The following is a 64,513-nucleotide window of genomic DNA, read 5'->3' as shown; positions in this document are numbered from 1 at the left end:
TCAGGAATGGGTTTTTGTGTTCTGTTTTAGGGTTTAGGGTTAGGGTTAGGGTTAGGGTTGAGGGTTAGGGTTTCTGTTTCTGTTTTAGGGATAGGGATAAGGTTTCTGATTTCTGTTTTATTTTAGGATTAGGTTTTGTTTTTTATATTGAATTTTAAATTTTTTGATATTGTTATTGTTCATTGATTTTTGTTTCCACTTGCATTGTAGGTACAATTGTTCCCATGGCTGGCCGTAGGGTGGTTCATGAATCTTTTGTCCGTGACTTTGTTAACCGACCGATTTGTGGGGCCAAATCACTTGATACAGCCTTTTTTGAACAAGAAGGTTTTAACATTGTGAGGTGGTTGGAGGAATCACATCTTAGGACCTTGGCTGAACTGTCGTGTTCATATTCTGAGCTGCATGTACGGGCCTTCTACCATAATCTCAGCTACCATCACGGTGAGCTGAGGTCTAGGGTCTGCGGGGTGGACATCATCATGACGGCTCCGGTATGGTTGGAGTTACTGGGGTATGACTTTGATTCTGCGCAGACTGTGGAATATGACGCAGACAGCGGGACCATACTTCCAGGATACACACGCGGTGATGCCGTGCAGGAGCAGAGGAGAGTCCGTGGGCAACACATTGCCTATACGGTGGGGTTGCTTACAGTGGAGTCCCGCATACTACACTATGTCATCACCCACATTTTGTTTCCGCGAGCGTTCAATCATTCCAGGGTGTTGGAGCATGACATTCCCATCATGTGGGCTATCCGACATGGTACTTCGATGAACTGGAGGCACTAAGTGTGTTGGATGATGTATAAGGCCAAACACAAGGGTGCACTTCCATTTGCTTGTCTTGTTCAGAGGATATTGGAGCATTTTGATGTTCCCATGGGTAATGTGACCTTGAAGAAGACCACAGGGTATAATCATAAGTTTGGAAAACGTCTACTGGAGCAGTGCAAGATGACAAAGAACCCCCAAACAGGAGTGTGGCAGTTCACAGGTGCGGCTGATGTTGAGGTTCCTGATGTTGCTCCAGTTGTAGATATGGTTGACCCCGAGGTGGAGGATGATGATGACGATGATGATGAGGGTGACCAGCAGGAGATAGCTGAGCCTGAGGGTGGGTTTTCATTACGTGATGTCATGAAGGGCATAAACGCCACGCTGAAGAAAATAGGAAAAATGGCGCTGAAACACAAAAAATGGAGGAAGAGTCACGTGTAGAAGGGAAATGAAAGATTTAGACATATACAGGGACGGTTCAAGGGTGTTGAAGATAGGCTTGCTCGTCTAGAGCTTGGACGAGGACAACAGATTGAGGATGTTGCAGGGCAGGGGGCTGATGTGTCAGATGAGGATGACGAGGAGACGACGTCCGAGGAGGATGAGGATTAGATTTAGGGTTTATGTTTCTATTTTACGTTTCTAGTGTATGTTGTTATGTAATTGACTTCGGTCTTCCTATTTGACATTTGTAGTTTATGTAATATTATGGTTATGAAATGAACTATTTGATGTTCCCATCATGTTGTGAACCGTTTACGTAATTATTGTTGTTTTCTTGTTTACCAAATGAAGGAACAAATATCTTTTACCTTCATGTTTTCAATTTGTGTCTAATCACAGTCCAACGGGTCTAAAATGTCCAATGAAATTCAGAACAGGTGACCTTAACAGATTTAAAATAAGAACACAAGTTTCGGATACCCTAACTTGGAGCATTTATGCAGTACATGTACATTCGTGGTTTATAACCTGTACAATACTATTTTGTACCTGAAAGTGTGTTCCCCAAGTCATTATATGCGTGTACATTTATATTCGATCGGTTTCGTGCCAAAAAAAATCGTGCGAAACAGAATGGGGTGTCAAAACCAGTTATTTAGTCGAGCGACCCGTACTGGTTTAGTCGACTAAACTGTGTAGTCGACTAAACCAGTACGGGTTGCTCGACTAAATAACTGGTTTTGACACCCCATTCTGTTTTGCACGATTTTTTTTGGCACGGAACCGATCGAATATCAATGTACACGCATATAATGACTTGGGGAACACACTTTCAGGTACAAAATAGTATTGTACAGGATTCGTATGAGATTGGGTACGTATTACCCCAAACCGCTTGTTTACGCTCCCCGAAACTTGGTGATTTCATTTTTTGGTAATATTAGTATTAGTTATGAGTTTCAATCTATCAATATGGACCAATGTTAGATAATGGACTTAGAAATGAAATGTCAAATTACATAATGAGTTATACAGTAACACAAAGTAACATCACAATGTCTTACAAAAATTACATGAACTCTTACAAAAGACCTTAAATACATGCACAACATTGCTTCAGCTAGGATTAATCCTCATAGGACATGTACGTTTATTGTGACCAATTTGCTTGCAGGTGCTGCATCTAGTTTGACTGCTTGTGGATTGGGACTCAACCCAATCCATTTCATTCTGTATCCTTGAAGACTTCGGTCCACCTTGTGCACGAACCAAAGATGCATTTGGGATTAATGTTGGACCATCTATTTCTGGGATCAACAACTCATTACCCATTGGAAACCAATGTGCAGCATAGACCTTCTCAATTTGTGTAATTGAGAACACAGGATCGACATAGTCATAGTGGTTCAATTTTTCAACCTTGCACACCGCTAGCACATGACTGCAAGGAAATCGTCTAGCTGTGAACCGTCCACATTGACATTTACGATTTAGCAAGTCAACCCTCATAATGTCGCCGGCATCATGCGTAGATTGATTGTAGGCATCCTCAACTTCAAACAACTGCAAGTCTCTATCAAAAACACGGACACGGAGACTGACAGTTAACTGATCATTCTTTTGTAAGAAGTCCTCAACCTTTTTTGCAATTCTCCAGCCTTTGTCCTTTACTTTTTGGATCTTTTCACGCCTCTTCACAAAATACTCAACAAGTCTACTTTGCGTCATCTTGACCAATGCCGTTACTGGCAAATTACGTGCACCCCGTAGGACCTTATTGATACACTCAGATAAGTTTGTCGTCATATGACCAAACCTTCGGCCCTCCTCGTCATAAGACCTGCACCATTTCTCTTTGGGAATCTGATCTATCCATGAGGCTACTTGTGGGTTACTGTCGACAAATTCTTGAAATCTTAAATCAAAGTGAATCTTCGAACACATGTAACCTGCAAAAAATGAACCCAAATTGCAATGAGTTATACATAAACAACTTTACATACAACATGTACACATTCATGTAAATAGGTTACCTAGTTTCATCAGCGTTTTCTTCAGTTCCACGTCCCTAAACTTAGTGTTGAAGTTGCTTCCAATGTGACGAAGACAAAACACGTGATACGCAAATGGAGGCTGCCAACCGGCATGATCCTTCACAGCCCTGATGATGCTGGGGTGACGATCGGATATTAGACAGATACCATGCCTACGTGTGACATGGAAACACATCTGGCTAAGAAACCATAACTAATCATCCAATCTCTCACCCGGTGGAACAATGGCAAACGCAATAGGCAGAATGAATCCATCACCATCCTGTGACGTAGCAATCAAGAGGGTACCTTTGTATTTCCCGTATAGGTGCGTGCCATCAATTTGGATTATGGGTTTACAATATTTGAAAGCCTCAATGCACTGGTGAAAAGTCCAAAATACCCTGCGAAAGACAGCCTTATCGATGTAGACTCGTCGTTCGTCACAACACTGATCCGTGTCAATCTTGAACACAGAACCAGGATTTATCTGTGTCATGTAGTTCAGCCAACCAGGTAAGATGACATATGATTTTTCCCAGTCCCCAAACAACTTCACAATGGCCTTCATTTTAACCTTCCAAGCCTTCCTATAAGATATGTTGTATCCATACAAACTTTGTACCCTCTCCTGAATAAGAACTGGTTTCGTGGATGGATCTTCTTTTAACATACCTATACAAAATTCGAAGTCAACACAATCAATAAATATACCGAAAAATTAAACCATAAACAAAAATGAATGTAATACATACTTATAATGGCTGCACAGATTACATCAGAATCCAGCTGTCTATGGTCCCGAGTAAGGCCTTGATTTAGGCAGGTGTGTTTTTTACCCCACTTACTAACAACCCAACTATTTCCATTCTTGGGCAACATAGCCCGCACGTACCAGGGACAACCATCATTATGGTGTCGACACTTCATCACAAATCTATAGTCATCACTTTTTGCCACCACAGCAGTACGATGAGATTTCATACAATATAATTTGACAGCATGTTGCATTTCAGATTTAGTTCGAAACTCCTGGTACAAATATAATGGATCTCCTAAATGCCAGCCACCGTGGATGTCATCGTCGTCATAAAATATCTCCGTCTCATCATTAGGGTGAGCCCAATTAATGAACGAATAGTGTGGGTTGTCGTTCCAAAATGGCTCAATCTCAGACCCTACGTCCAAATTTAAACTTATCCGTCAGTATGAAAGAAAACACAAATATATATATATATATATGCAAAATTAAAACTTTATATTACAATCTTACCACTGCTAACAGGGTCAACACGGAGCGGTGGCATAACCTGGGAACTCAAGTTTCCTGAACTAGTATCAGCGTCAAAATTCCCCTCTACGTCCGTATCTGAGGTGTCACCCAGCGGAATAACACTCTCGGGTTCACCATCGTCTTCACTGTCCATATCCTCGTCATGCCCATCCTCATCCTCGTCTATTTCCCTCAGTGGTATCTGACTTAAGACAGGTGCAGGTGCAGATAAACCGACCACTTTGTCTTCTTGACTTTGACTTATTCCATGCACAGGTGCAGATGAAGATTGACCACAGTCTATTTCAACATATATCTCAATAAAGTTTTGAAATTTTCGGTCCACAATTGCATCTATGACACAGTCCACATCTTCATCGTCACATATATCATTACCAATGTAGAATATAGCATCCTTACCAACTGTAGACTCTACCCTGGCGATCATCCGTTGAACGCCATGGCTGCCGTGTAGCCCCAATTTTTGGTTAATCCTCCCCTTCAGCTCATTGTACGTAGTGCCCCATTTGATTTTCAACATTTTCGTTTTTCCTTCAAATTGAACATCGTTGGGGCCTTCATAATGCTTTCCATCATAGTAAATCATGGTAACATACATGTTTGGACTTGAGCTCATCTTTCACACGAATTTTGGGGGTAGGAATCAGATTTTAGGGGTTAGGGTTCGGATTTGGGGGAAACAATTGAGAAATAAAGGAAAATGACAATGATTTCACAATTACTATGCCTTAGAGGTGGTGGGATGAAATGGAAGGGTGATTGGAAGGTTCCCAGCTGACAAACAAGAGAAAGAGACCAAGAGAGGAGTTTTGATTTCGAATATTTTGAAAATGAGGCCAAGAGAGGTCTGGATATAGGGTTTTTCGCGATCTTTAGTCGACTAAATAATGTGCTTAGTCGACTAAAAGTGCAAACAATTTAGTCGATTAAGGTGAGTTTTTAGTCGACTAAAATTCGCGTTTCATAATTTCTGAGTTTAGCCCATTTAGTCGATTAAAAGTGCAACTTAATCGACTAAATGGGGGCAAAATGGTGGATAGTTCTGGGGGAGGGGCAAATTGGTTATTAATTATTTAATTAGGGGCAAAAGGGTCAAAAACCTTCGGTCCTGGATAGATCGTATTGCTATAAAGATATGCGTTTAGAGATACTGTATAATCAGATGTATATTAGGCTTATAGCCGATGTTCCAATCACTCTGCACAAGCAATAGACTTATAGCCAAGACGTGGATATGTACACAGTGTTGGCAGTAATAGTAAATAGGTTAAAAGTGTGTACCTGAGGTCTTTAAACTCTTATTTATAAAGATTATTTTCCTAGGCTTGGGCATTTTGATATTTTCCAGATTGCATTAGGATCCATCTCTCTTTCTGTTGGGATGAGGTCCTTATCTTGAGTATCCTTGTTGTTTGATGTTGTTAGAATTATAGAGAATCTTTTCTTTGACGATCTCTTGAGTAAGTAGTTAGGATATGATGAATATATCCATAACAGGAGACTTTATGTCTCTCTTTTAATAGGATGGATTTTCTATCTTTTGACGAGACATCAAAGTAACGCTACCCATCAAAATTTTTAAAAAAATAATAATAATGACACACCTTTTAATGGGTTAGTTGAAAAAAAAATTGTATTTCCCTTCTTTTTTATACCAAAATGTTGAACTAATCTATCATGTCGCCTCCAATCCAGCTATAATTTTCTATAAGAATAAGAACTTGTGACAATAAAAAAATAAAATAAAGGACAGTGGAATCATTGTTGAGTCACAAGCTTTTAAGGATTCAAATTTCAAATGATTAATTTAGAGAAAGATTCGTTGACGATGATATATATATATATATATATATATATATATATATATATATATATATATATATATTTCTGCCAGAAGAGTTTGGCAGTATTTAAAAATATAAACACAAGAGTTTGATGTGGTCCAGTGCAAACCAAATAAAGGAAAAAACAAAAAGCTTGTTATAAGTCACAACTAGTTGCTTTCAGTACGATTTCCTATAAATTCTTGTGAGGGATTATTTACCTGTCTCTTATTCACCGTGTTTTGTAAAGTGTAAATAAAATAGGAGATAAAACTTCAAAAGGGAATTAAAGCGATTATAGGGTAAATTTGAACTCGTCAAAGTGTTACCTCTGTTTGCCACATCAACTCTATCATCAGTTTCATTATTGGGAGACCTTTTAGAAGGTCTTTTCAAAGATTTGCTGCCATGGCTTCTTCTAGGAGATTGGCTACCCTTATATGCTCCATTGCTTTTTCATTATATTTCCTTATCATCATTTTTCAAGTTCCCATTTTCAGGTATCATTTCCCTTAAATCTTTCTTAATTTCTCCTTTTGCTTAATCATCTTTGCTCAAGTCATTTAATATCATGAAGAGAATAGCACAAATAAAGATTGTAAAAAAGAAAGCCAGACAAGAAAAAAAAAAAAACCCTACAATGTCATAAAATGAAAATCCTTTTTCTTTCTTTCTTTCTTTCTTTTTCATTTTTTTTTTTAATTATGGAATGTTGATCCAATGACCCCTTTTGTCAATTTTGTTTACAACCAAAGAAGGCTTCTTGTCAAATTTTTTTTAATATTTTTTAAATCTTCTGTCAACAACAGGATTATAACCATATTAAAATCAGATATATCTTCAATTAAATATTCCAGAAATCAGTTTCTTCTTATTTATATTATTTAATTCTGTGTGCTAGTTTTCTTATGTGTTGATCAAGTGCAATTTATAGAATACAGCATCATAGACCAATGAATTAACAAAAAGAAGTGCAAAAATCAATCTCCTGCATATCAGAAAACCAAAGCGGCATGTAGAAAACTAAAACATCAATTGGGTTCATAACTGCACTGAGGCACTGCCACTAACTAACAGGGTCATATTATGAGGGTGTTATATATATTTTTTTTCATATTCCTGCAATAATTAACACCAAAAGCTTGATAATGAAGTTGTGAAAAATAGTACTTTCATATTATAGTGATGATACTCACAAAGGCCCCATTTATTTCCCAGTGTTCCATGCAGAATTGGAATCTGTAAGACACCATTAGAAGTGACATCTTCTCAGTTAATTGCAAGTGAGGTATTTCCACTTTTTATAGTGAAGGCTCTTCTCTACCCTGGAGCTCTTGCAAAGGCTATTTGCAAGCAGAAAACCATCCCAAGCTACAAAAATCTGCTAATGTTGGACAAGTTCAATACAAGGACAATCTCTGCTGCATCAGATCTCCAACGCTTAGAGGTTGATAAGTATAACTGAAAAACAATGCCCCTATATTAGTATTGATGAAATTTCATACATGAAGATAGTCTTAGCTTTGGCACTCATTTTGAAGTGGGGTTGCTCCTGCAGGTTCTAGCAGGAAGCTACTTGTCTGTGGGAGGAGCAATCACGGGTTTGATAAAACCAGGGAGAATGAGCCTTTTTGGAATACTTATTCTCATGTGGGGTCTGATTAGAGAACTCATTATGGGAAAATCTGGTTTCAGTAATGCAAAAGGTATACATATCTATCCAGCCATGTATATTGCTCTAGTCTCAGCATTCTTCTCCATTAGAAAGGATGTCAGAAAGTTAATTCGTAGCTTCACTCGAAAGCACATTGTGAAGGCAAAACGTTCCTAAATGAAAGTGGCATTCATTCATCCTTGGTATAACTAGCTAGGATGCTTCAATCTTACAGGTAGATAGCACTTATATATGCTACCTATATTCAAGGCAATTGCAAACATAGGAACATAAGATTTCTTAATCTTAGGCTAGCTAGTGGGGAATATGCAGCATGTATTTTATGCATTATTCCTGATGACATATATATATACAACCACCTGATTTTCATTGTCAAGTTCATTGCTGCTATTATAAATTGGGGTTTGACAGTATTCTTTTAGGAAGTGTATACCGCAGCTTATTGTGCACGTTTTTCATTGCATTTATTAGATATAAACAAAGGAAAATAGTTATATCATGTTGTAGAAAATTAGTTCTGTCATGCTACAGACACAATCAATGTGAACTCTACCACTATTAAAATAAAAATAAAAAGAAAGTGTCTACATTGATTGTGTCTATAGAATGACACAACCAATTTCCTATAACAAGATACAATTATGGGATTTGCATTTGTCATTTAATATGACTGTTGAGATATATAGTCCCACATTGGTAGTATGTGCAACTAATGTGGAGTTTATAAAGTCTTGGGCACTCCCATCCTTTGAGCTAACCTTTGGGGTGGTGTATCCCAAGGTTTTTACATGGTATCAGAGCCTCACCGTCCCCCGCTTTAAAAAGTGAAATTAAAATAAAATAAAAAAGCACAAAAAAGGTAAACCAAAAATGGGCCTATGCAATTTCCACGCTTCTAGCCTAAAAGGCTCTTGCGTGAGGGGACGTGTTGAGATATATAGTCCCACATTGATTAGATGGACAACTAATATGGCCTTTATAAGGCCTTGGGCACTCCCACCCCTTGAGCTAGTTTTTGGGGTAGTGTATCCCAAGGTTCTTAACATGGTATCAGAGCTTGATTCTCACCGCCTCCCGCTTTCAAGTGGAATTAAAAATAAAAAAGGTAAACCAAAAATTGGGCCTGTGCAATTTCCACGCTTCAAGCCTTAAAGGGCTCTTGCGTGAGGGGGCGTGTTGAGATATATAGTCTCACATTGGTTGTATGTGCAACTAATGTGGAGTTTATAAGGTCTTGGGCACTCTCACCCTTTGAGCTAGCTTTTGGGGTAGTGTATCCCAAGGTTCTTAACAATGACACAACAAAGTTTCCTACACACAATATTTTGTGGGGCCCACACTTTTTGAAGAAAAAAGAAAAAGAAAAAACTATGGCACGCAAAACGAATCTCTATAACATTACACAATCATTTTTCCTACAACATAACTCTTAGGGGGCGTTTGGTTCAGGAAATTTTTTTGGAATAGTAGGGAAATGAGATAGATAGAGAAATGATTGGAAAGATAGATAAAGTGAGATAGGTAGAAAAATGTAAAAAAAAGTTGTTTGGTGGGGAAAAACTTTACTGGGAAAATTAGGTAACTTTATGAAATCAACAGTGCATTAAAAGCCAGATAACCGGTTTTCCGAAAAATCCCACCTTCAAATTGGGTTTCTAAACAGTGCGGATATCTATGTTTCTCATAAATTGGATAGATGGATTTTTGGTGAAAAACGTTGAAACAAACATAGTATTTCTAAAAGCCATACTTAAGAAAGATAGATATCCGCTGAAAAGCTCCCAACCAAACATCACCTTATAAAATCCTACAACTATTTCCCATAAACAAAAAGAAGACGATTTCCAAAACTTAAAATGACATGTATACAGAATGAGTTGTAGACATATATAGCCATTTATTTTTCCTTTTCAAGTTCATTAAAAGCTTATTGTGCACTTTTAGTTCTTTCATTGCATTATTAAGTCTAAACGAAAGGAAGTTTTTTATTTCCAAAACTCAAATAGGAAATCCAGTATTTTCTATCAGAGCTTAAAGACCAATTGAGTGTTTACAGGTAAAAGAAGGTGGTTCATTTGAATTTCTAATCTAACAGCTATAAATGAACTAAGTCCAGTTTGCAGGCTTTTCCATTTGTTAAGCATAAAAACTGAATTCATATCATAATCAATAAATCAGTCCTTCCCCGTCTTAAAAAGAAAAGAAATTAAGAATCGGTCTCTTTTCATTTTTTTGGTCATAACTTTTTACCTGTTAAAATTTTATCAGTAAATATCTTTTTGGGTCTTCAACAAAAATTACGAAATCTATTTTTATCTTTTAGGGAAAAAAAAATCCACTAGTGATCCTCTAAAATTTCAGTTATTTGGAATTGTGATTCCTTTGAAATTCAAAGAAAATTCATATTAATCTTTTAAAAAGCACTAATATAAGTACTTTTTTTTTAAGAGATTTGTTCTGGATGACCCATACCTAGGCGGCCCAGTATGACAGGCCCAAACCCCTCCTGTGCCCACGTCAGCCTTACTGACCAAAGACTACCAACCCTCCTTTCCTTCTGTCCCCCATGCAACAATATCCTTAAGGTAAAACACCAAAATATTTTACCTTGGGATATCCACTCCGCTGAAGGGTCTTCCTAGATCCCCTAAATGGAAACTTCCCTTCTACAGAAACTGCATCGCTGCCGCCACAACAATGTCAGCCACCCCTAGCACTCTCCGAGGAGAGTTGACCCAGCTCTCTCTCCCCTGTGAGATGGACATCTTCTCCTCCTATAAGTACCTCTCCATCACCAGGCAAGGGGGTATCTTATGTACCGTTACTCTACAAATTCCCATAAGTCCTGACTATCACCCCCCCCCCCCCCCAAACGTCAGATCCCATATTTGGGACGTTGCTGTCTAGCTTAGTCTCTACCTCTGCTAGCGACGACATCCATATAGTGATTCACATCCCCTCCAAGAGAATATATTGGGCTTGTAGTACTCCGCGGTACAGGATTAAAACGAGTTCCGTGTTTTTTGTTGATGAGCTTTACTCAAATTTTATTTTGCAATTGCATTTGAAATTATTTTTTTATTCGGACCAAAAAGCTATGTATATTTTAAGGGAAAAACTATTCTCATGTTATATAAGATAAGTTTTCTCTCCTGCACATTTTTCGATAATTGTACAACCTTTTTTTTAAGTGGTGGAGCCCACAAGTTTGTCTCTATAACATGAGATAACTTATCTCCTTTAACATGAAATTAATAAAATCCATATTTTAATACAGATTTAACGTTGGCATTAATTCCGCTATAACTTTCTGCTACAAAGTTTACTCTCTCAGCCCCAATCTGGTTGTTTCGTAGGACTTATAACCTTTGATGATAAGGATAAATTGTACTGCTGTTATAAAATTTACTCTCTCCAACAAATAATTAAGATTTTTCTAATTTTAATCATTTTGCGAGTGCAATTATCTTAATCAAAATGGACGGGACGCTGCTGTTGCCTTGGTCCTTCATGAAATTTTGAAGTTATAATTATTCATTATAAAGACAAAATACTCTTAATGATCGTACGAAGTCTAAATTGATGGTTAGTTTCTTTTAAAATGATTTTTATAATTATAATTAACAGTATTTTTGACATAGTATTTGGTTATTTGTGTTCTATGTTAAAGCATGGTAATATTTGATTGGTCCAGTACAATATGGGCTGACCTATTTGTTCTGGGCCAGATCACACACGGTTGATGAGTGAAGACTATGGGCTTAATGCTACACTTCTTGGGCCGGTGATGACTGCTATGTGGTGAATCGGTGTTGAGCTTCCCTTGGCGCGATGACTTTGACTTGGGGTATCTCCAATGACATTCCGACACTCAAGTCAGTATAAAAGTTAAGCCTATGTCATATTCTTACTGGGATTAGATGATTGTACTTGGGTGTGTACCTTTTGTTTATATAGTAAGTCTTATGCTGCCTTTGGTAGGCGACATGCCTTCTGATTGGTCGTTGTAGGCTGCAAACTTATCTGTTCTCAGCTGGTGCCTTTTTAGAATGGTGGCAAGCTGGAGCTACCTTCAGTGTATTAGCTTATGGCGCAGTAGATCCTTGTCCGTTACAGAGTCTTAGCTTTTTAAGTCATATGAGGCGGTTTAGGCACAATAAATTTATTGCATTTTCTGGTCCTTTGTGCAATGGAATTGTTGCATCATTCCATGGGCCCGTATGTACTTGGGCCTATTCTTTAGGCTTTAATCCTTTGTGGATTTATTGTACTTTATTCAGATCTATATTCATACTAGATCTACGCGTATGTTAGAAACATCGCAATAAGCATTTAAATAGATCTATCCTATAATATTGGAGTTATTACTAATTTACTAGTGTCATTTCGTTAACCCCAATCACAACAAAAAAGTGGAAGGTTCAGAAATTGATTTTTATTTCCGAAAATGGGTAGCAAAGTCATTCTGCAGACCCAGTGGAGTTTGCAGGGCGTTATAACATTTGCACTAACCACTGCTTCAGCAGAAGAAGAATGGTCTCAGATTGCACTCTTAGTTTGGCTAATGGGTTGACCAACAACTCTACCTTATAGTTAGCCAGCTTCCACAATCTCTCTTTCTATTTTTCATTATCACTTTTCATTCTTGAAATAAAGTCACTTTACTCTTTGATCGTATGAAATTCTTGTAAAATACACAAACATTATTTTTACAAGAAAAGTTACCACTCATGTATTTTTTCTTTTCTTTTCCAACAACGGTATTTGCACACTATTCTTATTATCCTTTTTTTAATAATAAATGAAAAATAATGGGGTAAAACGATTGTTATGAAATTGTGATGTGATTCTTTTTTTTTTTTAATTCTCAAATAATATTTTTTTCATATCATTTTCTAAATTATTGAAAGTGATGTTTGTTACACACAATATACAACACATAATTTATATAGCCATTATACACCATTAATATGAATGAATGTAAACAAAGTTAATAATAATGGGGCTAAGATATTGTAACAATTAAATAGGGTTATTATTAATGTTACTACTAATCAATTTCTCCGTTAGATCGATTATTTTGATCCAATGTTTATATTTATTTTCATCTTTGTATGATTATGATTCCTCGTATTTAATGCTTGTATGATTATGATTTTCCTTATTTAATACTTTCACATTAAATATGGAGAATTATAACCATACAATATGAAAATAAATATAACCGTTGGATCAACATAATCGATCTAACGATTAAATTGATTGGTAGTAACATTGATAGTAACCCTAATTAATTGTTACAATATCATACCTCATAATAATAATAAATAAGGGAAAAAAGTTTCTGATGTTACTTTAGATAATTTTGTCTAATGTTCATCGAAACGACGTCGTTTTAAGGTTGATATTAAGAACCTTGAGGTCACCACTCCAAAAGCTAGCTCAAAGGGTGGGAGTGCCCAAAGCTTTATAAACTTCACATTAGTTGCCCATACAACCAATGTGAGACTATATTTCTCAACACGCCTCCTCACACGAGAGCTCACTGGGCTTGAAGGGTGGACAACATACAATATACAAGTCCACCTACATGTGGAAATTCCACTACAAAGAAAGTGGGAGGGAGTGAGATTTCGAACGCTCTGATACCATATTAAAAACCTTGAGGTCACCACTCCAAAAGCTAGCTCAAAGGGTGGGAGTGCCCAAAGCTTTATAAACTTTACATTAGTTGCCCATACAACCAATGTGAGACTATATTTCTCAACAGTTGAAAAATTAAAAAATTAGAATAATAAAGACTATTATAATCCTGAAATAAATTAAAATTACAAAAATACCGTGATTTTTGTCCTAAAACGACGTCGTTTCGATAAACATTAGATAAAGTTATCTAAAATAACTTTAGAAAAAATAAACCCTAATAATAATAATAATAATAAAATGACATGAGTTATGCGAGGAACATTTTTGCATGTATTTAAATCTTCACACTCACCTAATAGCTGTGACTGCTACCTGCAGACCTCTAAACGCCGCCGTTTAAAGAAAGTATATAAATTAACCATAATCTTTTTCGTCGCAGCCAAAAGGGTAGATCATCGTGTGAGAGTGAGAGAAGGAAGTCAACAATGGCGTTGTTCTCTGCAACTGTTCCTCAAAACCTCTCCTTCGCTTCCTCACACAAACTCTCCTTCTATCCTTCTTCTTCTTCATCATCTCACTTTCTTTCGTTTAACACTTCTCCAACAAATCCATCAAAGCTAAGCAATCACATTATCACTTCTCCGCCAACCCCACGCGCCCAAATCACACGCGCCAACGCGTCTTCTTCTCCGTCTGCATCTGCCTCCTCCTTCCATGGCCTCTGCTACGTCGTCGGCGACAACATCGACACCGACCAGATCATCCCCGCCGAGTACCTCACTCTCGTCCCTTCTAAACCCGACGAGTACGTGAAACTCGGCTCCTTCGCCCTCATCGGACTCCCCGCATCCTACGCCGCACGATTCGTAGATCCCGGCGAGACCAAATCCAAGTACGCAGTTGTCATCGCCGGCGCAAACTTCGGCTGCGGCTCCTCCCGCGAGCACGCGCCGGTGGCGCTAGGCGCATCCGGCGCTGCGGCGGTGGTGGCGGAGTCGTACGCTCGGATCTTCTTCCGGAACTCGGTGGCGACCGGCGAGGTGTACCCGCTGGAGTCGGAGACGAGGCTGTGCGAGGAGTGCCGGACAGGCGATGTGGTGACGATCGAGCTCGGGGAGAGCCGTCTGATAAATCACACGACTGGGAAGGAGTATAGGTTGAAGCCAATCGGCGATGCTGGTCCTGTGATTGAGGCCGGTGGCATCTTTGCCTATGCTAGGAAAACTGGCATGATTCCTTCTCGTTGAGGTATTGCATTCTTTCTTTATTTCTTTGATTTCTTTGTGCATTGAGAAAATTTTCACTATTGCAGCCTTAGTTTCTAGTTAATGACATAATACTCATTTTTAGGTTTGACTTTACTTTTAAAATTAACTATTCCCAACTTTAAGCATATACCGTATGGAAATAAAATCCATTTTTTGGGTTATCTGGATACTTCAGTAGATTACTTTAGTAGTCTCGGGAAGTGTCTTAGGGGGAAAAATTGCATGTGTTGAGGCTTTTACCTTTTTGAATCTTGTTAATCTTCATTTTCCCTTAGTACATTACTTGTGTTAAGGGTTATTATAGACATGCTATTGCTATGATAAAAGGATAACCAGCTCAATCTAGTGCATACCTAACTGTAGTAAAACTTGCATATTATGACAGCAGAGGTCAAATTAATTTGATTAAAACTTTGCAAAGTTGACACAGAAGAATTGGAGCCTGTTATTTCTTTCTATGGATGTGTGAAGAATACCACTGGGAAACAGACAGAAGAGAGGCTAATCAGTAAAGTGGCTAGGGCCTAGTCAGACAGTTGCTTATCCCATCAGGATTCACATATTAAATTGATAAACTTGGTCTAGAAATTTCGTAGCTTTCAGGATGGTAGCAGGTTATACAATTCTGGGTCATTCTTCTGATCCCGTATGTGAGAACCAAATAAGGATTGCATGAATTGTCTGAACTGAAGTTCTTGATATTGCAGCACTTTAAGGATCCATATGAAATTCTTAACGTTTAAGTATGTATTAGGAACTGCAAGAGTTATGTTAGATCCCTCCCTCTCCATTACTAGTCATCCCAACCTAAGTAGAGAACTCAGGAAACCATCCCCTCTCCATTACAATTCTGGGCTAATTTGGGAAGCTAGTTGTTCTCGTTTTATATTGGATTATGGATCTGGACTCATGCATTTGGCTGCTCTGAGATCAGACATGGTGAGATGGAGAAAAATCTCACGAAACCATTTTCAGATTCATAAAATGATTTCAGGACAGGATAGCCCTCTCAAAACTTTAATTTTAAGGAGCAACGATAAACCATATGTTTTTTTGCATGTGTTAAGCATTTGTATGCTAATCTGTTTTTTTGTTATGTCAACATCAACATCAACAACACCTTTATCCCAAATTAATTGGGGTCGGTGGTAGATGAACCCACATGAAAGATACAAAACGGTTGAAAAAAAGTAAAAAATAAAAAATAAATAAATAAATAAATAAATAAATAAAAATACACAAATAAAATAATAAAATAATAAAATAAAATAAAATAAAATAAAAATATATGTATATATAAATAAATAAAAGTAAAAAAGAAAGGGACAAGAAGAAGTGGGGGAAATGAAGGGGAAAAAGACTAAAAAAGGACCATCTGGAACATAGGAATAACAGCGAGTCTATCCCTCCACCATACTTATAGTTTTTCTCCATTCCTTTCTAAGACATACTGTCCGCCAATCTATATCCCACTCCATTAAATCTTGTTTTACTACTTTCCCCCAAGTAAGCTTCGGCCTACCTCTGCCTCTTTTTGTGTTTAGCTCTTGGTAACAAACTTCTGTTCTTACAGGAGCATCCATGGGTCTTCTCATCACGTGCCCAAACCACCTCAATCTATGTTCTCTCATCTTCTCGGCTACCGGTACTACTCCGACCTTTCGTCGAATATCTTCATTTCTTATCTTATCCATCCTTGTGTACCCACACATCCACCTTAACATCCTCATCTCTGCTACTCCCATCTTATGCTCATGTTGCCTATGTGCTGGCCAGCATTCCGCTCCATATAGCATTGCCGGTCGTACTGCCGTTTTATAGAATTTTCCTTTTAACTTCAGGGGAATTTTGCGGTCACACAAAAATGCAGATGCACTACGCCATTTCATCCACCCTGCTCTGATTCTGTGATTTACATCCTCATCAATCTCTCCACCATTTTGTAAAATGGAGCCCAAGTATTTAAAAGCATTTTTTTTGGGTGCCTCTTGACCATTTAGATGCACAGGTTCTTGGTCCTCATCTTGTACCAGAGAAAACTCACACTTCAGATACTCAGTCTTGCTTCGACTTAATGTGAATCCTCTGGATTCCAATGTGCTTCTCTACAATTCAAGTTTTCTATTAACACCCTCCTTGCTCTCATCAATAAGCACAATATCGTCTGCAAAAAGCATACACCATGGCACTTCCTCTTGAATATCTTTTGTTAGTTCATCCATAACTAAGACAAATAGGTAAGGACTTAGAGCCGACCCTTGGTGTACACCTACCGTGATAGGAAAATAACTTGATGATCCGTTACAAGCTTTTACACATGTAGTAGCCCCATCATACATATCCTTGATTGCCTTTACATACTTTAATGGAACCTTTTTCTTCTCCAGGACCCACCATAAAACTTTCCTTGGAACCCTATCGTATGCTTTCTCAAGGTCTATGAACACCATATGCAAGTCCTTCTTCTTTTCTCGGTATCTTTCCATTAGTTGTCGCATCAAGAAAATGGCTTCCATGGTACATCTTCCTGGCATAAATCCAAATTGATTTACAGAAACCTTGGTATCTCTCCTCAAGCGATGTTCAATAACCCTCTCCCACAGCTTCATAGTATGACTCATTAGCTTAATGCCTCTATAGTTTGAACAATTCTGTATATCTCCCTTGTTTTTGTAGATAGGCACAATCATACTTTTCCTCCATACATCAGGCATCTTATTCGTCTGGAGAATCTTATTAAAAAGATTGGTCAACCATTTTATTGCCACATCCCCCAGGCCTCTCCACACTTCAATAGGGACACCATCAGGCCCCAAGGCTTTATTAGTCTTCATCCTCTTTAAAGCCTCCTTAACTTCATGTGTATTAATTCTGCGTACAAATCTTCTATTCATATCATCATACGCGTCCTCTAAGTCCACCTCGCTTGTATTTCCATCCCCATTAAACAGCTTGTTGAAGTATTTCAACCATCTTTCATTTACATCTTCATCTCTCACCAGAAGTTTTTGATTTTCATCCTTGATGCATCTAACTTGAGTGAGGTCTTTACTTTTCTTATCCCTTATCCTTGCAAGTTTATAAATACCTCTTTCACCATCCTTGCTCCCAAGACTTTTATACAACTCGTCGAAAACCTTGCCTCTCGCTTCTCGCACTGCTTTCTTTGCATTTTTTCTCGCCAATCTAAACTTTTGCAGGTTCTCTTCATTGAGACTTTTATGCAAAGATCTAAAGCACTCCTTCTTATGTTTAATTGCCTCTTGCACCTCTCCATTCCACCACCATGTTTCCTTTGTATGAAATCCATTTCCTTTGCTTTCTCCCAACACCCTCCTTCCCAAATTTTGAATACACTTAGTCATCTCATTCCATATTGCATTTACTCCTCCATCAAACTCCCAAGGTCCTTCGTGCAACATTCTATCATTGTACTCTCTCTCTTTTCCCTCCTTAAGCTTCCACCACCTTATCCTTGGATTCTGAGCCCTCTTCTTCATTGTACGCACTTTGTTGAACCGAACATCCAAGACTACCAGCTTATGTTGCGTAGCAACACACTCTCCAGGGTAGACCTTACATTCGACACAAGAAGTTCTATCTTCTCTTCTAGCCAGAAAGAAATCAATCTGACTACGATTATGGCCACTATGATAAGTGATCAGGTGTGACTCCCTTTTTTGAAAAAAGGTGTTCACTAACATCAAATCGTAGGCTAGTGCAACATTCAAGATATCTTCTCCAGTCTCGTTTCTCGTCCCATAGCCAAAACCTCCATGGATTCTATCAAAACCTCCATTGTTTTTACCAACATGACCATTTAGATCTCCTCCTACGAAAATCTTCTCCTCTCGAGGTATTCCCCTCAAAACCTCCTCCAAGTCTTCCCAAAATTGGCTTTTATCAGTTGGTTGCAATCCAATTTGGGGTGCATACACACTGAGGATATTCAGGATTAAGTCACCCACAACAAGCTTAACCAGAATAATCCTGTCGCCTTTCCTTTTGACGTCCACAACTTTATCTCTGAAACTTTTGTCGATCATAATTCCAACACCATTTCGACTCTTGTTCGTACCTGTGTACCATAACTTGAAACCAGTTCCATCCACTTCCTTGGCCTTTTCTCCAGCCCACTTAGTTTCTTGCAAACAAACAATATTCACTTTCCTTCTAGCAAAAACATCTGCCAACTCCCTCAATTTACCCGTTAAGGTTCCTATGTTCCAGCTTCCCAATCTCATCCTTAACCCCTGGGCTGTGCTTGCCCGCCACGCTCGCCCATCTGCGTGTTGGGACCCTGGCATACTTCTCACCAAATCCGGGTGAAGACCTGGCGCCTTGCCTTGGGGCAAGGACCCTAGCCCACTTTTCACTACACCTCGGGCCCGATGCAGCGCCTTGCCTTGTGGCAAGGACCCTAGCCCATTTTTCGCTACACCCGGGGCCCGGTGCAACGCGTCGCTATGAAGGGTACGCCCCAACGAAAAATCATATAGGTTCATCACATAAAAATATAGCTGTTTTTTACGGCCGGTTCGCAACACCTGACACCAACCCTCCTCCTTTATCCTGGCTTGGGACAGGCCATGCATGCAAGCACACATGGGCAGAGTTATGTATAGGACATAAATTTAGAAAAAGCTTTACTGATTACGTAATCTGACTATCCGAGTTTCTGATGAATTAGGATTTGCAGAATTTGTTCTTTATATAATGACTTTTGTGCTGGGTAGTTCAGCCCAGCCTTTATGTATTAGTGGACCTGCTCAATTGATGCATGTATTTTCTCAGGCAATTGATATACAAGTTGAGATCAATTAACCGATGGAAAGCAGTTTGTACTCAAATAGGGGTGTCCTCCTTTAATTTCATAGTTCATTCTATTTAAATAATTATGATTGTACATCACTATACCCTATAGAATGATGTTTTTATTTTATTTCAAAGATGAAAATAAGCAGATGCTATTGTCATTCTCTTGAGCTTTTGTTGTTTGATTTGTTGTCAACAAGGTTTATCTTATGTTTTTGAAAGTTAAGTTAGTGTGCCGACTGATGCTTATGTTCTTTTAGGTATTTCCAAAAGCTTGTAGGCTTGGCTCTTATTTATTTATATTTTCTCTCGAAGTAGAAGAGACCATGTTTTAGTTCTATGTTTTCTTTGGAGTTCTAACATCTTACATGTCCGCATCCATTGGAATGCGAAATTTTTACCTTCCAGAAAGTCATGTTGGCATGTAGCAGTAGATATTTGGGGAGGCTAACTAGATTTGTTCTTCGCACTCCTGGAAGTTGGAACAATTCATGGATTTGTTGGACCTTTGGCCGCAACTAGCAATTACCCAATTATTTGAGTACTCGCAGTATACTGCCTATTCAAGCTACTGTATTGTCTTTAATGTGTAAGTTAATAGGTTGAATGCAAAATTAAGTGTTGTAATTTGGCGTCGAATATGGAGTTTTACTCATTAGAACATTTGAACCTTTTGATGCATGTTGCATCAGCAGGATCTTTGGTAATTCTCTTTTGTATTCGTTTGCAAGGTGGGCCTTTTTTTTTTTTTTTTTAAAATATAAAAGCAAGGTGGATTAGTATTTACATGTTCAAATGCCATATATTATAGGAGACACACATTTACGCGTTTGGATTAGCTACAAAATAACGGCAAAAAGAAAAAAGAAAAACCTGCAAAATGTGTTTTAGGAAGAAGTTTTCTCAAGTTTTTGACTTCGGTAACATATGTTTGGTCTTATATTACCAACTGCTATAAACCTTTTTTTTAGGAATTATTTATGAACTCTATTCGTGGCATAATAAGAACTTGTATAACATGGATAAAAACATTCAAATAAAGCGGAATATTATTACACACAGGCGGAGCAGAATAATTGTACTTCTCACTTTTCTCTGCTTTCTGTTGTTTATGTGTGATGACTCACCGAGTCTTTAATTTTTTTTTTTTTTTTTGAGTTTCATGCTTGCCATCTCGAGGATTAGAAGAATGAAGCCTTGATAGGAGTAAGCAAAATAGGGCAGGTTTCTTGATTTTTTAAATTTAGGCCTTGCACGCTTTATAATTTAGCCTTCATTAGATTAATTGGCCAAATCAAACAAAGTTTTTTACAGAGTTCTGATGTATTTAAACCAAGTATAACCTAATCCAATATATTTATATCTCTACTCTTAACCTCCACACTGTTGTTTATGTCTCTTTGCCAGCCTGGAGATTTATTTATTTAAAAAAAAAATATAATTACGAGGTATTTCTACATGTTCTGCCCATTTTTCCTGTTCATGAGATTATTTAAATCAATGAAGTTGGAAACCTAATTTATAGAAAATAATTTTATCTCTTACATACACTTAAAAATATGTGGAGCCAATTACCAAAAAATAAAATAAAATAAAATATATGAGATCATGTAAAAAGAGAGAGAAAGAAAAAATATGTGTTTTATTCAATAAACTTGAATTGGTCGAGCGAGTGATGTTAATAACGTATTTTTTATATTCTTTAAATTATTTTTTATTATTAAATAAGTTTTATTTGAGTTTTATTCAATAAAAAGTTTATTTAATAAAAATTATTCAATAATAAAAGCATATTAAAAAATATATTACTAACATTCCTATTCTCATGTTGTGGGGAGTAGGTGGGTATTCACTCGATTAAGTTACAATCAATGCGAAACGTGATACAATGCGGTACAAAGCACGAAGATATTTCATGTGTTTATATATATATTGTAGCTGCATTTTACACATGGACATTAAAATATTTGTTTATTAAACTATAATTTTTCTTATCCAATCATTAATTTAAAAAGTTATCCTATAATTGATGTTGTGTCGAATGAAATGAATCCTTGGTCTTGATTATTGGACACTTGTTTAAACTTATCCAGTTTTTCATTTTTGTTACTGTTTTAGATTGCATTTTTACATGAACTTTCTACTTTGAGTTGATTCTTCAGATGCCTGAACAAGGGACTTGGGTTGGTTCTTGTTCATTGAGTCTCTTAATTTACTCTACAACACAAATGGGGTTGTAAATTTCATAGACAAGAAACCCTTTTTGAGGGTAAGCTCTTGCAGAAAAGATGAATTTCAGATTGTTCAGGTTCCAACGGTGGATTTCAGTTCTGTTGTAAGCAACTTTTAAGGTACACAGTCTTTCATTTTTCACTCTTATCAATGAAGTTGTAGAACTCCGACCAAAGTCTTTCACACATTGAAGATGTTGGATGTCATGTCTTTCCAAAGCTTGAGTTGTCTGTCACAGACATTAGGCTTTGTAAGTACACCTAGAAACCTGTCTAAGGCACGGTCTTGTCAAGTTCAAGCTGTACCTTCATCATCAATTGTTTTAAATGAAAGTGAAAGTGGCAAATTTTCTGAGGGTAAGAAGCTTTATGGATCTGCTAATCCTTTGGTTAGTCAGGCAAGTAGCGTGGGTATAATTGGAGGGGTATCTGTTAATGCTACTCTGAAATTTTTAAGGAAACTTGTGGGGTTGAGTTCTGAAGATGGAGGAAATACCCCTCCTTTTGTACTTTGTTCTGATCCTATGTTAAGTAGGGAGATTTTATCCTATGAAAGAAGTTATCTTGTTTCTAGCACAAGTAGAGCAGAAATTTCGGAAATGGATTCTTCATCAATTGTGCAGAATCTTATAAATAAAAGGGTTTTTCTTGAGTGTTCTGGGGCTGGTTGCATTGTGATGCCTTGTCACGTATCACATTCTTGGTATGAAGAAGTATCCAAGGGATGTTCCGTTCCTTTTCTTCACATGGCAGAGTGTGTTGCCAGGGAACTCAAGGAAGCTAAGTTAAAGCCACTTGAAGCTGGTAATCCTTTGCGAATTGGAGTGCTTGCAACTAGTGCAACTCTAGCAGCTGGGTTTTATCAGGAGAAACTTCAGAATGAAGTAATTTCTTTCAGCACATAATATGTAGTGATATTTTTTGAATAGCTTTCTGTGTTTGTGATCAGCAAAATCTCCAGCTTATGAAAAAATGGTAGATGCTCTCAGGAGTGCCCCATTTTAATGACTTGTTTTCTTACTGTATTATTTTGATTCTCTATGTGATGCAGACCTTTAAGAACTTCCTTTTAAAATTTGCCGGTTTCTTCTTGGTTGCTTATGAGTTATGAGAAATTGAAGACTTGCAGCAGTTTCCCTTGAGTTTGAACAGATATGTGCATGTATAATTTCTTTATGATAATATAAAATTGAAGTTCCAAGGCAGTTCATATTTTCTAACCAAATAAATAAATAAATGAGAGGGAAGCTGCTATTTTTAATGGGAAGTGTGATAGAAGGAAGTGATTGAGTGAGGGGTGTTTGTTTTGGTGAAATTTCAAGAGAGTTTAATTTAGGGGCACTTACGTTTGAGAAATTCTTAACCTTTCAATTTGCTAATACGCTGGGAACTGACTTTTGTTTATGCCCTATAGTATGCAACTAATATATAATTTGTTATATTGTTTATGTTCTTAACTTCCTTTGGCAAGTGCCAACAATATCTGTCACTTGCCAAAGCCCTGGATTAAGGTGCTTGAGTCTTGTTTTGTGATACCTTGGCTATTTCTCCATTATCTGTATCTCTATACCTTGGAAGAAGGTGGTCTTTGAATCTTATATCTGTAACAAATGCATGTTTAATATTAGGAAAACGTTGGAATAATTCCACTTGGGTATATCTATATTAAACCACAGCTTCATCTGTGTATTGTTATGAGTAACCATCCGCATTTGTCAATGTTTATAGTGAATTTTGTATGTCTAAGATGGGCTTGTGCAAACTTTTGTTAACCCAGCCATGCCGTTGTATTTCACTATGCTTACTTCTATTTCACTCATACGAGCTTTCCACTCATCCCTTTGCCTTTCTGCAATGCTTACTTCTACCTCATTGCTTAGTATATTTTCACTATTTTGGCCTGTTCTTCATTCTTATGTTAACATCCACATGGACTTATTTTTTATCTAAATAATACAGAAGTAAGACTATGTTGTACTGTGTTGGCAAGGATGTAGACATGTGGATAGTTGTTCATATTCTTTAGTTACATGCAGGGGTTTGAGGTTGTGCTGCCAGATAGAGCAACTATGGAGCATACAGTGATACCTGCAATTGAAGCTTTGAACAGAAAGGACATGGAAGGGGCATGCAATCTATTGAGAATTGCGCTTCAAGTTCTTTTGGTGAGGGCAGTTAACTCTGTTATTATTGCTTCTGATGATATGCGTGATCTCTTGCCCAAAGATGATCCTCTTCTCAAAAGATGTATTGATCCAGTGGACGCCTTAACCCGGTCAACTATCAAATGGGCTAGATCCTCTGGAGTTCATATTTAGTAATATAATGTGAGTATTATGGTTCTTGTGTCAATTAGCTGCTTTTGTAATCTCATTGATATCGTTTATCTTATTAATGCAAACTTTTGTATTCATTAATGTAATCCATTTCCTTCATTTATCATTGCAAATGTTACTTATTTTTTCTTCAAATAAAAGAAACAATGAACCACCTTGTGCCAACTCACACTTTTAGAACCTTTCATAACCACCTATATATATAACACATTTGGCCATTTTTCATCCTCTTGCATACACTACTCACATCACCTCTTTCTCCTCCGTTACACACGGCAGAAACCACCATACAACACCTTAGACTGACCATTAAAGAGATTTGGTTCATTCATAACAGTTGCTCTATTTCAGTCCGTATATTAACATATTAGTCCACCTCAACATATGTGATCAGGTTCTAACTTGCTAAGAGAGAGGAACCCAAAAGGAAAAGGGAAAACTTGTTTAATCAATGAAAATGTCCCTTATTGGAAAGAAGAATCACAAAAATTCAACTTTAGAATTGATAGTTAATTAGATTTTAAGTGGATAATATTTTATAATCAGCACTATTACCGAACTGCATCCAACTATGAGGACATCTTGGGACCTCCAACTGATAAGCCACTTAGCTTTTAACAAAATAATAATAGTAGTAACAGTGATAATAACGAAGTAATATTAATAAACTAAGGACACTTCACCAACATAAAGCTTGCCTGAAAAGAGTTGGAGACAATTCACCAACATAAAGCTTGCCTGAAAGGAAGAAAAGAGTCCTACACAAAAGCATATATGTTTATGGAGTCTGGGGTTCATCTTTTGAATCCACAATGCACATCCTTTTCAAAGGTGTACTTTACATTCAGTGAAAGGAATCCAATGTGATTTCTGTCTCAAATATGCTAACTAAGCCAATGAAGTCAGGGAAGGAAGGACATAGTTGGATTTAATTTTCATTAAAATTTAAGAGGTTAAGCAATATGTCTCACTAATGAGTACTCTGCCCAAGAACTCTTTATATGCTGGCGATTTAAATTATGCTTAACTTAATAATTACATTACAAAAGTCTTCTTTCTTTCTTTTTTTTTTTGTTTCCCCCATAGTCGAACTATTGAACTGTTTTAGATGCTGATTCAAAGTTATTTCAAGTATTCTTTTGGTCAACCTAAAGGCTCAAAGGTTTTTCCTTGTTAAATAGATTGCTTGGTGGACTTGTGTGTGTAATTCCATTTTGTTGAGTTACAAATAGTAATAAATGGCTTACCATTTGAACCCGCATGTACGCTTAACTTTAATTGCTGCCCAATAATACACAATAACCTTGTCCACTACATGAGAGTCAGACAAATGATGAATTATCCCATCACACCCTCTTACACATCCATTTAGGAAGTACTTGTTCATCTCATGAGAAGAAAAAAGATTCATCTTCATTTAAGAAAACCACGCACCATACATAACTGAACTCTCTAACACGAAGACAAAAGAAAATAGTTTAAAGAAAATAGTTTAAAGAACCAATACAACATTGCTGCAGTTCTTGAGATAAATCTGAGAAAGAGCCTAAGGGATGTAGCTTCTGTGTAACATGGCGTTTTAAACCACCTTTTCAGAATTCATATAGTCTATAACATCCCAAAGAAATTAATAAAGAAATCTCGCAGCATCTCTAGTAATTGATGTAGTCTTCTTGCTTGGATAATCTCATTTCTAGTACATGTCCCTGGGGGCGCTGCATTTAAAACATTCCATTCTGCTAGCAAAGTTGTGCTCATTGCATCCCGGTCTGTTCAAAGTAAAAAAAAAAAAAAAACATGTTGTGTCATGACAAGAAACATATAAAGACTATTGTTTTACCTATATAAATAGGTAGTGAAGTAAACCATATTTTGCACTTAAGATCACTGCCAAGAGGGACAACTAGTTTTCAAAGTATATAACCCCTAAAAGCAGTCAAAGAAAGGGAATCTAATAAAGATATCAAATGCATGCCTATAACGCCAACAATGCCTGTGGCTTGTGTTATTTATCATATCCTTCAAACTTCAAAGGCAGCAGGTAAACAAAAAGCATAAGGTGTCCCCTGAGAAAGAACCAATAATCAAAACATGGTACATATAAAATCAATCACCTGCTGCATATCCAGTCACCAGATTTCCATCCAGGTCTTCCATTGCCACCAAAACCTCTTGAGCGCAACATGTCACTGTTAAAGACTCCAGCTAAGTCATCCTTGAAAGCACCACATTTGAAGCAGCTTGAGCGGCTAGCAAAGTTGTGTGCACCACAGTTAGCAGCAGCACAATACCAGTCACCAGGGCGAACATCTGATCCACTCAACCCAAATGAAGATCCTCCTCTTCCTCCAAAAGCTCCAAAATCAACTCTATCTCCATACTTTGAATCCCCACATCGTTGGCAAGAATCTCTCCTCTGAAAGTTCAGGTGCTGGCATGACCTGCAGTTCCAGTCTCCCGGCCTGCTCATCTTTACTTATTTCTCTGCAAATTACTGTTTCATTCAACAATTTCCATTACAAGACTATCATGTATAAATGATGAAGAGTGTATCAAATGTTAATACAATGTCGATATGTCATATCTGTATTCTAAACAAACTAAATTTTCTATTGATCAAACTTGATATTTTCCCCATATAATTATTGCCACATTATCCTACACATGTACAAATGTTTGTGAATGGTACTAGGCTAGAATTCTGCTTATTATAGTATAGGGACAAAATAAAAAATAAAAAAACCTTAGTTATGGATTAACTTCTCTGAAAGCTATAAAAACAAGAGTCGAGGCTGACATAATATAGAGAACTTCAGCAGCAGACAGATTGATCACATTACTAATAAATGCAATCGTCTTAGGATATTTAATTACTGAAGAATATAGCATAGCAAGTTTTTGAAGATTAGGTAAGATTAAAAAAAAAATGAGGGGGATAGTAGAAGCGAAAAAAAACAAAGACCAACCTCAAGATAATATAGTAACTTGAACTAACTAGAGATACAGAAGCTGAAGAGGATTTGGTGATGAGGAAATGTGATAAGGGAGATGGTTTATATACTGGCAATGGCAGAGACCACAGAAAAAAGAGAGAGAATAAATGGAGGGCCGTGTTGTAGTACTTTTTAGTGTTGTTTGAGTGGCAACATTGATAAACGGAATCAATAAATTCTAAAGGAGGAAAAAGAGATAAAGGAAATTCGTGCTATAATTCCAAAGAGAGGATACTTTGAATTTTGAACATACACTTTGGCAGTGGTCTACAATTTCATTTTGTTTTAAGTTTTAATGGTACGGTAATGGATGTAAAGTGTATATGCTCTAATCATTTGTCCTTCAACTCCAAAATCGGACAGAGGCAAAGGAAGGGGTTAGTATTTCTACTCTTTCATTTTCTTTGTGACTCTAAAATTCACAAAGCTCTTGAGTTTAAAGAAAATTTCTGATGGAGCCACATAAAATCAGCTAAGTTCACAGTTGTACATGATTAAACTTACAAATTCTGTGAATAACATTAATCATGAAGTTTGGCATATAATATGTTATATGAATCAAATTAACAAAAACTTTCTCATGGTCTATAGCAACTAGCAAGATAACTAAGTCAACAAACTCAAGACACACAGAAAGGGCATGTAACCTAATAGCACAACAGACAATGTCCAAAGATCTCATCAATCAAATAAACCATGAACCTTAGAAAGGTCCTTTGACCACAGCATTTGGTTATATGAATCAAATTCAAATCGTAGCCCCACAAACAGAATCCATGTATACAACAACATAAAGAAAAATCAACAGTAGGAAGAAAAAAGAAAAAGATAGTTGGCAACCTCTTATTGGACAATATAGAATCCAAGTCAGCATTAGGCACCATGCAATGAATATTCGTACCATTAAAATCATATAGACCGGCCCACAAATTCTCCCAAAAACATCCACGAGGGGATCCATGTCTCTTTCATGTCAATTACTCTTTGGGAATCAAAGGAATTTTGACAGTCAATTATGTTTCGAAAATAGTTTCTGCTTTACAATTTGAATATTCTTTTATTCTCTCGTAAAAGTAGTAACTAGTAAGGAAGGGTACTAAGTAAAATGGTTAGTGATAAAATTATTAGGAGACATTGGTTTAATTAAGTTTCATTTTTTTTTCTTCAAGAAACAAAGAATTTTTTGAGGAAAAGAAAAAAACTGAAACATAGCTTTGGAACTGTATCTGCCAGGGCTAAAATATGCAAAAGATAAATGTATGTATCTATATATGTTGTTGTAGCAATGACATAGGTATGTGAAGGAGGACATGGTGAGTGCAGGCAAGGAAGCAACTAGGGGTGTAAATGGCTGGGTCGGGCTAGATTTTGGCTTAAATAAGTTAGACTTTGTAAAATACTTTAGGTTTGACCTGATCTGTTAGCCTTATGTAGGTCCAAATCGTAAGTCTGGTCTAACTTATATTTAAAAAACAAAAATCTTGGCCTAGACCTATTAGCCTGATAACCCGTCCGACCTATTTATATCCCAAGAAACAAGTTAGTAGAACTTTAGAGCAAAACAGACAAACAAAAATTAAATAAATGGAAAAAGAGAAAAGAAAAGGCAAATGGTGAGTTTCAATAAAGATAGTTGAAGCTTATGATGGAATAACAAGTCTTCGAGGTTTCATTTTGACCATCTTTTGTATTCTTTTTTCTATTCTTTGCTTGAAGCACTGCTGCGGCTGCTGGTGAGCTATTTTTATTCTCTTTCTTTCACACAAACCTCAGCTTTATCTATTGGATGGTAAGAATGAAAGAGCCAAGATCTGTCCTCCATTCTCTTGGGGAAGGGTAAAGGGAAGTAGAGGCAAACTGTAAAGAAGAATAAAGTGGGATGTGGGCTGATTCGATTCTCCTTGGGAATCGTTTCCATGCAAGACCACGACCACGACCACCTATTTTTCATTCTCTTCTGCTATCTCTGATTGTGTCTGTGTGACTACTTTTTCCAAGCAAAGATATTAATACTTAAATGTTTACTACTCATTGCTGCTAACAATATCCTCCTCCTTTTTGTAATAGGTATATGCATCACATAGTTTGGTTTAATAAGTAACTTAATGGTTAAGCATACTAAATCTATTGGTAATTGTTTGACTTCTATATGGAGGAAGGAATCATCATTACAATTTTATTTTTCTTATTGTTATCATAAAAATGTTCTTATACCTGATTATTATTTTACTTGTGAGCATTGTTGTTAAAATCTCGATTCATCACTATGATTTTATGTTTTTACGATTTTTTTTCATCAAAACAATTTTAGTAATATTCCAAACGTTTTTACGATTTTTTACAATTTTTTTACATTACAATTTTACGTTTTACGATTTTTTAATTCTCTTACAATTTTACTTAAGATCTCAATTTTAACAACATTGCTTGTGAGTGCCATGTACATAGTAAATTTTTTCTTTTTTTTAAATGGGTTAATGTAAAAAGAAAAATTTGAGTTCAAGTGTTCAACTACATACAGAATTTAAGTTTCAAAATCTCGAAGTTCAAAAACATTATTCTTAGCATTTGGTTTCCGAATTTTAGTGAGTATTACTGAGCGCAATGCATGGAAGCCTTTGGTGTAGAGAGTACTACAATTTGTTGCGTTACTTGACAACTCATGTTCTCCTTACACTTGCTGTTTTCTGGTGAATTGCATTATGTTTATATAATTACTCTGGTCCTTACACCATTAAGGTGTATTAAGAGAATTTCTTCTGTATATTCTATGTATTCAAGTGGGTATATTTTTTTTTTCCAAAAAAAAAAAAATTTCTTCCCATTTAATCCATATCTTTGTAAGTATTTCTCCTCAAATCCCAATTTTTTTCTTTTTTAGGACAAATATATGGTACATCTGATACACCAAAAATTCACTCGAGTATTAATTTAAGTCTTTAATCTTCTGATGTAGCAACACCATTTCTTGTTATTTGTTTCCTCTTTATATGCCTCATGCTACAGATAAAATGTGCTAGATTAGCATTGATCCCCCACTTGGTGGACTTAGCAAGTTTCTTTTGTCATAGGCTCCAAAATACAATCACAGACCAAGTTATATTTTAACCTTAAAGTGAATTCACAGTACTCCTGTGACCTAAACATTAGTGCCAAAACAATAAAATCAAAATAGTTAAAAATATCATTAACTTTAGTGTCACAAAAATTAAGTGAAAAAAACTCCAATTAAAAAGATCAAAATAGCAAACTAACTACAGTATACAATTAAATTTACTAAACCATCTTAAAATCAAACAAGAAATAAAAGACTTGTACATGTCTCAGCCTCCAAACTGTTTTTTGGCTTCATCGCCAGTAAAGCTTACTGCTATAGCAAAAGTATATGTGCTACATAGAATATTAGAATGTTTGTATTTGTTAATTTATATTCTCTTCAGTTTAACAGTTCTTTGTTCCCACCATGCATATTACAAAAAGGAAAGATGAAACTAGATAAATATTTAGACTTTTTGATGGTATTAAGGATTTTTCTTTTATAAAAAAAACTTATTTAATTCAATTTTCAAAAAAATACTTTAAACTAATATAGTCAATTCCGCAAGCTGATCATACAGGATAAAATCCGCACATTAATTATACGAGACTTAGAGCTAATACAGAAGTCTCACACGTTAATCATACAAGACTCTTTTAAGTCTCGCATGACAAACTCTTTTAAGTCTCGCATGACAAACGTACAAGACTTTACGAAACTTATCAGAAATATATGAAAGTGCAGGCTGACACATTTAGAAATTTTTTTAGAAAACATGACATATTTTTTACTCAATTAATGCTAAAAAGCCTAAGTATTTGTCACCACAAAAAGATGATTAAAATTAAATTTTGCTAGTTCTGCTAAGGAGGTGTGCATTATTGGAGTATTTTTCTTTGTTTTGCAAGTCCCTACTTGAATCGGTGCCAGAATCATCCTTTTTACACTGGAAGGAACATTTATGTTAAAAAATTTATATTGACATAAATATTGCAATTACTAGCTATATATACTTAATAATTTTAAGAATGACAGAAGAATTAAGAATAATGATGATAGTTGAATGTTATGATTGATAGTGACATACTTGCCAGTTAAAGGAAGAGAAATATTTTTTATACTCCAGGACCACTTAATGATTTGGTTGTCCCTCTCATAATATTAAATTTTTTTTTTTTTACCCCTGCTATTTTTTTTCTTTTTCAATTTTATCCTCTCATTTACAACCACTTAAAAATGATGATCCCAGACCACGATAAATCCTCTCTAAAGGAAGGTACGGCTTGCCTAACAAGGATAGAAGAATAGTTTTGGGCAGATCGAAGTATGTTTATAGTTTTTTTTTTTGAAGTATTTCAATCGATTCATCGTTTCGTAATTAGTTCGATTCGAGGCGGATCTCGAGAATAAGACTTTTAAATTCCTCTCAAAAATAGTATTAGGAAAATTGAACACATACTTTCACTGCTTAATTATTCCCTAATACCAACTGAACTATCATCATTTGATATGTTTATAACTTGTTCTAATATCACCTTTCCTAATATGAAAAAAACACACAAATTTTTGTTACAGAAAGAAAAATGTGAAATAATTCAAAAAAATTCTTTATTCTTGACGTTGAACTTCAATTGCTTTTGAGTTATATACTTTGTAGAACTCTTTTTTAGTTCAATTTAATTTTCTTTTCTATCAAATAAAAATACTGATAATCAAATGACTTATATGCAGTAGATTACTATGTTTGTTGATTAATAGTTTAATACCTTTTTTTTTTTGGTAAGCATAATAGTTTAATACCTTTGCTTGCTCATTAACATGCCCAATTTGGCCAACAATTTAATAAAAAATGGCATCACTCGATGAAAGATTAATTGGGGATATGAACTTTTAAAAAAATAAAAATAAATTTAAAGCCATTACCTAATGCAACAAGTCATTATCTGTCATTTTAGTCATTTCTAATTTTATTAAACTTTTTGATTGAATATTAATAATAAATCTCCTCCCCGTAACTTTTTATCAGAATAGTGAATTAATAATGATGGATTGACATATATTTGAGTAAGGTCATTTAGTTAAACCTATGTTTTTGCTTTTGTGAAAGAAAAAAAAGGACTTATAGCCTATGAGTCATGGATACATTATATCTCTGCAGCTCACACATCACAAATATCTTCATTATATTATCATTACTGGTCTCAACGTGGCAACATCTCACAGGCAACAAAACTCATATATCCAAACTTCTAACTGGCACTTAAACTCAAACTCATATCTACCACCTTAGAGCAACACGTGTCTACACGTGTCACATAATATTGGACACGTGCTAATCATACACAACCCATGAAATACTATAAAGAGAGCACAATCAAAACCTTGTCACAAACAAACAGTTGTGCTTGCAATACCAAAAGAGAAACTTTCTATTTGTAGTGAGTGAGTTTTAGTAAACCCTTTTGAAGAAGAAAGATGACATCCCAATACCAAGCTGGTGAGACCAAAGGCCGAAGTGAGGTAACAAATATCATTCAACTTACATTTTACTACTATTTATTTATTTTATTTTTTTTGGATAATTTTTTTTTTTTTTGGATAATCTACTATTTATTTCTATTTCATCTAACATCTAACCTTCACTCTTGTTAGTTCCTCTCATTTCAATCACCATGAATTGTTCAAAAAGAATACAACTTAATTTACCTATACATATTGAGCCATTATTTATGCAACTTATTATGCAGATATTTTGAGTTTATAATTTTTTTTATTTTTTTTATGGATTAATGAATTAGGAAAAGACCAACCAGATGATGGGCAATCTTGGGGAGAAGGCCCAAGATGCAAAGGAGAAGACCCAGGAAACGGCCCAAGCTGCAAAGGAGAAGACCCAAGAGAAGACTGGTGAAGCTAAAGAAAAGGCCTCAGAGATGGGCCAGGCCACGAAGGAATCGGCCCAGTCAGGAAAGGAGAAAACAGGTGGGTTTCTGCAGCAGACAGGGGAAAAGGTGAAGGGTATGGCTCAGGGTGCAACAGAGGCTGTGAAGCAAACACTTGGGATGGGACATAATGATGAAGACGAGGACTATAACCGAACCCACAATCGTTGAGATTACTAGTCACTGCTTTATTTCAGTTAATAATGAATGTATTTTGTGTTTCTTAAATACGGCATGCTTTTTTTTTAGAATAATTTGTGCTTCCCTTGTAAAACCTCTAAATGAGGGAGGAAGGGGAATGTACTATATTGTCTTGAGTTTCTATTTCCAGTTTCAACTATGTTGTAATGCTATAATTTACCTATAATCATGGCGTCGAAATTTTCCTTCGTTGGTGTGTGATTAGTGCGTATTACACTAAAAAAAACTCTACTCAAATTGCATATAATATTGAGGCATATACTGTAAGTGAAATGCTTTGCCTTTACAATCATATTTTTTTTTATCGGATTACAAATTATATAATCAAAATGATTAATTTGAAAATTATTTCACAAGTAATTGGTTATCCTTGGAATTTGAAATGAGCTTTTTTTTTTTTTTTTTTCGTTTCTATAGATGATAGAAAGTTGCATAAATGCAACGCAGGCAAATTGTTTGTCTCATTTGTTTTTTTTTTTTTTTTTTTTTTTTTTCTCTTTTTTCTCCAACATTCATTTTTTTATGTGTTTTTACTCCATCTAATAATCATGCAAAGCAAGCAACATATCTTCTAAAAATCCAGGATTTTTTTATAAAAAAATCATTAAGTAATACATTGCTAATATTGTTTACAACAAATAAATAATATTAATGATATTTTTACGGTTAGTGCACATATATATAAATACGAATATTTTTATTAAGTATACAATAAGTAAAGTGTTCAACTAGAATAATTTTATTATTTTAAAGAAAGAATAATTTTAGATATACACAAATTATGCTCAAGTTACATGAGCAGAATGTTTGGCCGTAAATCGTAATAGATGTTCGACGTAGGAAAGGTATCCATGAAAAAATGCTTAAAAATGATAACATTGGCTAATAAAAAAAGAATTTGTTTTTTCTACTTTCAATTTAGATAATTTATCTAGATTGAATTCAAAATAATATCGTTTTGAAGCGAAAATCAAAATATTTTTTAATTATAATTTATTCTAGAGTTGATCCGGAAAAAATATAAGCCCATGGTTGGGCCCAAAAACACATAAGGAAGCCCAGGCCTATTGAAGACCAGAAGCAAAGCCCAAATAACAAACACAGACGCGATGCCCTCATCGCGACACACAAGACGCGATACCCATATCACATATAAAACCTTCTATAGGAAGTAAATTTAAGGTCAAGGCAACTCCACCGCGCCTTAACTCCAGTAAACAACGGACAGCTCCAGTTTGCCACAACTCTACTACTAGACACTATGAAAGATAAGGCTATTCAGGTCCCCTGACTGACCTGCAGCCCAAGGCTGGCCACTCAGAAGCCAAGCCGCCTTAACTAAAGCGGCATCTTAACTACTATATAAGCAAACGATATACCACCAAGGTATGATCATCTTTACTTAATCAACACAAAAACACCTGCCTCTGATACTGACTTAAGCATCAGAGTGTCTTCGCAGGTACCCTTCATTTGGTGCAACACGCCAACGAGAAGGACAAAGCTCAAGCACTCTCCAACAGCAATACCAGGCCCAGGCCACTAACAACGTAAGCTCATTCAACCGTGTGTGATTGAGCTCGATACATATAGGCCAGTCCATAGTGTATTTGGTCCGATCAAGAGTTATAATAGTCTTTTTTATTATATTTTTTTAATTTTTCAACTCAAAACAATGTCGTTTTAATAGCGAATGTAAATAACTTATCTACCTTCAACGTAGAAATATTAAATTCATAAAAGAAAGCCAAAATATGGTCCAATATAAAGAGATTAAACATTCTAGTACACAACCGTGCAATACAATATAGTATCAATTTTTCAAAACTGTGATGGCATGTGCATGCACAAGCAAATGTATTATATATATGGCTCTTCCAACCTACTACATTGAATACATTAAAAGACCAATCTCTGGGAACTCAACCAAGTGTGTTGTTATCAACTTCTATCAGCTGGGACTTCATGTTATGACATCATCAATCTCCCATCATATCTTTACTTCCTTCGATGTCACTAACATCATCTGATTGTTCTTCATCTTTTCTATCTTGGTCAGTTTCCATGACATCCTCAGATTCTTCTTCACTATCATCCTTGAACTCTATAAGTGGCACTGTTTCAACTTCATCTACCTCCTCGTCAATAACCTGTTCAAAAGAAACCACGATTAAACACAAAGTTGATGACAATAACTGCCAAGTGCTAACCACTTGAAGACAGCAGAAAGCAGCTTACCCCTGCGTAAAGGGTGTCCAAGCAACTTGACAGTTGGATTGCTGATTTAAAAGTGCAGACTCTAGACTCAATTAGCTGCACAAAAAAAGATCAAATAAGGAAGGAACTATTGGTGCAAACATGATCAACAGTTAAAGGTCATGTTTCCATACTAAAAGCATCATGTCTTCTACAAACTTTTCAAGGGACTTTATAGCTCAGATGTGTTCAACAATTGAATGCAGCTCATGTAAAAAAGAAAAAAAGAAGAAGAAAGAAAGTATGATGTTAACTAATTAATAATGCAAGGGTAACTGCCGCCTCTTTACAAATATGCAAGGGTAGGAAGACTGTGTATCTAACAAGGAGTGGTTTTTTTAGTAGCATTAAAAAGAAGCCATATGATGCTAATTACTATATTTCCAAAGCAACCCAAACTGTACACAATGTTTCCAAAGTCCAAGAAGCTTTATGTTTTAGTAAATATATCATAGTTTATACAATAAAAGGAAGCCCAGCTAGGCAGTGGAACCACCTTTCCTCTCATGGGGTAAAATTGTAAACATTTGACCCTCCCCAAACCCCACCATGGTGGGAGCCTGGTGCACTTGACTACCATTTCTATGAAGTTCGAGTATCTTCTCCTAAGATTGTTATTGATTGCATTAGAAGGATGTATATTTGTGTCTATTGGAGATGCCTCTTCCTATTGCGGGAGATCCACACACAAGCTCAATTCGTTGCAGTTAAATAGAAGACAAAATGCTTCTCCTAGCACAGCAAGAAGATATGAACTACATGTAAATGACAGTTTAGAAGACAGTGGTAGAGCAAGTGACATATTACGTGCTTATTAGGTGTAATCATCATATAGAACTCACCTGATACAAAGAGTTCAAAACTTTTAATGAAGATTCCTGGGACATTATTCCACTTGCATGCTGTAGAAGTAGACACTTCAGCCATGGAAGAGCACATGCCAAAATTGCACCCCTAAATAAAGAGAAAAACAATAACTTATAAATAGAATTCATCAGGATCTGATGCAAAATCTGATAGCTAAAAAGTTATTTTAATGGTAACATGAGTTTTGATGTAGTGCATAAGGGGTCAATTATAATTATCTGTTTGGTTGCTGTTCAAGCTGCTGCAGATGGATACCATTCATGTTAATGTGGTGCCAGTTATGTAGCAACTTTCTTTTATATTTTATTTCTGTCAATTTTAATTAATAACAGAAGTTTATGATCAATTTCCTGGTTGCTAACCACAAGACAATCATCTCTATGCCCATGCTTTCTCTACTAATATCACTTGACTGCCAAATTTTTATCTCCCAGACTCCCAACACCCCCAATCATATGGAAGACTTGTACCAATTAAGTTAAATGTTCAACAATAACACCAACAGGCATATTAAACATATATTACCCGATTACCCAATTATTGTTATAATGGTGTTACCTAGAATCAATAATGGATATGAGAGACTGTAGAAGTTTGAGGACATTGGATGGATTCAACTGTGCAATTGACTTTTTAATAACCTGCGAAAAGATTTATAACATGCACAACATATAAGAGACTGATAAAGAGGGCGATTTCCCGTTAAAATATATACATAGTTCAGAAGAAAGAGGAGAAAAAGAGAACCTTTTCATCTTGCATATACAAGCAATCTAGTAGAAGGGTGCGATCATCAGCATTCAAGGCTTGCTTAAGCAAAACATGTACAGAGTCTGCACTTGGAGGCTTTGCTGAGACAGAAGATTCTTGCTCTTTATCACTCCTGCATTTGTTCTCATCCAGCAAACTGAGACTAGCAAGTTTCTCTCCCATTGTTGGCTCACTCAAATCATCATCAAGAAGGACTCCTTCTGCAGCCTCACCTTGATCTACATTAAATACCAGCACAAGGAGATACAGATTAATACTTCATGTAGAATGCACACTTCTCATAATGGTAATAGTACTACTACTCATCACGCCAAAGAGTAAATTTTACATAAATCAACAGGCAACAGATTTTAGTCAACAAAATTTTCTTATTAGACCTGAGATGGATTTAAGGAAATTAAATTGTCTTAGACCTTAAAAAAATCCATTTCTTTATCTTATGAGCATTCAGATTTCTATAGCCTATACTAACTATTGTGAGTTCAGAAGTTTGTCATGCAAATTATAAGTATACCAATAGTACAGGTACCTTTTCAAAATCAGGTAAACAAACAAAAGACCAAGAAAAGGGATTCCAAAGACCAAGATACTCAATGCAGGTGAAACAAGTTTACTCATGCTGACTATCAATTTAAAATATTCTTACCCGAATCCACCTTGTCTGTTGTGGTTGGAAGATCAGGATCAGATGTTGCTTGTCTTTTCTTAGACATCTTGCTTTCTGTTGGCACTGCTACCAGTTCCAAGTTATAAGGACATGTATACGAGTTTGAAACATTTAGAGAACTTGTAATGGACAAACAAACTTGTACAGGAAAAAAAACCAAACTATTCCCCATTAAATCTCGATTAGCGAGGATGGGACGAGGGCAATCCTTGTACAAAGCCTCACCCTTATATAATTGCAAATAGGCTGTTTTTCGGAGTAAAAAAATTGTAACATTTTGTTCCAAACTGGAGTAGGAAAAGTATTTACAATTTCATAATTCTGAAAACAAAATAAATATTAGAATCACCTAATATTTACTCAAAAGGAAGAAAAAAGGAGGGGGTAAGATGATCTAAAAACATAATGATTAATGAGTATATCAGACCTTTCCTAGGACTGTCATGCTGCTGAACAGAATCAGTCTCATCACCCGCATTTAATAATATATTCTCCCCTGAATTGATAATATCTAAGACACTAAACTGTGGATGATCTACAGAGCCATAAGTCACAAGAGCTTTCATCTGTTTGTCTTCCCCTACGGGTTGCAATCTGGATGCAATAATTGAACAACGCTTTTTCTTTGAACTTACACTGTATTCCTTATCATTTTCAACTTTTTTTGTCTTCATGGTAAATTTAGTTTGGCGTATCTGATCTTCAGAGGAGGCATTCAAATTCCATATATGGGCTGCACCTGAACGCGAAACTGCCAAGACAACTAAATCATCTTCATTGCAACCGTGCTGGCATTCCAAAACTAATGGAGGATGCCTCACGGTAAGTATAGGACCAGTACTCACAGTTCCAGAGTTTAAATGACACCTCCAAACTTGAAGATGTTTACCCTCAAAATCTGATGTAACTAAATCTTTGGCATCACTGGATATAGAAACATACTGCACATTTCCCTGTTAAGGAATAAAAGTAAAATCTGATGATGCTTTGAGCTTGTGAAGACAAATATTCATATCCAGAATAGATAAAGAAGTTTACCAAATCATCAGGGAACTTCAGAACCTCTTTCTCAGTTTCCCAGCTTATTACCCGTAGTTTAGTGCTGACAATAGCTAAATATTTTTCATCTGGAAAATAAGAAAAATGGCATGTGTCAATGTTCAAGTAAGAAGATCAATGATTATGATGGACCAAGATCCAAATGGATTTAGTACTCACCCTGCGAGAAAGCCAGAGAAGAGATGGACTTCTTTGAGATTTTAAACTCCTTTAAAAGCTCTCCTGTTTCTGTATTAATCTCATATGCCATCCCATTATGTCCAACAATTCGAAGAAGATGTCCTTTATTTGCAAACGAAAGTCCACAAACTCCCCTGTTACACGACAAGAACAATATATATTACATACTGGTATTAATTATCATTTTAATCTCATATCAAAATGTAAAAAGTAATACAAGAATGCCTACTTGTGATACTATTAAGGAAATTAACAAGCTCCTAACTTTGAGATGGAAGAATATAATCCATGTACTAAATTTTCATTAATATACACCATAGATCAAAATGAACAATACATATATTTATTATATCAGTAAGGTAATGAACAAACTCTCCAATATATTTTTATAACATTGACCAATACCCTCATTCACACACAGATGATCCAACAAAACCAATGCGTTAAAATGGAGAAAGGAATGTCAAATGATTATTAAAATGTTAAATCAGAATGTAGCAGTGAACATGGAGAATATCGAGTGCAGTTGAATAAATATTAATTAATTAGCTAGGGAAAATTCTTGGGTAGACATGAGTACCAAGCTGTTTGTACATGAGATTTTATAGTTGGGTCCCACTCATGAGATTTTTTCAGACCAACTACATGTCTCTATAGGAACCAAAGTCAAGCAACACTTTTACATAATCAAACATGGATGGCTTTTACCATGCACGGAGATTAGAGGGAAGACAACCGAAAAGCACTCATTTGTGTGGATAGTTTTACTTTGTTCTACAATACCACTATGTTTTGAGACTTTATAAGATAAATAAATAGAAATTTTTTCATAAAAAAGCAAAAAAGAAATATAACAATACCCGGGATGGCTAGTAGTCCACTTTCTCTCACCAGTGGAAACATCAACAACCAGAACACTTCCATCGATTGCGCCAAGAGCTAATAAGCAAGTTCCCTGTTCTTTTCTACGCTAATTACAAATGCACACAGTCCACATCAGAAAAAAAGAGTAAGATTCCCACATATAAAAGCGCTATTGATTAAAAGGTTTTCCCAAAAGTCCACACTACCTTTTTTCCAAAAAAGCTGCATGCAATACAAGAATATTGAATATCATGATCTTCTCCATCTGATGGCTTCCACTCAGCTAACAAATATCCACTGTCTGTGTTCCAAACCTGAAAATTACAATATCATTTTTCGTTATCAGCCTCACAAGAACCATAGGAAGTACAATCATAGAATTGCAAAATCCAACAAAGTCTCATTGGAAACGGCAATGCATATTGATCATCGAACACTACTTTGGCTCGCGGGTTGAAGAATGCCATTCATAAATTTCATTAGGTACCATTTGAGCTAACTCGGTCTTAAAGCATATATGAAGAAAACTTGTAGACTATAAACTGCAAGAGTAAGATTTATTAACTGTTGTGGCAAAAATAAAATGTAATTCAAAAAATTGCCAAAGGTAAATACCCAAGAGGGAAACTTTCAATTCCTCTATTCTCAAAAACAAAAAGAATCTCATGAGTACAGCTCTCTACAAGCACTAAAACACAGCCACAACCTCAATGCTAATAATCAAGAAACTCTTTCCTATTATCAAAAACAGGAGGAGGAAGAGTCACTTTTATCAATAACAACTAACAATATTAAACCATGCACTTATCCTGGAATGGTTCAGGAAAACTACTACCAAATATCAGATGTAAGGAGGGGAGAAGAAGGTGAGTTTACTTTGGCCATTCCATTGGGAGACAGAATAGCCACGTAGTCGCCATTAGGAGTGAAAGCCGTAAGAACATGTTTCTTCAAGTTGTCCTTCACCATCTCAGTCAACCTTCTTCTTCCAAGTAGAGAACTTTGGAAAGAGCTAGCAACAACACCTAAATCAGACATGAGGCAATCAATACTATGTAAAGATCCTAACTTTTGCAGTTATCCAAACCAAGAGGCCAATTGGGTCGCTCAACAGTAACATAAAAAACACAAATTACTGAAAGTTCAACTACCAGAACAAACTGATGAAACCAATGCAACAAACCAATGTTCACACGCATAACATATTAAAAAACATAAATGGGTTCTATTCTACCTCTCGAAAGAACAGCATGCAAATGAAGCAGAAGAATTTGCAGGAAATTTGTTAAATAGAAAAGAAAGAAGGGAAAGTTAAAAGGAGAAGAATGAAAACTAAGAACTAACCTAAATAAATACAAAAAACAAAAATAAGAAAGGAAACCGATCAAAGGTTACAACTTTTTGATGGCGTCTCTGAGCTCTGTTTTGCAGAGGCTGCGGAGTAGATAGTTGAGGGAGAAAAAGGGTTTTGGGTTTTGGAATAAGAAAGATTATCCAGGGGCATTTCTGACCTTTAAAAATATACATTCTTTCTCTCTCTCTCTCTTTTTTTTTTTTTCTTTCTAAAAAATGTTCCTTTTTTTTTTTCCACCCCTAAACCGATGAATGTGGCATTCAAAAGGTTAGTTCAGTGTTAAGTGCATTCAGATTTTCGTTCCTTGGTGCATTCAAATGGCGACATCCTTGTCGAACATGCTCTTGAAGGGAATCGCAGCTCGTTCTCTCAGCAGGCCTGTAAGATCTTCAAGCTTTGATTTTTATGCATGTTTAATTATTACTAGTTTATTTTTGGCATCCAATTTTGTGAATCATAAAAAGTTGCATGCTTTGCTTAACCCTCCCTAATGGGTATCGCTTGTTTTGTCATTTTTTTTCACCTTGTGAGTTCAATCCATCTTGGCTAAATTATTGAACTGCCTTGTTCTGAGTCAAGTTGGATTTTTTTCTTGTATATTATTATTTTTCCATTTAGGGTGTTGAATAATTGAAGTTAAATGGGTGTTTTATCTATTATACATAGAAGTAGAACTTTGGGGATATTGGAAACAGTTTCCTAGGTCGTACTCTCGACGTATTCATTTTCCTTGTAAACAAAGTGAGGCTGTTTTATTCTTTTTATTTGAATAAAATTTTGGTCCTTTTGCTTTTTGTATTTAATCTGCTTAATAAACTTTATGGGCACCTGATTAAGCATTATGTATGCTTGGTTCATCCTTGGCTTCACTTACCCCATATTGATTTTGAAGAAGGTGGTAAGTAATATATATACCATTGAATTACTCTATTAATTAGTGCCAACTATTATTGGTTAGTTTTTTTAATTCTTCAAACTGCAAGTTGTAATTTCCTTTTGTAATGGTCTTCCTTTAACATGTTAGCAGTTAAATGGTTTGTTTAACCATTATCGAGTGAGATACTCGACTACTGTGTCAAATGATTCTGACACGCATGATGACTTCAAGCCATCTAATAAACTTGAGAGTTCTGGCATTTCTTTGGCAAATGTTGTTGAGAAGGTAAATGTATATCAATTGAATCTTTTATGTGTAAAATGTTACTCTTTTTTTTTTTTTTTCTTCTTGTTTTAATAATGTAAGTAATCTGTAACTTGAACTCTTGTTCACTTTAATTGATATGTGCAGGATGTCAAGGATAATCCTGTTATGATTTACATGAAAGGTGTGCCTGATTTTCCACAATGTGGTTTTAGTTCGCTTGCAGTTAGAGTTTTAAAACAGTATGGTAAGTACTTAAACACGAAATTATATGTTGAGAAGTTGTCTCTTCATGGTGGATGTGTTCCTTTTCTCCATGTTCCAAATATTTTGCTCCTATCTGATCGAATAGATACATTTGTATAATGTTCTGAGTTGCAAGGGCACAATGAAAAATTATGGCATGGAAAATACAAATTTTTTACAAAATAAGAGCATGAGACTGCACAGACTAGTACTGGTACTTGTGAGATTCTTGGTGTGGGTGTGCCGTATATGTGTCAATATTCGAGAGGCTTTGGTATAAAGAATATTTAAAAGAAGAAAGAAGTTTAGACTCAGTATGGATGTAGGATTACATTTCTAATAAATTATATGGTGATTAATTTGCTGAAGGCAGCTGACTTCGTAGTGGCTATTGTATTGCTATATTCTCAAGTTCTACAGTTTAATTTAGTTCAATGCCATCATTTAGAATTCACCAGCATAAAATGGAAATATCATATTTTTTTAATGACAAAACTGAAGGAAACAAGAATAAAGAGAAGTATGTCTGCTAGCCTGGAATTTAACTATAATGACCTATATATGCTTATATTATATGCTATGCTTCTAAGTTCAAAACGTGTTTTTCTTTTTGCTGATAACTTTGTTCTTTTTGTTACTCTGTGGTGAAGTTGTAGAAGAAATTTGTTAGAAATATAAATTACATTATTTGATAACAATTCTGTAAGTTGCAATTATCATTATTTGTTGCTATTGCAGATGTTTCTTTAAGTGCTAGAAACATTTTGGAGGATCCTGAACTGAAAAATACTGTAAAGGCCTTCAGGTAACTTCATGCTTGTTGATCTTATTACTACTTTGTAACATATTACATTACATATATGACACTCAAATAAAGAGTATCAGTCATCTGCAATTGTGGTTTATAGGTATACAAAGAAATTTTGATGGATGATAGTTTGGCATTGTGTTGGGCTGAGAAGTTATCCTGGGCCCATGTCTGGCTGTTGGAATTGAGTTCAGAATTGAGACTAAGAATCGGAATTAGAAATAAAATTCCACTTTCCAATATCAAATTATCAAATTCCTACAGTCTAAGACTTGTGACTCACTTTGCTCCTTCTCTCTTTGCTTCTTCCCTTAATGAGCAAAATTCCTGACCTGCCACTGCAGACAGTAATCCAGCCATCAAGTCCACTTTATCTTTCTTCATGCAAGTCCTCACTCTATATTGATTCTTTCTCTCTCTTACTCATTCACAAATTTTGCTACCTTGTTTGTTTGGCTTAATTTATTGACTGCTCTCTTTCCTTGAGCTCCCTCTTTTATGCAATGGGTTGTGCTATTTTGAGCATTAATATTTAATCATCAACTATCAGCAGCTCTTGATACCAAGGGTGTGGGGATACCCTATCAAGTTGAGTTGAAGGGGTTTTACAATTTATATCAGTGAATACCGAGTTTTCAATAGAATGAAATAGCAAAACCCTTCAATACTCATGTCAATGTACTCAAGGTCATCAAGATGAGTTTGAAGATTAAAATTTGTTCTCCTTTTCTTTGTATTTATGAGAAACTGGTGCAATTGATTATAATATAGTACCTAGTGAATTTTACTGGTAGTTATTTGTAACACCCCGTTCTAGAACCGGTTTGTTAACATTGCATTATGATATTAAGCGCAGTTACAATCACATGGGTTCAATTAAAATCCGGATAAATTTTTCATTTTAAAACGTACCGAACTTATAATACCCATTTTCGTGATCATAACCATATTACCTTGCGGAAACAGATAAATTAAGCTTAACATCATGTTCACAACTTCTACTATATTGTAGGTTTCTTCATTAGCTATGCGTGGCTTCAAACCGCGCTCAAATCGGAGCACTGTAGCCCAAGTTAGGACAAATTGAAGCAACACAAGAGAGTGTTGGTCACAGGCCCCGCGCGCTTCAGCGCGCTACCGGGCGCTCAAGCGCGCGCTATCGGGCGCTAAAGCCTCCATCTGGGCGCTTAAGCGCACGGAGGCAGTAAGCATCAGGCATTCCAGTGTGGATGGGCGCCTAAGCGCGCATCAGGGCGCTCAAGCGCGCTACCCTGGGCGCTTAAGCTCCCACTGGGACGTTTTAGCGGCGCAGAGACAGAAACATCTCCTCCCTCAGTGGCTAGGGGCGCTTAAGCGCGAACCAGGGCGCTCAAGCGCGCAACCCTGGGCGCTTCAGCCCCACCCAGGGCGCTAAAACACGAGGGGGCAGTAAGCCTCCCAACTTTCTGTAGCAAACGGCGCTTAAGCGCACGCCAGGGCGCTCCAGCGCGCAATCCTGGGCGCTTCAGCCCCCACTTGGGCGCTCCAGCGCGAGGAGGCAGAATGCATTGGCACTCGCAGGGGCAGCAGGGCGCTTGGGCGCGCTCCTGGGCGCTTAAGCGCGCTGCCAGGGAATTCCAATTCCCACATTTTTCAAGTCCAAGCCTAGGGGAAGATGCATCCCCATTACAAACCCCAATTATCCACGCCCCAAACTAAATCCTAGCACTCATCCAACCTCTCCTCATGAGATTTAGCTAGAATTTGGGCAGCATGACCTTTGTTTTCTCATCGTTTACCAATTTAAACAAAGGGTACCTAATTGATTTTCAGCCCAACCAATTCAACAACTCACTACATAACAAGCATGCATATATTGAATTTCAAGTAGGCATCATTTACATTACATATCCTTTACAAATCATAGAACTTAGCTTACAAAACACTATGATCATTCCCTTGGCTCCCATCAACAAAAGGTGTAACCAAAGGCATGAGCATAGGCTAAGTTCATCCAATGAATCAAGATATACAAATGACCATGGGCTTTCAAAATAAAATCCTATACATATCAACTACAAAAGGCATGCATAAACTCAAAAGAAATGCCACATTTCATGCATAATCCAGATATGGCCACTTGCCACCAGAGGCTCCTGCAGCATCCTTACCTGAAAGGGGGTCCCCACAACACGGGGTGAGATATACGAATATATCCAGTAAACCAGGGGTCCTTGGAGCATCTCTCCACCCCACAGTTCCATATCAGTGTAATAGCAATAACAATAATAATGCAGTAAATACATATCTATGCAAAGTGCAATACATCTCCAGGAGAAATCCCTCGAGCTCTCAAGCTGTCCTAAGGAAACTCAGATGCAAATAGTCCTACTGGCCAGCTAACTACCAAGTATGATTTACGCATCGTCATGCAACATACCAACATAGGGAAACACCATCCTATGCCACACCAAATGCATACACATACGTATAACAAAGCATTACACTATTTTATTGCATTTATATACACAATCACAACCTCTACCCTTTCAGGGCTTGGTGGAACAGTCAAGGGAATTACACCCAAGGTCCGAAGGCTTACCTCAATGCTTCAGTCGACCTTTGTTCTTCACCAATGTCAACAATACTCTACTCCACAACCAACACCTACACATGGTGTAATGCAATCAACACATTGCATCCAAGAGTATTTCACAATCAACCATCAAATGTTCAATTCAAAACACCACACAAGTGTGAGCTTACCAATTCCAATGAGCTACTCAAGCTCCATAGCTTGTTCAAGCGGTTGATCACTCACGGTCGGTCCAAATGTCTCAATCCTAGACATCATTAGGACACAATCAATCATTCAACTCACCAATTGTTCAACATGCTAGAATACTAACCAATCCAAGCATGAACTTTCCAATATTATGAACAATTATCAAATGACTATCTAGGCTCATTTCCACCGATTAAATGTCATTCCTAGCATTTCTTACAACATGCACTAAATCTCATTCCTCGTAGAACATAGCAAATTCAACTACATTTCATCAAAATCCCAATTTACTATTCATAAACCCTAACTCATGCAAATTTCAAGGAATCATGAGGTTCAAGGGTTAGAATCTTACCACCAATGGTCACACAACCAAGGATTGATGGCTCCTCAAGCTTCAATGGAGGTAGAAACTCTCAAAACCCCAAATTTCTCCAAAGGGCCGAGTTTTTGAGAGCCAATATCCCACCACACAAAGCTCCCCACTTAAAACTAAGCTTGGATTATGAAAGAGGGCGAGATTCTAAGCGATTTAGGCTTTTGAATCATCCAAAACCATCAAGGTTTGATCTCTCTCTCTCTTCCTCCCTTCCTTCCTCTTCTTTCTCCTTCTTCTTCTCCTTCTCTTTGTTTTCTGGCGACGGGACTTGGGGGAAATGGGGGGTCATTTGGTAGCTTAAGTCACTTAACATAGGTTAAGTGGCTTTAAGCGGGTATTGGTTCGTCTATCTATTCAACTCCAATAATTACCAAACTTTACCCAAAAGTCTGGAATATTATTCTAGGAATGTTACTATTTTTATTTTTATATTTTGGGTACTTTTGCCAGTACCCATTTATACCCCTTAATTTTCACTGAGTACACTTTTTAACTCCAAAGTGACTCAGATTCATTTAATTTAGCATTATACTTAATTTTACTCACTAAAACATGTTTAATTAATTAATTACCCTTGATTTCCTAATTAATTAATATGGGCTATTATATTATTTGTCTTTTCTTCCCTTATTAAATCTTATGGCCTCTGAACATCTGAACCACAATTCGTCAAATCTCTGCAAATTAGTCAGCCCGCACATGTCTATGCATGTTTGTGGATATATGCTTAGCTTGAATAGTAGGAAGGGGTGGAAGAGAGTGTCATTCTGAATTGTTATCATTGGAAACCGGTAACGTGCTTCAATGCTAACAATTCAGAATGACCCTCAACACAAAACAAACTATTTAAGCTAAGCCTAACCACTTAACTAAGTCTGTAACTCCTTGGTCTTGGGTCCTATCAGTATATATCATTTTGTTTTTGCATTTAATGCAATATGGCTATGAGCTCATATATGATCGGTTCTTAAGCATGGTACCACCAGAAGTACAGGTGCTTCCAAGTTTAACTACTTGTTTCCTTTTAAAAGTTGATATGTTAGTGTTCTCTGTGTTCTTTCTTTGCAGTAACTGGCCAACATTTCCTCAAATTTTCATTAAGGGAGAGTTTATTGGGGGATCAGATATTATTCTCAACATGCACCAGGTTAGTTCCTGTGTAAATGCTTGATCATTTTTTACTTGTGCCTATCATAATGTACTGTACTGTTCAATAATATTTTATATCTGTGTAGACCGGTGAACTGAAGGAAAAGCTTAAAGATATTAGGTCCAAGCAGTAAAAGCACGCCTAAAGGTGATAAGATTCAAGAGATGTAGTTTACAAAAACTTGCTTGATATCATCTATTTCAGCTGCTGAAAGATGATACTATGTGAATTCCTTGTACCTGAATTTCTATATTATAGTCAAATAAGAAGTTTGGATATTCCTTTATGTAAGTTTTTCTATTTTCCCTTTCTGACTTACTTTAATATGAATGTATTTTACATGAAGTACATAAGAGTCAAGACTGCATTTTTATGCATCCGGATTTGGATGCTATCACATAATGGAAATTGAGCGACTGATCTAGCATTATACCAAAAAAGAAAAAAGTTCCTTTGACATTGTGAAATTTTGAAGCTAAGTTCCCTGCAATATCACAATAATTAAAACAAAATCTTCCAATAGTACACCTGACCCTGTCTCTAGGTTCTATAATAATATAGAGTGAAATACATGAAAAAAAAACACATTCAGATCTTTATTTCTCAGCAACATGACAAAAAGGACCCAGAAAACTAATTCTCCTATACCATAGTATTTATACCCGTGAACCGTTCCATGATCAAGCCACCTTGTTCATCTCCATCTCCATCTCCATCTTCCTTGTTATTGTTCCACATAACTTCTACAGGTATGCCCTGACTGATACTATGTTAATTTATGAGGGTCCCCCAAGCCCCAGCCTTGAGCTAAGCCAATTGGAGACCTCATCCATTTCCCTTGGAACTGTATAATGACCAAGCCTGCACAAAATGAAAAGTCAAAAAAATGAAACAATTGCTTTAATCTGATCCGGGATTCATTCAAACTTGGGTTGTTTCTACTTAAAAAAAGAGAAGTTACCCTTCATAGGATTTGAATGTAATATATCGAAACCCTGCTGAACTTAAGGATTGGGCTGATTTCTCTCCGTATTTGTAGAGGACTACATCATCACCTACAAAATTAATTTTGGTTGGCTTCAATTAACAACTATGCTTCTTTATGTGTGCTTTAATTTAAATAGATCATCATTTATTTAATATAAACAGTAGCAGTATGTACATGCTAAATCATGTACAAACTTATTGATAGCAGCAAAAGGCTCCAATTTATGCAATGTATCCATGAAGTGGTAGAAAGGATTTTGGAACATCAGATCATAAATCTACTTCAAATAGATGATAAAACTGTGATACATGCTTTATCAAAAGGATATCTGAATCAGTGTGTCGTGACTAATGGGATTGGTATTCAGAGCAACTACAAATTTCTTAATCCATGCTTGAGTCTAATGCAGTAAAATAGTGTTTGATCTATAAGCACATCTCTCAAATAAAAAGAAACAGTATCACAACATATGCGATGTATAGATACGTACTGATTCCATGGCTCAGCAAAATGGGTAATGAAGCAGCTCGCCTTCTTGCTTCGTGTGACACTTCTATCTTGTTCCTCAAGCTCCTACATAAACAGCAATTGCCAACCACAGTGGAAACAAACATTAGAGTTTAGCATGTGACAACATGGAGCACAAGATATACAAATGATTTAAGGGAGTTGTGATGAGTAAATAGTAGAGAGTGATGCAGAACAAATATTATGATCATACCTTGATCCTGGAAGCCAGCCACTTAGTCCAACAACTGCTCTTAAGTTGACAGGGTAAGGGATGCCATTTCCATACCTTCCCATGGCAAAACATGTTGCAGAATATAGAGCTATTGCTGCACCCATACTGAAGCCTCCAATTCCAACTTTCACTGTCACAAAAAGTCACTGTCTTATTGAAATTCATCAACAGAATGAATCTTAAAAATATCAATTACAAGTCCCAAATTGGATATGCTTAAAGGTAGCAGTAGACTATCAGAGCACATATTAGAGTTTGATCAATGAGGTTGATAGATGAAGAAAAATCTTCTTGTCTCATGTGGAATGATGTCATGACTCATGAGACCTAGTAGAAGTGAAAAATAATTAGGCAACTATTAATTATTATTTAGCCTTGAAATTACCATCAGGTGGCTCTGTTGACAACAAGTTGGCAATATGTGCAGCTGAGGCATCTAAACCCTCCCAATCATCTGGACCCTCTTCTGAAAGTTCTCCCATATCAAACCCTGATCAATGTTAAATAAGGAAGTAAGGTTTTATATATATGGCAGGAAGTGTTAGTTTACATTTGCACAGTGCTGATTTAATTAGAAAGAATAGAAACACAAGAGGGGTTTAATATTACATGCAGTGCAAGAAAAACCACCAAGTATTGCTACAGGGCGGGTAGGAGCAGTTGGGCAAATCCATTTTATCTGCACCATATCACATCATAAGAAATATCATCACATATCTAGTACCAGAGAATAGAACTAAAAAAAATATAAAAAAATTATCAAAATATTATATGGAATGAGAATATGAATTTGGAAAAGGAAAATAGGTAAGTTCATTTCTTACATTTGGAAGTGGAAGGGATTCCAGGAGCTGAGATGAGCTGCAAAAAAACCAAACTCAAGATCCTTATTATATTTGTCTCGTTGATTAGAATCAACGAAGATAGCAAGCATCAATTAGGAAAACACAGATTTGCTAGATAAAAATCCATGTGTTAAAATGATCGAACTCATTGGTATTTTCTGTGACCACTCTAAAAACAATGTTCAAAGAATAATTCTAGAAAGTATGAGTTTTTCTATTCATAAAAATATTCTTCTGTCAAAAGTCATGTCAAGTTGCTCATTTTAGTAGAGAAAGAAGTGACCTTGTGCTTGTGGTCCCCCAGTTAGCAATCTAGTATATACTCTTCCAAATCAAACTTCCAACAATTAATATAACAACTTTTTCCAAGATTTATTCCATTTAGAATCTTAACTGAAAGAAACTCCACACTGAAAACATACAACATCAGGAAAACCCAACTTTGGATCCAATATATTTGACTTTCTTTCTCACTATGAAGAGTATTCTTGTCAGAAATACTGCCCATATTTACCTCATAACTCAGAAAGAGCAGAGCTAAAACAAAAACAAAAAAAGGGTTTGGGTAAAGAAGAAAGGGAAAAGTTCACAAATGCCCCTATGGTTTTTTTTTTATCACATATGTCCCTGTGCTTTGTAAAAAATAAAAAACCATAGAGACATTTGTGTTAAAAAACATACCCTTTTGCAAACCACAGGGACATATGTGATAGAAAAAAAAACCACAGACGCATAAGTGATTCTGAAGCAAACCGGGGCATTGGTGAACTTTTCCCAAGAAGAAAGGTAATGATGAGAAAATAAGGTAGACGAGATAGAGAGGATGAAAGCAACAAAAGGGCTCCGTAGGTGAATGATTAACTGATAGTCGTGACAATGCTAGCAAAGCATATAACAATATTGAAGAAATTGCGTCCATACCTCAAACCATTATCACCAAGACCATGCAGCCAAACAATAGTGGCTTGGTGTTTTCCTTTTGGCCTCACTACATGTGTCTTCCCAAACTCCAAAGTTCTTCTAGCAGTTCTACTACCTGCAAAATGGAATATAAAGTTTATAGATAGCTCATAGACTTCAAAACAAGTTGTTGCAAGAAAAAGTTAAGGCAAGGGATAAATATCCACAGTTCATGCAAGCTGCAAGCAAGGATAAAGGACAAACAAGAGAAGCAAAAGAACTAACCAGAGGCCATATGATAATGTGCATAGCTCATTTTGCTGTCACAAAATATTCAAAAGTGCTACCACCTATTGAAGCCAAATCAAGTGACTATGAAGAGGTTCTGCAATGAAAAAAAATGCAGAATGGTGATGCCTTTTTATACCCAGAAGGGTAAGGTGGAGTAGGAATAAAACGTGTATGTGTGCATTGTTATGTACGTGTAGTGTTCACACCAAACCAGCTATAGACTGTGCCTAGAACCGCCTAAGAGAGCATCCATGAAAAGGAGAGACAAAAGCAGAAAACCTTTTATGGGCAGAGAGAATCCAAGCAGAGCAAAGCACATTCATCCATTTCTAAGGCACACAGCAAGGACAGAGAGGACTCTGCTCTGGACTCCCACATTGAGAGAATCTATGCTTGTGGGCAGTGGCCAGAAAATAAAGATAACATCAACAACAACAACAACAACTCAAGAATATTACTGAAAACAAGAAAGAATAACCATGCTTGTAACTATCATATTTGTTTATGAATTCCTGCTTGATTGATTGATGGATACCCATTAACCTCAAAACTAAAGTTTTTTTTTAATATTTTTTCTTCACTTTTTTGTGTGCTCAAGTTATCAAAGACAAAAAAAAGAAATTAAAAAGGATTGTAATTGGAAAGGGGAGTGGAGCTTCTAGGTATTTTCCACTGCTTTCTGTTCTTAATAGATAACATTTAAGATCATTAACCTGGATCTCAAATTATAAGTGACTAGAAAAAGCATGTAAACCTTTTACTATAACCTTCCTCACTCTTGCTTTGTTGTTTTCCACTAAAACTAGCTGCTCAAACCCCACGTGAAGAAAAGTTGTGTTTGTTTATACTCATGTGAAACGTTATTACAAATTAGAGTTTCTCTTTAGTACGATGACAAACAAAAGCAAAAGCATATAAGCTCTTAAACACATTGACATATAAGCTCTTAAACACACACACATATATGTGGAGAGGGATCAATTTACATTAGTGTAAGAATAACAAGTCTTGTAGTCAATCTTAATCTTAATCTGCTTGTACCTAACGCCTTTAGTTTAATAATCATGTTAGCAGTTTGGTACCAATGAAATCAATAATTAAGGTTGAGAATATATCTTATATTAATATAAAGGGTTTTATTTCTCTTATTAGAAATTTTTTCTCTTACTCCCACTTCGATTTCCGTGCTATGTTTTTTTCTCTTTCTCTTTTCTTTTTTTTAAAAATAAAATGGGCCCCACCATTTGTTGTGAGAGTATGAGAGAAGATTTATCTTATGTGACATAAGAAAAATAAAACTCTAATATAAAATACTTGCCTTTATTTATATATATATATATATATATATATATATATATATATATACTTGCCTAATATATATATATATATATATATATATATATATATATATAAATAAAGGGGAGGATGTTTTTAACTCCAGGATAAGACTTAGAAGTCTTACTCCTCATCTCAACTGTTAATGGACAGAAATCAATAGTTGTCATTTGTAGTGTAATTAATAATTAATTAATTAGTATAATTTCCTAAACTATATCCTAATGGGCAAAAATCAACTGTTATAATTTAGAAAGTCATACTAATTAATTAATAATTAATTATACTACAAATGACAATCATTTATTTCCATCTAACAACGGCTGAAATGAAGAATAAGACTTATAAATCACTCTGGAGTCAAAATATATATATATATATCTCTCTCTCTCTCTCTCTATATATATATATATATATATTTTATATCTCTCTCTTTTTTGTTATATACACTTTTTATATATATATATATATATCTCTCTCTCTCTCTCTCTCTCTATATATATATATATATATATATATATATATATATATATGATTCGCTTTTTCTGTAGTTACTTCAGATAAGTTATCTTCAGTAAGCTCAATACGATGTCGTTTCGGGGTGGAAATCATGGTGTTTTTGTAATTTTAATTTATTTCATGGTTATAATAGTCTTTATATTTATAATTTTTTAAGATTTCAATACCAAAACGACGTCGTTTTGGGAATAAATGCAGATAACTTATCTGCATTAACTGCAGAAACATTTTTTCCATATATATATATATAGGGAGGGGTTATATTTACAACCTAAATAGTTTACAAACTCTTACAACCATATCTTAACCGTTGATTTCCGTCAATCAACGGTTGTCATTTATTGTGAATTAATAATTAATTAATAAATTTGATTTGCAAAAATCTTAACCGTTGATCGACGAAAATCAACGGTTAAGATATGATTGTAAGAAATTGTAAACGAAAATAAGTTGTAAATATAACCTTCCCTATATATACATACATACATATATATATATATATATATATATATATATATATATAGAGAGAGAGAGAGAGAGAGAAGTAACTGCTTTAGAATAAGAAATAGTAAACATTAAGCCAAAAGAAGGATTCTTAAGAAGCATAACGGAAGCAAAGCCCATGGTTAACAAAGTCTTATTTCTAAATTATTAGCAGATTGCTGCTTATCTTTTTCATTGTCAGGTAGAAAAGGCTTTAGTTAACTCCAACTTGGATACATTCCACTGGCCAAATTCTTTTATTTGGTTGCAATAAGAGTTATATTTACAAATTTTTTATTTATATACATTATGTACTCTTGGAAACGGATCCTTCCCCTTGGTTTATATATTGATTTTCTGTTTTGGTATCTCCAAGTTGTGCAGAAGATATTTGCAGCTTTGATTCTCACAGTAATAACAAATATGTAGTTTATTACGAAGTGAAAAGTGGACCTGGCATGGCATATATCCTATATCCCATCAATATCATCATCTACAAGATAAATTTGAACTATAGAGAGGCAGAGCCACTATGCATAAGTCAATGAGTACATTCATTGTTCCACTATGTCTGTTCACCTATAAAATGCAGCTTTCATGCGGCTTACTTGCAAATATTTAAAATGTCGTTTTGTGCCATTCTTTCTGAAGTTCTACGCCTTCATTGATGGAGATTCTGGACTAACTTGTGAACAATTCAAATTGGATATGCTCAAATATTGGAATTTAATCAAGCTCCTGAAAAAGAACCCACCACCAACAATTTTTTGTTTCTTTTACCTAATGTCAATCAAACTTTGATGATCCTTCTTGTTAATATGTTAATAACAATTTTATTTCCACGTCTCATTTTTTACAATTTTTTATTGGGATTAGTGTTTTTCATATTATAGAAGATAATTTTATCTTCTGGATTAGAGTATTTTCAATACTACCGTCATACTGAACACTGGTACAACGGTAGTTCAAAATGAAACTACAAAATATATATTTCATGGAGTACATACTGATATGGAGCACTCCTATTGGTCTGTTGTATATACGACGGTAGTATTGTAGATTTTTTTCCTCTGCACACACATAAAAATGTATGAGTCTCAAATTTTATTTTTCTCTCTTTTCTCTTTACATAGTCTTACATAAACTCCACACAGTTATACGTGTGTTTAAGAGATAACAACGTAAGAACCACTTTCTTTTTATTAAAAAAATTAACAGAAAGAAAATAAGGTATAAAAGTATAAAAATAACATTGATTTGTTAAATCCTACCACGTTTATTGCTTTCTTCCCAAGGACCCACTTTCAGTTTTTTTATTTTATTAATGCAATGCATTAAACCTTCTGGGTTTAAAATATATCAGCGTTGATATAAGTATTATATACAATTCAGAGAAACTTATTTTGAGCCTTTTGATTAGACAACATTTAAATAAAGGATTTGAAAGTTTTGAAAAAGATGACAATTTGATTTGAGGGTGAAGATATTTTGGAAGTTCACAAAGAAGATCTCTATATCTAGGACTAGGAGATCTACATTGCATAAAAAGATGCTAAATATTATGTTTGATTATTGAATATAAAACAGTGCTAGCACAATAACAGCAACATTTATATTAAACTGATTGACTTAAACCTCAAATAAGTATCTGACACAGTAAAATGACAGATTCTAATTGGATTGCCAATACATAGTTGAGCACCTAATGTCTTTCTTAAGTCAAAAACTTAGTGTTTTGTTTTCCCTTATCTAAGGAGAACTTCAAGCAACTTCTCTTTTTCTTTTTTGTCAACTCCTCCCTAGCCCCACACGAAAACAGTAAAAGAATAGTTTCATATGCAAAATAATAATAATAATAACAATGTGAGTACAAATGAGCATTTGTTTATTAGTAGACAAGATATGCTGTTGGCACCACCTCCACATTGAAGATTAAAGAACTGTATAATATGATGGATGTAATCTTGCAAATTAAGAAGCTTAAATAGGCATTACAGCAAGGGAACATATTGAGTACCTAATTGAAAAGATGAGTAAAACTTGGACATTCTAAAATTAGTGCAACTCGAGTGTGACCATTTTCAAATATTTTAGAGCTCCCATTTGCACTAAGCTGGCATGCACACTGGGAAAAATATTCCTTCCCTTGAAGAGAAGGAGAACAATCTGTGAAAACAAAATGGAAAACTTGTGGTATCAATTGGATTGCTTTCATCTAGGCCAAGAAGCTAGTGTTCATCTATTGACTAGACATTTGTGAACCATAACAAACTTGTTTCTAGCTTCTCTTTGTGTGTCACTCATGATTATAGATTAAATAATGGATGAGGATAAAAACTTTGTTAGGACAAAATTAACTTTATATGCTTCACCTTTTTTTAACTTTGATGGGAAAGATGTTGAAGGCATCAGAAAAACGAGTCCATTAGATTCACGCATACTCGCTATTCTTTTAATAAATTTAATTGCTTTTTACACTTGTGTTTATTATTATTATTTTTTTGTATGTAAGGGAAAACTAATTTATAAATCTCTTATCGGAAAATGATTTCTGCTTCTCTGCCATTGAAACATAACCCACCCCCCATTTCTCTCTCTTTCCTTTTGCTTTTTCTCTCTATTATATTATTTCGATGGGAGAGGAAAATTTTTTTTGCCATTATAGTATTTGGTATAAGAGATATTTTTTTTTATTTGAAAAAAAAAAAAGATGGTTGAAAATTTGATAGGAATTTTTTTATACTGGATAAGTTACGAATAAGTGTTTAGTTGACCAAAATTTAATTTTGTCGAGAAAGTTAGGTTCATTTTACTAATGTTATGTTTAGTTTATGATAAAATATTGATAGAATAATTATTTGACTCAACATATTATATTCAGAATCTAAGACCCTAGGCAAAAAAAAATATCAAAGGATCAGTGGGATAATTATTTGCCTTTGTGTAGCTGAAAAGAAAAATAACTGGGGAAATTATTAGCTAGAATTTTTTTCACAATACCCATACCAAACATGATAATTAAATATTCTCCAGCTCACTTCCCCATCATTCTATACCAAATATTCGTACCAAACACTAACAAAAAAGTAGAAATCGTTTGCCCATCTCTTATATTGAAAATATTTTCCACATATTTAAACACGATTAATAAGTTTTTAATTAGATTTATGTCAAATACCATTTTATAAGGGGTGAGAGCAAAACTTCTTGAGAAAATTTCACAAAACACGGAGTGAAAGAATGCTTTTTGATTTCGGCTGTTTGATAGATGAATAAATTTTAAATTTCCAAAAAATTCATATTGAGAATCGTAGTTATCTACATTTGGTATAAGAATATTTAAAAAATTTATGAAAAAATGAGATTATTGGAAATTAAAATTGTTAATAAGAATTCCATAAAACAATACCACCAGGTGGGTGGTATTCTTAGATTCCCACTGAATGAAATTTTTTTACATAATTTATAAGACATAAATAATCTTATTTTAATATTTTCATGACTAAAATACATTTTCTTTGTTAAAGCCCTAGCCGTGATACTCTGCTTTAAAAAATCATGGGTTACTCTCTTTTCTTTCACAATGTCTTTACTGGGTTCAGCTATGCTTCATGCCGCTTCACTCTGGTGACTCCAACGCCATGATCGTTCGGTTTCGGCATTCAAAAATTCATCAAAAGTTAGTTTTGTAAAATCAGCCCACATTTCTAGGAATCATTGACAATCTATCAAATATAGAATCAAGAAACTTAGCCAATATTTCTGAAATATTTTGGCATATTAAACAGTATTTTTGGTAATATTTTTGAAAAATTCACTTTTCCAGTATATTCTTATGAATCATTATTCTTAGGAACAAAAAAATTTCTCCTCTATCAAATAGCCGCTTCATGGAGAGCGTGTGTTCGATCATTTTCAGTGTCATCTTTAAGAGGGATTTAAAACCTTAATTTCGAGACCTGCCTTGAATTAAATTAATAACAAAGGAATAAAGCGAATGAAATATCTTTAAAAAAAAAATCCTCTTCATTTCTGTGTGAATTTCAACTATTGAATCAGTTCACGTGGTAGAGTGGATGCGCATTCCATATAAAGTAAAATTTATGATACCACTTATGAATCTTAAAAAGTGAAATAAAGTTGAGAGGAGAAATTTTATTATTTGTGACTAGGCGTCATTATATGTATACGGGGTATGTTTTTTTATGTTTCATAAGAAAATAAATCTTTTCTACACATATCAAAAAAATATGTGCCACTCATTTTTTTGTTTTTTTAAATAGGTGGGTCTCACACTTTATGTATCTATGATATGAGATTAGAATTCTCCTACAACATAAAATTTATTTTTTCCTATATATATATATATATATATATATATATATATATAGAGTTTACATTTCTGCAGCAGCTGCTGTACGTGCAGCAATCAAATACTTGTCATATATATACTTGAAAGCATTAAATGTGGAGAATCATAACCATACAAATGATGAAAGCATTAAATGTGAGGAATTATAACCATACACTTTTCGTTGTTATACGTAAAACGACTGCAGAAATAATTTTACCTATATATATATGGGAGAAGTTATACTTACAACTTATCTTCCTTTACAACCTCTTACAACTAATATCTTAACCGTTGATTTTCGTCAATCAACGGTTAATATTTATTGTGAATTAATAATTATTTAATAAATTTTATTTACAAAAATCTTAACCGTTGATTGACGGAAATCAACGGTTAAGATATTGGTTGTAAGAGGTTGTAAAGAAAAAAAAGTTGTAAGTATAACCTTCCTTTTTATATATATATATATATATATTTAGGCGAGTTGGGCATCTCTTTGATGTGACATACCTCAGCATAACTCACAAGTTATTGAGCTGTAACCATTTGCCAATAAAACTTCTTTAAGAAAAGAAAAAAAAAAGGAAAAAGTTACGATAAGGGGTTGATTGCCATGAATTTAAAATTTTACAATAACTTAATAATAAGAATTCACTAAAATCAAATTTAAGTCATGCATTTATCATAAATCAAGGGTAATTAAGTAAATAAACTCTTATTTGATAAGAAAAGATAATTATCCAATTATTACTTCTGCTGAGGTTTTGAATGCTACGAAATTTTCACAATTTCTATTGATGTTATGCTGGACCCCATAAAAGTTAGAGAGAAATATGAGCTCATCATCATAAGAAGTCAAAACAAATGATACGCCACTTTGCTATTTATATTTAACGGGGGAGGATTATATTTATAAATTTTTACAAATTATACTATATTCTTTCGAGAGAATACTCGATTACACTATGTTTTCTCAAGAGTACATAGTGTAATTTGTAAAAATTTATAAAAAAAATTGTAAACGGATCATTCCCCATATTTAATTGTTTGAGGTATACTTGTGAAGTTAATTCACAATCACATGTTAGTTTTTTTTTCCTACTAAATATTCTACGCATTGTTTCTATATTTTCAAATTCAAATAAAATAGAAAAAATTAACAAAAATATATAAAATTAAAAGATAGATATGCATATTTACTCTACATAGAATTTAAAATATATATTAAATAAAAAATTAACAAAAATATACATATTTTATTCAAAACAAATAAATTTAAAATTAAAAAATAAAAGAAGTTTAGAATTACACGTTATTTTTTAAAAGAGTGTAAGCTAATATATTTAGTCCCTTTTAAGAAAATTTCTTCTAAACTTTATATATAAAGATGAATAATTTAAAAATATCTGATATTTAATATGGTCAATGTTTAAAAATTATTTATAAAGATTTGGTATTTGTGTAAGAAAATAAATATAGAATTCATTAAGCAAATTCAAATAAAATTATAAGAAAAAATAATAATAATTTTAGAGTATTAAAAGTAAAAATAAAAAATAAAAAATAAAAAATGATTTTTACGGTATTTAGTGAAAAAATAAAATATATAAAGAAATTATTTAAAAAATGACTCTATAATTTATTATAGAAGATAGATAAGCATGAAATATTATCATTACAAGCAAACCGAATCACACGTTATTATTAGCAACATTGATTGGATTGCACTTCATGTTTGGTCCTTTGTATAATCATTCAACGTTATTCTTTCGATGACCTTAAAGTGATCCCATATATTTACCAATTTAACTAAGACTTCTTTGTGGCTCCACTTTTTTATCTTTAGTTTAAGATGACCTAACATACCAATTTCAAAATGAAAACCCAATCAATCAGTTATTAGGGAAACTTGGTAGATTATTCAGAGAAAAAAAAATTGAAGGATAAATAGTAAAGAATAAGAATTAAAGGAAACTAAATACACAGGAATCAAATGATAGTAATTCAGTTAGTGTCAGATAATTAAGTAGGTAGGGTGAAAGTATATGTTCGATTTTTTTCCAGTACCGTTCTTGAGAGAGATTTAAAGCCTTAATCATGAAACTCACCTCAAATCGAACTAATCACAAAATAGTAAACCGATTGAAATATCTCCAAATACTCATAACAAGTTTTAAATTAAAAACCCCATCATCATAATCCACTTTTATTTGGTGTTAGAGTGATAAATATTTTTAATATTACGGATATACCGAATTCGGTATCCTTGTTTATTAAATGTGAAAAGTTTCAACGGACATAGAGAGAAATATATAAAAAAAAAGTAAGGATTAAAGTGAAAAATAAATTATCCTATTTAGTAAAGGGAAATATTTTTTTATATTATTAGAGATAGGTTATATTATGTTAGTGAAATAACATGATAAGAGAAACCCACAAATAATTGAAAAGAGAAAAAATAGAGGTAAGATTCACTTTTGTTATGTGTATATAAAAATTTGATTAATTTCATGTAAATTGAGATAAATATAACTCTTTAGTAAATGAGTGTACCTAATTCAATGCATCCGGTGTACCAAAAATTTGCTCCTTAAAGAGTGAGGTTGATTCTGATACCACCAAATATACAGGGAGGTAGTACAATTAGTACTAGTTCAAGATTTTGTGAAACAATGTGCTCGGAAAAGTAAAACATTAAAAAGAAGAAAATATGATTAATCTAGAAGGCTTATGGTTGGTAACGCTGTGTCCGAATTTTGCTTCATCTATATAACTTGAATCTGAAAAAGTGATTTAAGTGTTTCTTTTCTCATTATTAGTAAGATCAAGATGTGATGTTTGAGCCTTTGAATCTATTCTGTTCTGATGCCAATTACTTGATTCAGGTTTCATTACTTCGGTATTATGCTTATATTGCGTTTTTAAGGGCGTAGAAATGGATAAAATCATTTGGTATAAATCATCGTAAGAATTAAGAATATTTAATTGTCATTTCGGTATCTTTCAGTTCTTACTTTTTCTTTCATTTATTTTGTTCTCTCTTCTTTCTTTCTTTTTTTTTTTAAAGAAAAAGAAAGAAAGAAAATGTGCTGTACTCATGTTCTCGTTTTCTTTTCTTTTTCTAAATTTTAATATAAGAACTAATTAACATGTAATAATTTAATGAAGCTGAACATATGAAAAATAAGTTATCCCTTGGCTTTGGGAGCATGGGGTAGGCAAGCTCCTTTGTCACGAAATTGATAAATTAAAAGAAAACCAAAATAAGAAACGAAGCCAAAATAGAGATTGGTGGTAAAAATTTCAACCGAATTAAAATAGAGATCGACACGTGGCACCAAAAGCTTTTCCTGTTATTAATAAATAATAAATAGATATCTGGATACTCAATTGATATATAAGTTATTTTTAATAAAATGTAATATTACAATTTAAAGTCTCAGAGAATAAATTTATGTAAAAGCTTATTATTGCCTAAAGTAAGGAGGATGAATGGTAAAGAATAAGGCTTTCAACTGAACATCTCACGTCGTTACGAACACAATAAATAAAAATGAAGATTTTGTTTTATCGAGGAAGCCTGACCTCAAATGGCTTTATCGAGGAACTCTGACCTCTTGCACAAAGTGTTATTTTATAAATAATTCTTTTGATTCTCTTTATTCAAATATTTCAAGGTTTAAATAGATAATACAAGACAACCTTGAAAATAACAACCCATTAGCACTAGATAGACTCCACTAATAACTATAACCTATCATTTAGGAAGGTTGAAATAGAAATAACTACCCACTACTTGAACAACCCAACAATTCAAGAAATAATAAAATAAAAATAAAAAATCGTAACATTCCATTCCCCTAAAAATAACTCTTGTCCTCAAGAGTAAATTCAACATCAAGTAATTGAATCATCTTCAATATCTGTTTCTCCTTCACTTTTGTCCATCACCGCCTCGTCGTCGCTCTCTTTTGTCACTGCTTGGATGGTGAACAATTGTTTGCAGCGATGACCTGGAGTGAATGTGTTATTAAAAGCGAACGAGAGTCGTGGAGGAGGCGCCACTGTCGAAAGATGCAACACCGCAGGTGGGAGTGGATAAAGGTGAACCCTTGGTGTTGCTGACTGTTATGGTCCGTCACATATTCTGAGCAAGGAATATGATCTTCTGATCGCGGGCCTCGGGCCTCGTATAGTTTTGCCAGCCCAATAGTAGATGAGGGGGTGTTAGGCCTGTTAGCCACCAAAACGTCCAATTGGTTGGAGAATTGAGTGAACATCTCCTTGTATTGCTCTGACAAAGACTGGACCACATCTTTCAATTTCTGAACGCATTTGTCTATGCCTGAGCTTTGATACCAATTGTTGGAAATTTGACTTTATTGAGGAAGCCTGACCTCAAATGGCTTTATCGAGGAAGCCCGACCTCTCGCACAAAATGTTATTTTCTAAATAATTCTTCTGATTCTCTTTATTGAAATACTTCAAGATTACAAAATGTTATTTTCTAAATAATTCTTCTGATTCTCTTTATTGAAATACTTCAAGATTTAAATAGATCATACAAGACAACCTTAAAAATAACTACTCACTAGCACTAGATAGACTCCACTAATAACTATAACCTATCATTTAGGAAGATTGAAATAGAAATAACTACCCACTATTTAAACAACCCAACAATTCAAAAAATAATAAAATAAAAATAGAAAACCGTAACATCCTCATCATCAGATTTCACTTTCATTAGGGTGTTAAAGTGCGGTTGATTCTGAGACAATAAAGATTTTGTGAAACAAAGAAGAAAACATGGTTCAATCTAGATGACGAGAAAACCTTTGATGCAGTGAACGTAGGTACAATTATGTCAAAAGGGATACATTTTTGGGATTTGAAGGGTAATATAAAAAAAAATATGGATAAGAAAAATTATTTAATAAAAAGGAGTACCAAGTTAAGGTAATGAAGAAATTTTCCCAGATGGCATAACGGTTGGTAATGCTGTGTCCGAAATCTATATGTACATTTGTCGCTTCTTATAACTTCAATTTGAAAAGAAAGTGACTAAATGTTTCCTTTATGGTTATTAGTAAGATGTGATGTGTGAGCCTTTGAACCTATTCTGTTCTGATGCCAATTACTTCATTTAGGTTCCATCACTTCACTATGCTTATATTGCGTTTTTAAGGGCGCAGAAACGGATAAAAGCATTTGGGATAAATCTTCGTAAGAATTAAGAATATTTAACTGTCATTTCGGTATTTTTCTGTGCTTACCTTTTTTTTTTTCATTTATTTTGTTCCTTCAGGCAATAGGGTTACATGTTGGTAGCCTTTAGTCCAATTTCTCTTTTCTTTATCTCATTAAAGGCAAAAGAAGAAAATGTGTTATATTCATGTTCTCATTTCTATATTTTGTTCCTTTGTGCATTGTAATTTTCATTTTCATTTTTTTTCTCAAAATATAAATAAATGAATCATTGTCAGTTAAAGTTTCTGGTAATGATAATATTAACTTGACATAACAAATTATTTATATTATTTTCTAAGGCATATTGACTGGTTGTAATCAAACTACTACTCACATTTATTAATTCATTATCAACATTTCATAAGCTAAAGAAAATGCTAAGCCAGATGAACGCTTCAAATGGCCTGTGCCTTTAATCCATAATGAAATGAAATAAAAAAAAAAAAGTGAAGACCACTCATTTATAAAAAATTGTGGCTTTGGGTTACAAAAGTCTTGCCATTCCCCTTTTTTATTACTTCCATGCAGTTAGTGCCATTCCATTCTTTGACACTCCCTCCCTCTCCATTCTTTCAAACATAAACCCTTTGGTGGTTAGGTGCTTAAAATTGCTTAAGGTTCTAGAAATTCAAACCCAGTTAAAGAATTATCAAGTTTTATCAATTATTTTGCATCGCACAAAACATAATCTAACAGAATTGATAGCTCAGGCAAATGAGCATCCTGTGTCCAAATAATCACAGAAGCTTTCTATCTCAGAAGTTGCAACACCACAAGAAG

The 64,513-nt window shown here is 34.8% G+C and overlaps 9 protein-coding genes across 14 annotated transcripts in view; 5 read left to right on the top strand and 4 right to left on the bottom strand.

Annotated features, from left to right (window-relative positions):
• Positions 1–6,784: 6,784 nt before the first annotated feature.
• LOC133308481 (uncharacterized) lies at positions 6,785–8,207 on the top strand. Its single transcript, XM_061509111.1, has 3 exons — positions 6,785–6,876; positions 7,607–7,823; positions 7,935–8,207. Exons 1-3 carry the CDS (start codon positions 6,785–6,787, stop codon positions 8,205–8,207), a joined length of 582 nt encoding a protein of 193 aa, XP_061365095.1.
• A 5,914-nt stretch (positions 8,208–14,121) lies between these two features.
• On the top strand, positions 14,122–20,585 carry LOC133308466 (3-isopropylmalate dehydratase small subunit 1-like). The gene is made up of 2 exons (XM_061509093.1): positions 14,122–14,945; positions 20,189–20,585. The coding sequence occupies exon 1, from the start codon at positions 14,183–14,185 to the stop codon at positions 14,942–14,944; it is 762 nt and encodes a 253-aa protein (XP_061365077.1). The 5' UTR covers positions 14,122–14,182; the 3' UTR covers position 14,945; positions 20,189–20,585.
• A 1,271-nt stretch (positions 20,586–21,856) lies between these two features.
• Positions 21,857–24,606, top strand: LOC133308468 (uncharacterized). Its single transcript, XM_061509097.1, has 2 exons — positions 21,857–22,895; positions 24,048–24,606. The coding sequence occupies exons 1-2, from the start codon at positions 22,206–22,208 to the stop codon at positions 24,327–24,329; spliced, it is 972 nt and encodes a 323-aa protein (XP_061365081.1). The 5' UTR covers positions 21,857–22,205; the 3' UTR covers positions 24,330–24,606.
• A 506-nt stretch (positions 24,607–25,112) lies between these two features.
• LOC133308476 (transcription initiation factor TFIID subunit 15-like) lies at positions 25,113–26,859 on the bottom strand. Its single transcript, XM_061509106.1, has 2 exons — positions 26,462–26,859; positions 25,113–26,116 (listed from the first exon to the last, which is right to left on the bottom strand). The coding sequence occupies exons 1-2, from the start codon at positions 26,815–26,817 to the stop codon at positions 26,041–26,043; spliced, it is 432 nt and encodes a 143-aa protein (XP_061365090.1). The 5' UTR covers positions 26,818–26,859; the 3' UTR covers positions 25,113–26,040.
• Positions 26,860–32,775: 5,916 nt separating this feature from the next.
• LOC133308473 (late embryogenesis abundant protein 2-like) lies at positions 32,776–33,698 on the top strand. Its single transcript, XM_061509102.1, has 2 exons — positions 32,776–32,897; positions 33,176–33,698. The coding sequence occupies exons 1-2, from the start codon at positions 32,853–32,855 to the stop codon at positions 33,488–33,490; spliced, it is 360 nt and encodes a 119-aa protein (XP_061365086.1). The 5' UTR covers positions 32,776–32,852; the 3' UTR covers positions 33,491–33,698.
• A 1,620-nt stretch (positions 33,699–35,318) lies between these two features.
• On the bottom strand, positions 35,319–41,653 carry LOC133308451 (uncharacterized). Of its 5 annotated transcripts, none has more exons than XM_061509072.1 (13): positions 41,529–41,653; positions 41,061–41,209; positions 40,391–40,498; positions 40,181–40,290; positions 39,300–39,454; positions 39,120–39,208; positions 38,509–39,034; positions 38,061–38,147; positions 37,391–37,632; positions 37,202–37,284; positions 36,619–36,730; positions 35,759–35,833; positions 35,319–35,670 (listed from the first exon to the last, which is right to left on the bottom strand). In XM_061509072.1, the coding sequence occupies exons 2-13, from the start codon at positions 41,151–41,153 to the stop codon at positions 35,500–35,502; spliced, it is 1,851 nt and encodes a 616-aa protein (XP_061365056.1). In that variant the 5' UTR covers positions 41,154–41,209; positions 41,529–41,653; the 3' UTR covers positions 35,319–35,499. The 5 variants fall into 5 exon arrangements, 4 of the variants coding, with proteins under 4 accessions (XP_061365056.1, XP_061365057.1, XP_061365054.1 ...); XM_061509073.1 differs by having other exon boundaries at positions 40,181–40,285; XM_061509070.1 differs by lacking the exon at positions 41,529–41,653 and having other exon boundaries at positions 41,061–41,303.
• A 107-nt stretch (positions 41,654–41,760) lies between these two features.
• On the top strand, positions 41,761–48,413 carry LOC133308470 (monothiol glutaredoxin-S15, mitochondrial). Of its 2 annotated transcripts, none has more exons than XM_061509100.1 (6): positions 41,761–41,918; positions 42,566–42,700; positions 42,827–42,926; positions 43,664–43,730; positions 47,945–48,023; positions 48,112–48,410. In XM_061509100.1, the coding sequence occupies exons 1-6, from the start codon at positions 41,856–41,858 to the stop codon at positions 48,157–48,159; spliced, it is 492 nt and encodes a 163-aa protein (XP_061365084.1). In that variant the 5' UTR covers positions 41,761–41,855; the 3' UTR covers positions 48,160–48,410. The 2 variants fall into 2 exon arrangements, with proteins under 2 accessions (XP_061365084.1, XP_061365083.1); XM_061509099.1 differs by having other exon boundaries at positions 41,764–41,918; positions 42,563–42,700; positions 48,112–48,413.
• A 101-nt stretch (positions 48,414–48,514) lies between these two features.
• Positions 48,515–51,834, bottom strand: LOC133308454 (uncharacterized). The gene is made up of 9 exons (XM_061509075.1): positions 51,787–51,834; positions 51,523–51,637; positions 50,581–50,617; positions 50,366–50,435; positions 50,142–50,246; positions 49,736–49,886; positions 49,505–49,587; positions 48,988–49,081; positions 48,515–48,887 (listed from the first exon to the last, which is right to left on the bottom strand). Exons 1-9 carry the CDS (start codon positions 51,815–51,817, stop codon positions 48,803–48,805), a joined length of 771 nt encoding a protein of 256 aa, XP_061365059.1. The 5' UTR covers positions 51,818–51,834; the 3' UTR covers positions 48,515–48,802.
• A 12,544-nt stretch (positions 51,835–64,378) lies between these two features.
• Positions 64,379–64,513, bottom strand: part of LOC133308463 (putative cytochrome c oxidase subunit 5b-like) — a 4,629-nt gene continuing 4,494 nt past the window's right edge. Inside the window, exon 6 of the mRNA XM_061509089.1 lies at positions 64,379–64,513. This exon is cut by the window's right edge and continues 177 nt beyond it. The gene's annotated coding sequence lies outside the window, so the exon portion shown is untranslated.

The sequence above is a fragment of the Gastrolobium bilobum genome, unplaced genomic scaffold (genome assembly GCF_033153095.1).
Source record: "Gastrolobium bilobum isolate Gb01-03AN ecotype WA unplaced genomic scaffold, APGP_CSIRO_Gbil_v1 utg3150, whole genome shotgun sequence".
NCBI classification, from domain to species: Eukaryota; Viridiplantae; Streptophyta; class Magnoliopsida; order Fabales; family Fabaceae; genus Gastrolobium; species Gastrolobium bilobum.
Note: the sequence above shows the minus strand (reverse complement) of the source record. Positions and strands in the feature narration are given on the sequence as shown.

Coding starts and splice junctions, on each gene's coding strand:
- LOC133308470 (XM_061509099.1), top strand. CDS start 41,856: ATGGCGACATCCTTGTCGAACATGCTCTTGAAGGGAATCGCAGCTCGT. Junction 41,919..42,562: donor CTCGTTCTCTCAGCAGGCCT/GTAAGATCTTCA, acceptor TTAACATGTTAG/CAGTTAAATGGTTTGTTTAA. Junction 43,731..47,944: donor AATACTGTAAAGGCCTTCAG/GTAACTTCATGC, acceptor CTTTCTTTGCAG/TAACTGGCCAACATTTCCTC.
- LOC133308476 (XM_061509106.1), bottom strand. CDS start 26,817: ATGAGCAGGCCGGGAGACTGGAACTGCAGGTCATGCCAGCACCTGAAC. Junction 26,117..26,461: donor GGTGACTGGATATGCAGCAG/GTGATTGATTTT, acceptor TACTTTGAACAG/ACCGGGATGCAATGAGCACA.
- LOC133308468 (XM_061509097.1), top strand. CDS start 22,206: ATGTTGGATGTCATGTCTTTCCAAAGCTTGAGTTGTCTGTCACAGACA. Junction 22,896..24,047: donor AGGAGAAACTTCAGAATGAA/GTAATTTCTTTC, acceptor AGTTACATGCAG/GGGTTTGAGGTTGTGCTGCC.
- LOC133308451 (XM_061509070.1), bottom strand. CDS start 41,222: ATGTCTGATTTAGGTGTTGTTGCTAGCTCTTTCCAAAGTTCTCTACTT. Junction 36,731..37,201: donor ATATCCATTATTGATTCTAG/GTAACACCATTA, acceptor CTCTTTATTTAG/GGGTGCAATTTTGGCATGTG. Junction 35,671..35,758: donor TGGACACCCTTTACGCAGGG/GTAAGCTGCTTT, acceptor TCTTTTGAACAG/GTTATTGACGAGGAGGTAGA.
- LOC133308454 (XM_061509075.1), bottom strand. CDS start 51,817: ATGAGCTATGCACATTATCATATGGCCTCTG. Junction 50,436..50,580: donor AATCCCTTCCACTTCCAAAT/GTAAGAAATGAA, acceptor GATATGGTGCAG/ATAAAATGGATTTGCCCAAC. Junction 49,887..50,141: donor GTCAACAGAGCCACCTGATG/GTAATTTCAAGG, acceptor TTTTTGTGACAG/TGAAAGTTGGAATTGGAGGC.
- LOC133308466 (XM_061509093.1), top strand. CDS start 14,183: ATGGCGTTGTTCTCTGCAACTGTTCCTCAAAACCTCTCCTTCGCTTCC.
- LOC133308481 (XM_061509111.1), top strand. CDS start 6,785: ATGGCTTCTTCTAGGAGATTGGCTACCCTTATATGCTCCATTGCTTTT. Junction 6,877..7,606: donor TTTCAAGTTCCCATTTTCAG/GTATCATTTCCC, acceptor TGTTCCATGCAG/AATTGGAATCTGTAAGACAC. Junction 7,824..7,934: donor CAGATCTCCAACGCTTAGAG/GTTGATAAGTAT, acceptor TTGCTCCTGCAG/GTTCTAGCAGGAAGCTACTT.
- LOC133308473 (XM_061509102.1), top strand. CDS start 32,853: ATGACATCCCAATACCAAGCTGGTGAGACCAAAGGCCGAAGTGAG. Junction 32,898..33,175: donor AGACCAAAGGCCGAAGTGAG/GTAACAAATATC, acceptor TTAATGAATTAG/GAAAAGACCAACCAGATGAT.